Source organism: Larus michahellis, chromosome 6 (genome assembly GCF_964199755.1).
Source record: "Larus michahellis chromosome 6, bLarMic1.1, whole genome shotgun sequence".
NCBI lineage: Eukaryota > Metazoa > Chordata > Aves > Charadriiformes > Laridae > Larus > Larus michahellis.
The window spans coordinates 43,168,390-43,238,896 of NC_133901.1; the positions used below are offsets into that span (position 1 = coordinate 43,168,390).

General features: G+C 42.8%; 4 protein-coding genes across 13 annotated transcripts in view; 2 read left to right on the forward strand and 2 right to left on the reverse strand.

The window, feature by feature from the left end:
• The window catches only part of LOC141745231 (synaptotagmin-15-like), a 12,633-nt gene extending 9,453 nt beyond the window's left edge, over positions 1 to 3,180 (reverse strand). For both annotated transcript variants that reach the window (XM_074592587.1, XM_074592586.1), the window contains exon 1: positions 3,115 to 3,180. Coding sequence is in view for 1 of the 2 variants with exons in the window: in XM_074592586.1 (XP_074448687.1) it covers positions 3,115 to 3,121 (7 nt within the window). In the remaining variant the exon portion in view is untranslated. The remainder of the gene's footprint in view (positions 1 to 3,114) is intronic.
• Positions 3,181 to 15,990: 12,810 nt separating this feature from the next.
• GPRIN2 (G protein regulated inducer of neurite outgrowth 2) lies at positions 15,991 to 36,357 on the forward strand. Of its 3 annotated transcripts, none has more exons than XM_074591622.1 (3): positions 15,991 to 16,116; positions 16,615 to 16,735; positions 33,785 to 36,357. In XM_074591622.1, exon 3 carries the CDS (start codon positions 33,801 to 33,803, stop codon positions 35,601 to 35,603), a length of 1,803 nt encoding a protein of 600 aa, XP_074447723.1. In that variant the 5' UTR covers positions 15,991 to 16,116; positions 16,615 to 16,735; positions 33,785 to 33,800; the 3' UTR covers positions 35,604 to 36,357. The 3 variants fall into 3 exon arrangements, with proteins under 3 accessions (XP_074447723.1, XP_074447722.1, XP_074447724.1); XM_074591621.1 differs by lacking the exon at positions 15,991 to 16,116 and adding an exon at positions 16,230 to 16,264 and having other exon boundaries at positions 16,540 to 16,735; XM_074591623.1 differs by lacking the exons at positions 15,991 to 16,116; positions 16,615 to 16,735 and adding an exon at positions 32,857 to 32,920.
• An 11,118-nt stretch (positions 36,358 to 47,475) lies between these two features.
• NCOA4 (nuclear receptor coactivator 4) lies at positions 47,476 to 61,172 on the forward strand. Of its 7 annotated transcripts, none has more exons than XM_074591533.1 (10): positions 47,476 to 47,572; positions 53,461 to 53,614; positions 54,049 to 54,189; positions 54,310 to 54,398; positions 54,884 to 54,992; positions 55,587 to 55,658; positions 56,928 to 57,074; positions 57,305 to 58,318; positions 58,683 to 58,772; positions 59,380 to 61,172. In XM_074591533.1, exons 2-10 carry the CDS (start codon positions 53,474 to 53,476, stop codon positions 59,383 to 59,385), a joined length of 1,809 nt encoding a protein of 602 aa, XP_074447634.1. In that variant the 5' UTR covers positions 47,476 to 47,572; positions 53,461 to 53,473; the 3' UTR covers positions 59,386 to 61,172. The 7 variants fall into 7 exon arrangements, with proteins under 7 accessions (XP_074447634.1, XP_074447637.1, XP_074447631.1 ...); XM_074591536.1 differs by having other exon boundaries at positions 56,931 to 57,074; XM_074591530.1 differs by lacking the exon at positions 47,476 to 47,572 and adding an exon at positions 47,743 to 48,054.
• Positions 61,173 to 65,004: 3,832 nt separating this feature from the next.
• Positions 65,005 to 70,507, reverse strand: part of TIMM23 (translocase of inner mitochondrial membrane 23) — an 18,987-nt gene continuing 13,484 nt past the window's right edge. The window contains exon 7 of the mRNA XM_074591538.1: positions 65,005 to 65,667. Within this exon, the coding sequence (XP_074447639.1) occupies positions 65,552 to 65,667 (116 nt within the window). The 3' untranslated portion in view covers positions 65,005 to 65,551. The remainder of the gene's footprint in view (positions 65,668 to 70,507) is intronic.

Consider the following 70,507-nt stretch of genomic DNA (forward strand, 5'->3'; position numbering starts at 1 on the left):
ACAAGGAGTTGTTTGGGCTCATATTTTACATTAGCATAAGAATTTACCTTAGCATGGCAGAAGTGCTAGAGCTTTCATAACAGAAGAAAAAGAAAATGCAGGAGCACCTAATACAAAAGGTACCATTATTTTGGTTTGGTTTGTTCTTCCAGCTATTCATCTATGTTGAACTGAGACTAGATCCTGGAAAAAGGAACAAAGCAAAGCTCTGGGTTGTTTTCTTTCTAAGGATGCATGTGTTTCCTGATCTGTAAAGTTAAACTTAAGTATCCATTAAACACAGTTTCCTGAATCTTGATTACTTCAGATGAAACCAAATCTTGTATAATTTGGGGTTTGGTGTTTTTTTTTTTTCCCCCCACTAATATAATTGAAAACTTAATAAATGCCTTTAATATGATCATGAGGTATTCTGATGTGAGAATTTCTCACTAGACCAAGGCTTAGTCAATTAATAATGGGCTCAGTTTCTTGTTTTCTCATGTTTGCTGAGTATGGTAAAGTAAAAGGCTGGAAAGACTACTTCTGCACTGTACCTCATACCCAGCCTGCCTTGGCCTACCACTAAACCAGTACTGGTGCATCGAGATGTGACTAGGTCTCAACTGAGAACTGATCCTGCCAGAGTACCCTCTGCCTGAAAGTGTGCCCAAACTGCAGAATTATCTTCCACTCTGCAGCCATGGGAGGCAGCTCAGGATGAGCAGAGTACTGTGTACTGCTTCAGTTTCAGAGGAGACCCTGAGAACTGGCAACAAAGCGACCTGGTGTTCTCTCACAACTGATGTTGACTTTTTTTTCCTCTTCTCTGCTTTTAGGTAGAGATAACTGATTATGTTTTATTCCTTTCATTTTTATCTGTCTGTGCTTGGTAGATACCTTGCAGTTAGCCACCTCTATATGATGGTATAAGTAAATAAAGACAATACAAGCACAAAATATTCAGTCAACAGTAATAGTAGTTTTGAATAAGAATTCAAAACTAATTTGGTAGCTTAGTTTATTGGTTAGAGCTATAAAGAATATAAGAAGTGAGTTGCAATACGCGTATTACTGATATTTTCCACTGTTGCCATGTTGCAATAAGTGATATGAAATGTCCTTCAGCTGCAGAACATTTATGTAAATACCTTGTGCTATAAAATTAACCTGGCCATAGTGCCTCAAAGGCCTTTATCTGATCCTATCTCATTTTCCTGCCTTTGGTACAGTCATAGGAGCCAACTTATTTTTGCAGCTCCCCTCCAGGTGTGTTGCCCTTGCTCTCTGCAGGAATTGGCTGGCTAATTCCCCATGAGTCATATAATCACTTGTGTCTCCCAGCTCCAAGGAGCAACTACAGCAACAGGCACTCCGCTGTCCTTGCAACCAGTAGGTGGGCTGAATACATTCCAGCACTTGGTCAGGCTATTAGCACAAGACCCATTCTGAGGAACAGGAAGGAAACTAGTACCTATTTGGTGTGGGTAATGTTAATACAGAGCCAAGTCTGGTTGTGCTACACTGGAAATTGGTTTTCTTTCATAAGAATGCACAGCATGAGGAAATGTGTAATAAATGTAGTCCTGACCGTGGATATTCTGTGTGTGTGTGTGTTCCTCGGTTTTGTAGGGCATGCTTGAGTATGTCTTCAGTCAGATTGCCATTTTATTGCAGCTTAGAAGGCCTGACGTAGGAAAAAATGCCTTGGTTTAATGCCCATGAACATAATAGAAATTAATGGTTCGCTTCGTACAGGTGTACTATCAACAATATAAATGTTTATATGGCTGGTGGTTTTACTGTCTGACATAAGTATCTTGAAGGTTAACACTTCAAGCAAGCTCAACAGGATTCTGTTTAACTTGTCCTCTCCATTCCCAAATCTTGAATGCTCTCAGCAGCAGTCCTGTGTTTCCTCCATAACCAGTTTGTCACCATTTGCCATTAAGGACAGCAAGCTGAGGTGCACTGTAATGCAATATATAGTACAGCAGCTGTGCACTGATTTTGGGGTAGGAGAATGAGGTTCCAATGTCTTTGTTAATGAGTTTAAGGTACTGAATTAGTTCACTGCAGAATTATGCTAAGTATTTACGACCCAGCCACTGCTGTTTGCTCAAATTCTGCTTATTTTTACACAGTGGTAGGCATAAGGTAAAGTCTTACCCATTTCAGTAAAGCTAACTATGATTTAATGAGGGTAAGGAGAATTTGGCTCAATTCTAGTCTCTCTTATCTGATTAGATCAGCAAGAGAACCAGTAGTTTAGGGCACAATGTAGCACTAGTCACAAAATAAACCAGTTGAAAGAAGTTGAATCCATTGTGTGCAGGGAGAAAACATGTATCTTTTAAAATAACTACCTGGCATCATGAGAAATTGATGTATTTTATTCTGCTGTGGTACAGGATCATGGTAACTGGAGATGGAACAGACCTGTTGGACCACTTCATCTCAAAGTGGCCTGTGCTGGGAGACTGTTCATCGTTAATAGGTGCCGGGTTCACCCTAGCACAGAGAAATGGTGATGGTCATCATCTCTCTCCTTTGGGATTAGGTCCCTTTTTGTCTGATGGTATGCTTTTAGTAAGCTTTTCTTAAACTTTGCAGTAAGCCTTTTGGAGTTATGACCAGGCAGTTTTTTATATATATATATATATATGTTTATATATATAAAGCCTGGTCAAAAACTTTAATCCCTATATAAACACTCACGTTCGTTAACACTTACAGTATAAGCGTATGTACAGTATAAATCACATTATTTCAGGTGGGGGGTAAACTCTTTGGGCTTGCTGTGTCTGTGTCTCAGTGCCAGGTTGTCCTCTGACACCAAAGCGCTCCGGGCACGGAATGAGGATGGGAGATGCCTCATGGCCCTGCAGGCTGCAGGCTGCTCTTCCCTCAGCCGGCTCCAGAAGAAGAGCAGATCGGTTTGCAGCCCTTTAAGTTGAGAGGCAGGTTTCTCACCCAAACTTTCCCGAAGCGCTAGCGCGGTGGCGGGGAGGGGAGCGGCTGCCCGTTTCCCGAGGAGGGCAAAAGCGAGGGGGCAAGCGAGGGGGCCAGCGGGGGTGCGGGAGGAGCCGAGCCCTGCCCTCCCCTCCCTCCTGCCCGACCCCGGCCGGCACTTACCGGGCATGTGGGTGCTCGGGCTCCCGCAACCACGGCCTGAATCCCGTCGCCTCCCCTGCCCGGCGGTGTGCCAGCCGCCCCCCCCACCCCCGCTATTTAAGGGCCGGCAGCCCCTCCCCGGCCCGCCCCGCCCCCGCGGCCGCTGGGATCCCACGCCGGGGAGGCTGGAAACGCGAGTTACAGTAGAGACATCTGCGGAGCCGATCAGGAAAAAGGAAAGGGAGGTTTTCGGCAGAAGTTCCAACCTTACCTCGGCTCTTTCTGCCGGCCCGCGCTGCCAGCACCAGGAGCCGACTTTTCATAGCTCTTCAGCTGTCATGGTTGGGCAAGGAGGTGTGGGAATATGCAGAGAAGTAGCGATTGTACTACATAAATCTTCTGTCAGCCCCTAAAAAAGACCTGTGCAGCATTGGCTGTGTGAGATAACTTCAAAAACTACAGTTGTGCTCAGAAAAAGATTTTGATATTAGTAGCTTAATTTCACAAAATTCTAGTGGGCAAGAAATTCGCCTGTACTTGTTTCAAACTTTTGACAAAATGTATAAACACAAAGGAACATATTTAGACAATTGTAGCCACAATTGTCTTTTCCTGTTTGTATTGAGAAATGTCATGATCTTGAATCTCTTGTGTGAGTAATAAATATAACCAAACAGATCTTAACTAACAAAATTACTTATGCATAGTTCAGAAACAAAATTATTCCTCTTCACCACTTCTTGCCTGATAATGCTTCTTTCTCAGCCAATATGACAAGAATCTATACCTTAAATTTAATGACTACTTGTATTATACGTGCTTGTTCTATTCACAACTATTGCATACATTTGCACACTGCTGTTTAATCTAAAAGCCAGAGATGCTTAGGAATTAAACCAGTAGGATTCTAATGAAATATCATCTGTTTCTGTGGAATGTTAGAATTCTTTTAATTGCACTTAAAATGTCCTGCTGTAGGTATAGCATGGTGAGCTTTTTCTATTAATTGTTGAGTCCTCCATAAGTAACAAAGTATTTAGATCATTTTTACTCTAAAAAGAAAAAGCTCTGTGTATTTCAGTTTTGAACTTTTAATATAGTTAACTATTAAATAAATATTGCATAGTCAATGCTTTTGCTATTCTTATTTCTGTATTGAATTAGTAGTAATATTGAAGTACAGATTTTTTGCTTAGCAGTTCCGCGCTTGTCAGGGGAATGTCTATAAGCAAGTTTGAGACAACTGAAGGTTTTGAGTTGTGTGGCGAGACCAACCACTGTCTGCTTTCTATTACAGTGTTCTTGCTTGAGCTCACTTTTATGTCTGTGTAAGGAGTGGTAAAGTTGCTTGAAACACCTGACTGCTTTGCAGAACACTACTGAACAGTTAAAATGATCCTAGCCAGACGCAGTGTCTCCCGTGTCTCCCATACAAGATGTGCTTGTGTAGAGGGGTGCGAAGTGTGTATATCTAGGAAGCAATAACCATCTGCTGATTCAGCTCTTGTTTCAAGGAATCAGTGGATGGGATGGGGTGAGCTTGGAGGAGCAGATCTCACCCTCTCCAAGTTCCTGTGGAAAGAATTAATGGTGAAGTTGCTAAGCAAGAAGCTTTAATTTTGAAACTTCCTGTTCTCCAGTCTTTCTGTGCTGAGTTCTAGCACCAGTTGGAAATCAAAATAAATACAGGACGTGAGGAGCACAATTATACCCTCCTTTATGCCTGATTACTAACCTCTGTCCTAGCCCTAATTCTTTACAGGTTCCCTGTTTCATCCTATACATTACGGCACTTGAAGGAACTAAAAGTAACTAATATAAACCAAACACAAATACTGCTTGCTGCATGTGTCTGAATGTGTGTGCTTCCAGCATGTAGTCTAGGAGAGCCCAGGAGCAACAGATGAAGGATATTTCTCTGCATCCACTCTGTGCCTGATTATGGTCCTGACTGCTTCCAGCCAGAAGATGGTATGATTTCCTTTATTGTTTTAAAAGACTAGCTCTAAGCTCAAATATAAGATAATACTGATCTGCCCACGTTCGCATACTGTAACTGCACTGTTGTATCAGAGAGAATTCTGAAAATGTCCTAAGAGACTGCCTAAGTTTGGGCATTTTAACAACTCTGTTCATTTCAAGTATGTAGCATTGCCTTAATAAATACGTATTGTGCATATTCCAGCCTTGACCAGGATTTATTCACACTCTCTGTTTCTCAGTTGATGCTATGAATGTTTATTCAGTTGTGTTTCTCACCTGCTGGATTTGAAAAATAATTTTTATTTCTCAGAGAAAGTTTATCTCTGGAACTGGTGAGAGCAAGCTGAGAGTTTAATGTTTTGGGGACCTAGGCATTGTACTATAAATATTCTAAGTTTATGGTGCATTTTTTGTAACATAACATATACATTTTTCAATATGTATATCCAGGTCTCACTTCTTACAGTAAAAACTTGGCCTTTGAAAGCCCACATAAAAATTCCATTTGTAACCACAAAATTATATTTACTGTACTTCAGGATAATCACCAAGATGTCGTAGTTTAGAATACAGGGTAAAGGATGCTGCACTCTTCCCACTTTTTAAATTATTTTTGTAGTATTAGCAACAAAAGTAAGAAGTCCCAAATAGTAATACATATTTCTTAATTATCTTTTCCTTGGTGTTCTGTTTTTCTAACTCTGGTGGTGCATTCCTATCATGTTTTTGGAAGTAGACATTCTCATGAAATTGTATAGCTCATTATCTGGGGAGATACCAAATACTATAGTTTTTACTGTGTATGGCTGACACCACTTTCCTTATAGGCAATTTTCTTGCTTTGGTGGTGATTAGTCTTGTTTTGAACACTGAAATGATGATACCATTTTTTATGGCAGCTCAGGTGGAGGCTTTCTTCTTGCTTTGGCAAAGCTGAAACTGGTGCTGAAAAGGCAGACGTGGTCACTGGGAGAGATGTGTAGAAAAGGTAAGCCTGAAAATCTGCTGTAATGTTGCTTTTAAACACTCTGAAAAATAGAAAGAGAAGTTGGAAATGGATTAGAGTCTCTTAAGGAATTGATTTAAAAAGTCAGAACACTAGAACTGAAGAATACTCTGTCACAAAACAGTTTTCTGAAATGTGTTAATTTCAAAATGCTGTTGTCACATTGCTTGTGAGACACCAACTTAAATAACACATTTGTGTCATTTATCATATGATATTCTTATAATTTCCACTAGAGTGGGTGAAATTGAAATTATCTATTTTTTTAATTTGATATCTTTGTGAAATACTTGCTCAGCACCTTTTATATCATTCTGTTTACAATCAAGTTGACTACATGTAATTACTTAATGCTGTTTGTAGGAACACCCCATGACAGAGGATAGAGACTTAAAGAAGATATAGCTGTAGAATCACAAGCATCAGCAGATCCTTCTGATACATAGTTCTAGAATAATTCAGTTGACAGTTTCCCTCTAAAGTCTAATTTATTAATAATCTTAAAGTTACAACAGATCCCTTTCAATGAAAGGATTTTTTAAATTTTCCTCTCTTTTTTTTTTTTTTTAAATTGTAATCCAATCTGGCAGCCCCAGAATAATCTTTAAATTCAGGTATTTTAAGCTAAATGTATTCAAGTTGTTCTGCTTTCACACCCACTTCCTTGTATTTTGGATTTTTGACTTTCACTTTGCTGGTACCTTCAGCTAGAATGGCGTCTAGAAAGAGGCAGACCTTTTTTTTTCCAATTAAAATGTGACTAATTTTATTGAGGTTGGTGAATCAGGATCTGCACGGAGCATTGATGGGCACCCGCACTACAACAAATAGCTTACATGGAGAAATATAATCGTGAATGGCAGAAATAATGAGTATATAGAATTTCTATAGTGCCTTTCATTCCCAGGCTCCCAATTTCTGCACCAGCATTAATTACTGGTAGTTAGCCATCACAAAAGCTTTTTGAAATAATAGTTATTGTTATCCTTATTTTATAGATTGTTTAATGACTGGAGTTCCTCCAGATTCATACTTGTGTAACTGAGATAAGAATTTCTCCCACAGTCTACTGTTGGCCTTGGACTAACACCTAGTTCTTAGCTTTAGCAAGCTACAGATAATTGACTGTTTCAGAAAAGAAAATGTGAAAGAAAGATGTACTCTTTCGTAAAATATCCTACGGAGTCATTCTGGGGAGTCATTTGTTAGTTTCCTTTCAAAAGAAAATATGGGAATGGGCAAGTAAGTGCACCCAGAAGGGAATGAGTCTGCCAGAATTGTTTTCTCTGAGCTTTGCTGTTGATGGTAGTTGCCTTTAAGCACTCTAACTCTGAGCATTTTAGGTTACAGTCCAGAACAGCTCTCCCAGTAAAATTATAGGCATGAAATGGGGATAGAGACAGGGCCAACAGGAAAAAAAAAAAAAAAATCTTCAAAAGCTGTCATGTTTGGTACCTCTAGAAGGGCCTAGGGAGAAAGACAGCAAAAGAAGAAAAGGGGGGGGAGGTAGTATTAACCCTACTTAAGGGGTTTGGATTCCTACTTTGGTATTTCATCTTAGCCCAGTAAAACCCCTGACACTGCAGCTAACCTTGATATTCTTCAGGGAGAGGCAGGCAGAATGCATTCTGGACCTCCGCGAACGTTCCACCCGAGTGTATCTGTCCCATCAGGTCCCTTCTGGCACAGAACTGGTCAATGGAGCCTTGGGCACGTGAAAAGCTGCTACAGCTTGCACAGAGCGGGCTGTGCAAGCCAGATTTTTTTTCCATGCTTTGATATTCATCTTTTGCTAGGTATCTGAAGTCCCTGTCAGACATGAACACACAATGCATTTGCGTCCTCTTTAGGGCCTTCTTACAGATCTTTTCAGCAGTGTTATAGTTTACCTGCTGATATGAAAGTATACATAGGTAAAGTCTGCATATCAGCGCTTCTACAGAACTCAGAAGCTTTCTCTCTCTTTTTACCTTTTTCTTTTGTTTCTAGTACAGTTTAACTCTTGGTGTTGCCTAATAATGCAACTATGTGTTGCCTAATTTATGCAAGCTATAGCACCACCTCCTGTCCAAAGTTGAGCTTTGGTTTGAATCAACAGAGCCAACCAAAAAGTTCTCTTAAAGGTGATTGATTTTTTTTTTTTTCTTTCTGTATGAAACAGAATGTAGAAAATGTTGAGCTTTTACTCCTTTCAATTGACTTTTCCTTCCTGTGTTTTACGATAGGAATTTCAGAAATACCAAGTTTGCTTTTACTGGAACACGTTCTCATGGTTGTGGGGTTTTTTTGCTAGTGTAAATTGCATTAAGAAAGTTAGCAGGTGTTGCTGTTTTACGAAAAAAACAGTACAAAATGTTCCTTTAAAATTGCTTTTATTAATAAGCTCCAAGTTCACAGATGATGTGCACATGGCCTGTAGAGATTTTTGCAGAGAAAATTACTTGTGAAGCTCTGGCTGGCATGGCTTTAAACCTTTTTGGGGGCAATATCTGGCTTTTTGTTCTGCTTTTGTACACCACCTAGCCTTGGTAATAGTAATCTAAACTTTGTAACTTTGACAAGGCCTTGCAAGATTACTTATGTACACATGCAAAATAAACTGTTCACACAACTGTAGTGATGAGCAACAAATGCTCCTCTAAGGCAAGACTGGTTTTTATTTTACGCAATGTTTTCTAACTCTCACTCCCTCTGGAACAGATAATGGATTTAGGCCAGACATGATGTAAATAAGGTATGAGTACTCTAAGACAGATGGAGAGGGATTGCTGAGCAGGCGGATGAATCTGTAGACAGGAATGCATTTTAAGATTTGGATGAAGTGTAGAAAAGCAAAAAATCATATACATGGCATAGCAGTTATACCATATGTGATATAACCTTAATTAGTACAGCCTTATGGGATGCAAACTTTTAACTCAGAGCAAAATTTGATGTTTGTTTTTGGGAGCATATACAACTGGAATGAGATACTGAAAGCTGAAGAACTGTTTGTCTTAAGTCACTGTTGTTTCTGCAGGCATGTGCACCTAAAACTGTGCTGTGTATAGCAACAACAGATTTACAGATGTCATCCCATATATTTTTGTGGTTAAAATAAAAATAATAAAGGTGCCTGAAAGCCTGGGCAAGACTGTAGTGACATCTTGAGGGTCAAGGATGTAAGAAAGTAATTTTTAAAATCCTGAGTGTAGGAATAAAGAATAAACTTTTCAAATAATTAAGTCCTTATTTCATCTGCGTAAGTGATCCCTTTCTCTTTGCGAAGCGGCCGGGAGGCTGCAGGGTGGGCTCCATCCTTGGGCACCCTCTGCAGGCTTTGCTTTGCAAACTGCCGCACAGGGCAGAGCTAAAACATGACTGACATTATCCGCACCCGGTTTCTGGCTCTGCCAGAATAAACGGTTCGATGTGATGACAGAATCCGCTAGGAGACCATCCTAATGTATAAAGGGACTTAGTAGAAAAAGGCATTGTGCCTGCTCTTATACTGCTTTTGCCACAAATAATAAGGAATACCTGATCCATTTACAGAATATTTGTCTAGTACTGATAGTGTCTAGTATGCATCAAAAACACATAATGACCTCTCCTAAATATACCTAATACGATGGGATTTGGCTCCACATACATTTAATTCCAAGTGATATCAAACGGCTTTGGTCTGTGTCTGAATCCTCAATACACAGGGCTAGAAATTAAATCAGGTGTAGTGCAGATAACAAATGTCACATGGGCAACATCACGGCATCTATGTGAACTGTTCAATTGGCAGAAAAAAAAAAGCCAAACAAAGAAAAACCAACAAAAAACCCAAACAAACAAAACAAAAAACCAAACCAACCAAACAAAAAACCCACAACCCCAGAAAACAAAAAAAGGTTCATCTTAACTCAAATCCTTTCACAAATCTAGGTTAGATCCTAGCTAGGAAGGGCCAAAAGATGTTGATGGTAGGCATACTTCACGTAGTAATCACTAGAACTATGACTGCTGCAGCAAGAATGCTGCACGATCTTCCTGTTTTTAGCTTCTCACTTAAAATATATGTGAAAATGTTCTAGGAAATACAAGAAGGGTGACAGGATATCTTTCAAATTAAGAAGAATCAGTGTCATTCCCACGGATGTTGTTGCCTTGCTTTACTCAGAAAGGTAATGTCTGAATGCTACAAAGCAATATTTTTTCCCCTAGGAGCTAAGTACACAATTTCTGTCCCATTCCCGGGCTGGGGCTCAAATGGTACATTCTGTGTTTGAAAATGCTAGCGTGAAGGACACCTGACAACAATTAGCCAGCTTATTACATAACTTGGGTTGTACATATGTAGAAGTACACTGGGTTTTAGGACTTCAGTTGGTATCTTCCCCCCCACAGTGTAATTTTGCCTCAAAGAGAATGAATGAGATCTCTGACAATCTGTTTGTTTATTTGCCAACCAGGGGCTGAAGCATGGGAGAGACTTAAAAAAGGAGATTTTCTTTAGATTCCTGGGACCTATGAGTCAGTATGTCCGTGAGCAAAGGTTACATAAACTAATAGATTAGAACAAGATTTAGTTGCATAAACGCTGTTACTGCATTGCAATCTGTCACAGAGTCAACCCTGCAGATTATTGCAGGCAGAGCTAGCCTGCAGCTTACAGGCTATCTCGATGGGCTGCCTCTGGCACTGGATACACTTGAAATGGCATTATTCCCTTGCTGTGGGGCTGCTCTTAAATCCGTGTGTGCTACTTTATAAGTATTATTTGTGCAAGCCTTATTTTATATACAGTGCTCTTGCTCTCGTGTCTAACTTGGAATGTCACTCTGGTATATTGGTTGCATAATAGTTTTGTCTCTGTTTCATTTAACAAAGGGTCATGCCTCTTACGAGTGTGGTCCAATATAGGCAGCCACAGGGACTAGATCCAAATCCTCTTCAAATTCCTCCAACTTTCCTGAAGCCTCTGTCTCTCTTCCTTCCATCATACTCTTTCCCCAGCGTATCCTGGACGAGCCTCTCAGCTCACTTGAGAGAAGTCAGGGAGACAAGCACAGGAAGACTCCTGCTGCATGGGGCAGAAATGGGGATGGGTAGATATACTGCCCACTATATTGTCCAGGGAAGGGAGGCTGGATTAGGAGTGTTGAGCGGGCTGGAGTCAATCTGCAGGCTGTGGGGCCAGCATTATAATGGCAGTGGTCTAAATTGTGTGGGAATATTCCAGGTCATATGGGAAGACAAAGCCTTTCTTGCAGCTGCAGAGCTATGTTTTTTCAAAGTGCATCAGGGCCAGAAATTATGCTCCCAGGCTGCAGTACTTTCTTCTTGTGCAGTGTTTTCCTTGGTGCTTTCCCCAGCTTCTCGCTGATACCATTTCCTCATTTTACATCTGGGAATTGAGGCCTCAAAGTTCAAGCCTTTATTTAGATTCTTGACTCCCATTTTTAGAGCTAACTGTCTCTACAGCATGCTTTGTTCACAGCACTCAGCCCTGGGCACCACCTAAGATCTAGAAAACACTCCAATACTTGTGTTTCGATGTGTTGTCCAAAGACCAAATCATTTTTTTTTAAATCATACCATTTGCAAAAGTAAACTAAAGAAGTTTAGTATATACACGAATGCGTTTTTGAAAAGAGTTCAGATCCAAATTTGCGAGAGTGTTTTGGTGGACAAGTCATGTAGGACAGAATTATTGCTGACTTTTCAAAGTGTAATGTTTTTGTACTGTTTTTTATCTGGGAGCAGGCCTGGGGAGCCCTGCCGGCTTATGTGGTGCTGGCTTGCCTCCTTTCCACTTGAGAGTAACGGAACAGATGGAACACTAGCAATGAAATGCAGAGCGAAGCTAAACATGTGATTAAATTCTCAAAAAGGCCAAAGCCCTTATTGCATGAAAGGCTAAATTCTCAAAAAGGCCAAAGCCCTTATTGCATGAAAGGCAGCTTAAAGCTACCCCAAAACTGGCTTTAAGGGTTATTTTTTGTGTGATTATTTATTGCTTTTTGCTGCTGGATATTAAGCAACTGTAGAGAACAGACAGGACATTCTGGTGGTTCTGCACGGGAGAAAATGAGGTCTGGGAAAAAGGAGAAGTGAGAGCAGAGTGCCCATGTGATAGTCCCTTGATTTGAGATTTAAGGTTTCATGAAATCTTTGGTTTGTAACAAAACATACTTAAAAGAGGGATCTTGTTTGCATTCTCCGTAATCAGCTGTTGTCCTATTAATTTGATAAACAAACAAAAAAATAGTGCTGTGTAGAGATTTGCTAAGTCTTTGAAATACATGAGATTGCTTATATCAGCAGGCTGCCTTTTGCAAACTGCCAAGGCAAAATAAAAGAAAAAGAACCGGTCTGCTCTTGTTGAGAAAGCTGCTTTTAAATCCAAGATGAAAAAGAAAGGAGATGACACTGCTCAAAACCACCGGTTTTCACAGTACTAAATAGCCTGACAGCTTTCAGAAAGATTAATCCCACAAAGAAGAGTACTACATCTATGTTGCTCCTTGAAAAAAGTCATGCCAGTAATGTTTTATTCCCAAGCATTATTCCCAAGAAAGATGAATGTAGATGACCTGGCAGATTTCATAAAGGCTTTATGAAACCAACAGATGAGATAAACCCACACAAATCATGTTCCTTTTTACAGAAAAATAAAATTGCAGAATAGAGGCTTATTCATAGACCATACTTGCTACAATTGGGCTGTCTAACCAGCAGTTATCTTCTCCCAGGCAGAAGAAGCAGAAGTCATCATGCAGCTCGCTAGATATAAACACTCTAAATGTGTCTGACAGCTATTCTTTTCTAAAAATAGATATACAGCCCCCTAACCTGGCATATCCTTAATTATGTGTATAAAAGTGGCTTTTTTTCTATTGACCTATGTGTCTTCAATATATAATAGTGGAGTCCATAAAGAGTAAGGCTGTTAGTGCTTTAACGGTGGCTTTTCATTAGGCTATCATATGCATTGTGATGCAACTCAAGCAATAAGGATCTTTAGGAAAAGGGTTCAGTCTCAGTTTTTAAAACACAGAATGCTCATTGGATTAAATGAATAAACCTTAGAACAGAGACTGGACCCCAGTCTGCTGTTCCTGTATTGACTGATCACTAAAAAAGATTGCCATGTTAATTCTCACTTTTTCCCTAATTGTCAGTGAATCTTCAAGTTGCTGATGCCAAGTGTTGCCTTATGTCAGCTAAAAGTATTCATGCACAGTAGCCCAAGCAGATTGTTCTGCAGCAGTCAAGGCCAGTCCAGGGTTGGTGGGGTTTTATACAGACACAGATCCGCACACCCCCCCAGAGATATTCACACTCTGCCTTAGCGCTAGTGCTCATCTAACCCTGCAGTGTAAGGGTTTCACTGTGGAGTCTGATGAGTGCCAGGAGTGGTAGAAGGGGAAGAAATGCAGAAATAAGGCAGACTGGTTTACATTTTGGGGAAATGACAGTAGAGGTAAGTCGTGATTCTGATGATTATTTGGACGTGGATACCTAAACACTACTTTCTGGGTCTAGTTCTTAGTCAGTCAGTACTGGGAAGTCTGAAAATTTGAGAAGAGCTCATTTTCTTAAACAACTCCTGTACATGAGAAGATGGTCTATAGTTACAGGTATTTTTAATGTTAAGCATTTATATATACATATGGTATTGCTTTCTTAAGTAGAACATTAACATAATCAGATGGATTCTATCTGTAAGTTATCTTTGAGTTACAGCTGTTGCATGTTTATCTAATCTAAAACTTTAATTTGAAGTTTTTGTGATATTGCTTATTTGACAGAATTCCTCTCTGTAAAATTCTCTGTTAGAAATAATTGCGCTTCTTACTTCAAATAGAAGGTGATGGTCAGTTTTATGTTTTCAAACAGTCTCAGATGCATTTCACTTGCATCAAGTGTGCATGAAAACACTTGCTGTGATAGCTCCTATATTGGACTGACTGGAATTATTTTGGGTATCTGAACATAAACAAAAACTGAAAATCTGGCACTGCATACAAAATGCAGATTTCAGAATTATGGAAATTACAATAAGCAGTTCATTTCAATGCCCAGGTGTAATTTCAATAAGGAATTTCAGTAAGTATCTACAGTGGAGAGCTTCTGGCTGGTTATAGGCAGAGTAAAAGTTACGTTTGGCTATGGTACATTAGTTATTATTTGAAGGCGCTCTCAGACTGTGCTGAAGTGCTGTTACTCTTCAGAAACACTCAAAAATACTTTACAATGGAGATATCCAAGACCTGATCCAAATTGACTGTGACAGATGACATTCAGGCAAATGAGCAGTGTTACCCACAAGACAGTATGTTGTTCCTGGAGGGCTACATTTTTGTTGTGGGCCAGAATGTATTCCAGAAATGCATTAAGCTAAAATCAGCCTGGTTGCAGGTGCGGTTTCACTGGCTTCAGTGGCTTTGAATCCACAGACAACAAATACCAGCCTCCCAGGGCTTGCATCCAGAGCCCCCAGACAGAGATATATGAACAAATTGCAAGCAGCGTTTTTGTGAGTCAGCTCAGAAAGGCACTTCCAGCGGGGCACTCACCCGCCGGGGACACTTGAAACTGCCTCCTCAAAGAGCAGCTCTGCCACCAGCAGAGCTCGGGGGGCTCAAGGCTGATGGAGGACTTCACCAACTGCAGTCTGGACAGGTCTAAATCACCCCACCTGGCATGAAAAAGTTACTACAAATGACAGCAGTCCAGGCAGTGCAAGAAAAGGCTGTAGGGTTATAAATGGGAAGGGGCGAGCAGAGGGCTTCAGTACACCTTCTTCGGTTTCATAGGCAGAAAGGAAGAGATCAAGATGGTTGTCCCACCCCATACCCTTATCTGAAGAGGGGTAGCTGGCCAAAGTGGGATTAATGAATTTTAGGTTAGACAAAGGGCTTCTGGGCTAGGAGTAGGCTGCTTCTCTCTTGGATGTGGAAGCCCTGATTGCCTGGATGGAGGCTGAGGTGACAAAAACTGGCCTGCAGGTCTGACAGCTCTGCCTGGTGGTGTCCTCCTTCAGCAGGCAAGCAGAGCTAACTGCCTTTCCTCACATGAAGTGACTCAAAGTCATGGGGCTGGTGGCTTGCTTTCTTATGATCTTCAAGCACCCAAATCAGTAAACAGTAATTTTGAAAGCTTTTTTCCATGGCTGGGTGTAGGACTTTAGTTTCATGAAATGAAACGCATTCTCACATGTTTAAACTCTGGGTGTATTTCACAGGGAAACATGAACATTAGTCAGGCTGAGCAACAGTGGCAGAACTGTCCTGCAAAAATACTGTTGGAAAACAATGTTTCCCTTCTTCCCAAAGCAAATTCATAAATGTTGTCTGGATTTAGCCTAATGTATCTGTAGGCTATTGACTTCTCAGTTTCCTTAAATATTAATAAATTCTCCAAATTTAATTTTGAGATATCTTTGCACCTTTTCTCATTAAATGTATAATGAAAAAGCGGTATGCCAGTTGCATCATTATAGATGCCCAGATGTGTAACCTCTTGAGGTAAAAGTTGGTCACCAGTATCTTTCAGTAAGCTCACTTTGATACTTTTAATGAAAATAGTCAACCTTCCTGGACACACCAAATCCAGGACAAGAGAACTATAAAACTTCCTCCCGTAGACAGTTTTAAGAAAAAGAGAAATGCAGTATTATCCTCACACTGTATCCTTTGTATGTTCTTGGGACATCATTTGGGTAACTTGGGACAAATTTGGAAGATGCATTTGACTGGAAGGATCACATGCTGAGCTGTTCCACAGTTGGACATGGGCACCCATGGAACAATGTTGGAATAGCTACAAGTTCCAGGGGCATCTCTCGTCATGCCAGCCAAAGGTTTTTTGATGGAATAAGAAAGGAAGCAAAACACTGTAGAGTTGTCCCCTCTCTGCAGCATCAAAGCAGTCCTATACCACTGTCGGAAGAGTCGCCTGGGCATGATCCTGGCCCACCAGGAACACCGATAAGAGTGCTCTGGGAGGGACGGGTTCAAGGAACTTCTGTTTCTGGCCTTGCCAAAAGGATGCACAAGGTCAGCACAAACAGCTGACTACTCTGCTTCATTGCTATAATAAATGTGGCAAGTAAAACAAAGCATCCGGAAAGCTGTTGCTGAGCCTTGCATGCCTGTTAACCCCTGAAATGCTTCCTGACCTGTAGCCCAAGGGAGTAATCACTTGGTGAGTGCACGGCGGGGGGTGGGGTGGTGGTGGTGGTGGGGGTGTCTTAGGAACAAAGCCTGGAAACGCATAGAAAATGACTGGGTTTTCAGCCCATTTTGAAGACTCAGAGAGCAATCTTGTGTTCCTAAAAGCAGCGGGGGCAGGAGGGGTGTGTCTTGGTCCCCCTCTCCCAGCTGAGCTAGGCATGATGGGACAGTACGGAGTGAAGATTTAGGAACAAAGTGAGAATGTGCTGTGTTTTACAGGAAAGGTATTTACTCATTCCTGAACAGAAAGAAAGAGAATTTGAAGGATTATTTTGTGATGTTTTGGTATCCTTCTCTTTGCTCCATCGGAGATCCAACCAGCCTGCCTTGTGTTGAAGCATTGAAAATGGATGGAAATAGGCCAGAAGGAAATAAAAGAAGCTCACAATGTGAAGACAAGGAGTGGTGCCTTGGAAAGGACAGAGCATAGCAGCTGATAAAGGTGAGTGAAAGAGGAGATTCTTTACAGAAATGGGCCACCATGGATGGGGGGGCAAGACTCCTCTGGCCACATCTGTCCTCAACATTCCCCAATGCACCCTGGGTCACACTTGGCAGCTTAGAGGGTCCTGGATGCCTGGGTCCTCAAGGCAGGGTTTCCCTGCTGGGGAAGGATGGGACAGGATGCTCAGCAGCAGCAGCCTTGGGACCCTGCCAGTGCCCTCGGGTGAGCCCCTGTGTCAGGCCAAGTGCAAGGGCATGATGCTGCCTTCACACCTGTGGGCAGTGAGGGGGCACCATACTGGCTGCAGCCTCCTGTAAGGTGGGGATCCCCCGTGGGGCACAGTAGCATGGTGGCACAGGTGGGCATACATAGGTGGGCAGCTGTGAGCCCACAAGTGCCTGTGCCAGGCATGGGAAGGAGGAGGCCATGGCTAGGAGTGTAGCTGCCAGGGCCATGCGGCTTGTGGGAGGGCAACCAAGGCCACAGCTGCAAACACCCAGATGTGCGTGCTGATAGGGCCTTTTTTTAAAGTCACTTTGGTTCAACTAAGACTTGTTTTAGTAAGCGGAAACAGGTTCTGCAAAATGACTTGCAATAGAAAATTGTTCTAAATTGTGTAGCATACTGTTTTTTCCATTTCTTCCTACTCAGCTCAAACACTCTCACTCTTTTCAATCCATTGGGACGTCCCTGTTCCCAGTCCATGCCTAAACAACTGATGCATTCTGGGTTTTAGGTTTGTTTTTTTTTTTTTTTCCCCGATTGCTCTGGATTACCAGAAGCAATAGGTGTTTCCTACTGGTGATTTCACATTTACTTGAGGGTAGAAATTGAACGCATCCAGGGTGGCTTGGCCCAGGCGCCAGTTCCTTTGTATACCGTTTATAATTTTCCTTTTTCCCTTATCATTTCTATTCCTCCCCCTCTGCTCCTCTTCTTCCTGCCCCTCTTTGCCTCCCCTCCCTGTCCTTCCCTGGCGGCATTGCAGGCTCTGCACAGGCCCAGTTTCTCTAATCAGATGAAGCTGCAGGATTATCTCTCTCATGCCCTCACCGGCTCCATTTTATTTCCTCCCCAGCCAAGGGGGGAGGCAGGAAGGGGCGTCACGTCTAGGCAGAGGAAACCCCATCTCCCAGTCTCCCGCCTTTGATGCTCTCTAACAATCCCTCCTCCTTCCCGTTATCATATGCTCACCTTAGTGTCAACAGCATCAGGCGGATCAAGGAGCCCCGTTTCTAAAGGAAATCTGAACTCTTTTGGCTTTCATTCTCCTCGATTTCTGAGCATCTATTTTAAATACCCTCCAAGTAACTTGGACAGGGAAGCTGGATGTGCAGTCTCTGAACAGGGGGAAGGTAAGGACCACGGGAGTCATGCACTGCCCGTTCTCTCGTCTCCTGTAAGGACACCGAGTCCTCTCCATTTTGCCAGCAGGTCTTTGAGAGTAACAAAGCAGATGAGGGGAAGGGAGAGGAGCTGCACAGAGACAGACCCAGGCTTCTGTAAGTGCTGTGTTGGCAGCAGGGGGTGGATAGCTAGCTGGACTGAAAAGCCCCGGAAAATGGAGTTTTCTGTTTTACTAAAATGATGGGAACTCTGGCTCTGCACTTTAATTGAATTTAATGTAGTTCTGCAGAAGGTGGGTTTTTTTGTGCTGGTGTCTTTCACTTAGATGTGTATTTGTCTTTCAGCAAGCGTTTCTAGAATATACTTGTCACTTTTTCTCTGGGGGAGAAAAACCCCCATAATCCCATTCATCTTATTCCTTTGCACATATGCAAGTTTATGAAGATGCTTTTTGATTAACTTTTGTGTGTATGTTGAGGTTTTGATACTAAAAAAAAGAAAAGAGTAAGTTGTATTGCTTTAAATTGTTACTTTTTAGTACTAATCTGCCAGAGAATGGTTTCCCTTGTTTTTTCCACCATGTGTACCGCATGTTTTTTAATTTCCTGAGAAGTTAATATCCAACACAAGAGAAAAACTGAGGAATATTTCAGTGCCTTCTGCGTATCAGCTTTGTTTTACACTCTTTTTTTCTAGATAAATGATCAATAAGTACTTAGAATGACAGATAAAATTTTCTTTTAAACAAAAACATGTCTTTTCCAAAGTCAAAGGTTTGATTTGTTTTGACTTTTTATTGTCACTAGAGTAAATGTTTTAAATCAGAAATCACAGTAGAAGAGTGTTTTGTGCATATGTTGTAGTTTAAAACCTCCTGTAATTAAGAATTTGTGCTGATGCACGAATTTGTGTTTAGAGAGCTGTAAGCATGAAAGGTGACTGGAAAGATAACCATTGGATAAATATATTTTGTAGGATGTTGAGCTTGCGCATAAATAAAATGGACCATATCAAGATCAAAATCTACCTCTTTTCCAGTGACTCATGCTTCAACGTAATCATGTGATACAAAAATATCGATGATTTCCTTGCACCAAGATGTTGATTAAAGCTTGCAAACAGTTGTTTGCATGTTTAAGGTTAAGCATATGTCTGAATGTTTGCGGGACCTAGATCGCAGTAAGATCTGAGTACAAAGCCCTCTGCATGGAGTCTTTGTGTAAAAGAATTAAGCTTGGGGAAGGTTTCATTTATGAGGGTGGATTAGATGAGGGCTTCATGTTTTCATGTCATGGCTCAGTTACTCTGTAAAACACCCTTTTCTGATTGTAGGGTTTTGTTGTTGTTTACCATCCAGACATTTTATCTTAGCTGTACTCTAGAGAAAGCTGCAGCTACAGTTTAGTTTATCTGACTATTATCTAGGGCTGCATGAACAGCAAATGCAATAAACTGCATATAGCCGTCTGATGTCTGAGATGGTTTATAATACCAAATGTGGTGATTCCCCATTAGATAACCATACCAAATCCACATTTTTCCTTCCATAGTAAAATATACATATTCAAAATAAACTTGAAAAATAAGAGTGTATGAGGGAGGGTGGAACAGACAAAAAATGTTATTGATGATCATTATATTTCTGTATTTTAATTTTCTTTCTATTAAGGGCAATGACAAAGGGTAAATTGGAGGTAGCTTCAAAACACTCCAGCTGAGCAGAGGTGTTTGCTGGACCAGTGAGATAATGTTACACCTGTCTGCAGGCTGGTTAGTTCTGTGCGGAATATCAGCAAAATGCTCTTCCTTCTTCAGCAACTCTTCTGGAGATTAAAGAGGCTGAATTCTCCATTCCTTTCCCCTATAATTAATGTTTTAAAATGAGGATGGAGTGTACTTGACTGGTATTTGGATATTGCAAGTGGTTATACAATTTGCAAAGGAATGCAGCCTAGGAAAGATACTTTCAAATGCTCAGGAAACTGACAGAGTGCTGTTAATGGAATTTATTAATTTTTTGTGTTCTATAAGTATTTTTCTCAATGAATCAGAAAAAATAAAAATCCTATTTTTGTTGCCATATTTCATAGTTTTATTGTTGCAAGTGACCCTTAAGTCATTGGGCAATTCTCTTGCTTCCTAACAGAGACAAAAGTTTGTATCTTTGGCAGATGTATGTGATATTATGATATATTATTGCTTGTAGTCCCAAACCATTCTGGCCCAAGGACAACAGTATAGTATGAATCATAAGCTGCAAATCATCTTACACTTTACTTTCCTACTTTTCTTGTCAGCCTTGCACTCTTTTTTTTTTCTCTCTCTTTTTTTTTTTTTTCCCCTTTGTGACCATGAGCAGCACCATCGGGTTTGTGGGCACTGGCCTTTTGGTAAATTCTTGCCGTTTCATTGAAAGTAATTAGAGTTTTTTAACTGGTGTAAACTGTAAAGCTGCATGCATATACAGCATCATATGTGAAAACACTTCTCTTTGAGCTGTTAAAATTCTGGAAGATCTGAATTATCCAAACTCTTAATAGTCTATTTTTATATCAGGGTGGGGTGGGGGGTGTTTCAGTGGCGAGAGAGAGCACTTTTCTATAAAAGCAAAAAGAGGGGGACAATGAAAATAAATGTTGGAGTACCATCGTCAGGAATATCTGCATGAAGGATACAATGAGAAGGCAGTGGACTGAGACACACTAAATGAGCCATTCTCTGCTTAAGATAATTTTATGCAATATTTTTAATGGCTGCATTATAACTACTGAATTAATCTAAATCTATGCAGCTGATAGTTCATATGTATGTTAAGAACTGTCCTTTAGGAGTAGCCTCTGATTCTTTAGTGGATGGTGGGGAAGAAGGTGGTCTCTTTCCTTTACAAAAGCTGTCAAAGTTCTTCAGAATAAACTTCCACTCTGAGAAATTATCTTTAGCAGCAGGAACCACAAAAAATCACTTTGGAGCTGCTTAAGTGTATATACACTCAGACCGTGGGAATAGGAACAGGCTAACTAAATGAAGTTGACATCAGCCAGGTCTTTGCTAGCATGGTGTTGAGTGTGAGTGTTAAGCACGTGAGCTATATTCAAGCGTCATTCTGTGCCAAAAAAGTATCATAAGCAAGATCACCTTTAAACTGGCCTGTCCCTCTGTGTGTCTTTAAAGTAGTATGTCTTCCAAAATTATGGCTTAACTCTTACACAGTATGGATTTAATATAAAACAGAGAAAGGAGCAAGAGTATTTCTCCATCTGCAGAATATTTGCTAGTTAAGCTTTAGCAAGGGCACACCTGAGTGTGTAAATGAAGGTTAATGAGATTGAGCGGTTGTAAGACCTTCATTTGACTTGGAGAGCTTTACCGTAGGCAACAGTGCGTAAGACTGACAGAACCCAGTTCATCTGTGCTGAAATGAAAGATCTAACTTCTTTTTCAGCTCAAACTAAGCAAACCTGACATTGGAATTGGAGAGGTGATGAATGCACAAAGCCACCCTAACTCTTCTAAACTGGATTTTTTTTTTTCAGACTTAAAATTATTTTATTGCTTTCTGCAGAGAATCTGCTGGGAAAGTTTGGTGTTTGTGACTCAACAGGGTGGATAAATACTTCTTGAAATGTTGTAAAGGAAAAAGATATATCTTGTTTTAGCATTTTTATGTGGTTCTGAATAGCCTCTAAACTGTGGAAAGGGTGGAGTCCTTTTGTTGATTTAGTAACAAGAAAGGTGCTAACAGATCAGAAAGAAACTTTTGGAGTTCATCGCCTCTTTCATATGCAGCACGTTGTCTGTAGAATACAGGGATCACTTTTGCAGTTCCTTTCAAAAGTCATTCCTGTTTTACCTCATTTCAGTAAAAGCTACAGGTTCCATTAATCAAACAAAGGATTTAATATTGCAAAATGGTTGCACATTCCTGCTTGAGTCTCAGGATGAGAAACTGTATGAAAACTTCTCATTGGCAATGACAGATGAAAGCACAAAATTATGAAAACAATAAAAAAAAAATCATTGAATCATTTCGTTTGGGAGGGACCTTGGGAACTTATCTGTTCCAACCTCCTGCTCAAAGCAGCAACAGCTATTAGGTCAGATCAGATTTCTTAGGGTTATCATAGAATGTGTTGGGTTGGAAGGGACCTCTAAAGGTCATCTAGTCCAACCCCCCTGCAGTAAGCATTTGTCCATTTGGGTTTGGATATGTTCAAACCAGTGCTTGAAAAGCAAAGAATTCCTGTAACAGAGACTTAATTCTTTATAATCAGTATCCTGCTGCTAGAAGTTAACAGCAGATGCTTAAAGAGTTATCCTCTGGCTGTCCGTGTCGTACAGGTGGGATCTTCCTCTACCCTGGTGATGGCAGGAACCTGCATTGCCTTGTAGCTCCCAAGTTGTTCCAAATTTATACCTCAATATTTTGTGTTTCTGACATCATTAAATGTTAATAAAGAAGTAGAGACTTCTGTAACTCATTTTGTGGTTGAGATTAACCAAGAAAAGGGGAAACTTGCTTGTTTACATAAAGCAGGATGTAAACATAAGTTCTTGAGGAAGTTCTTTGTGTACTTAGATTTGACAAAACATTTGCAAGCTTTAGTCTTGCTGCTTTACTGTGTCTTGTTTTTTCTCTCCTTAAGCTTTTGATAGTATCTTGTCAGCATGGACTCTCCTGTAACCAAGCTCTAATGTTTTTCTTCTCTCAGTCCTGATGTTCCCTTTCATCCCTTTCAGATGTTTTCTGAAAACTACAGATAATAGTTGCCAACATAGGTCTGATTAGACCACAGAGTAACTGGGAGAGTTGCTTTTTTGAGAAAGAGACACACACTTGGACATAATAACCATTATTTATGGCAAAATATCAAGTTTGAAAAGGAAACCTATTCTTCCTAGTCCCTCCCATATTCTTTGTTTATATAGTTTCAAAGCTAGCTTATACTACAGTCAGACAAAGGCAACTTCTAGCAACCCTATGAAACACGATTAGATGGCCTTCTTTTTAGTCCTTTTCAATTATATGTGTGTAGCACCACTTATCCTTCTGGACAGAGGTTGCCAGTTCTTTTCCAGCTTAAAGAAATATAAAAGACAGCTTGCAGTGAGAACCAAAGACTTAAATTTGTCACAGAATCTCTCTGCCAGGGAGATTTTCCTGAAAAGTTCATCCCAGTAAATAAAAGCTTCTAAGTGAATCAGGACAACATGGTCTGCAGTTGTGACAGCTCTGCTTATAAAGGTATAATGAATCTATTTATGATAAATCATTGCTACTTAATATACCATGCATATATAATATACATCTTGTTAGCGTGTGTATTGTATCATATGATATACATATGACACCTAATTTGAGAAATTCTATTAATGCTAGTTTTAGGTATTTGGAATCCTTAAGATTACTCATCCTCACCTGATGCTGGGAAGCTGGAGGAGGGGGTGCTTTAACCAGATGCTTCTGAGGCATGGATAGTGTCTGAAATTTACTGGTATGATGTGTTTTCTGCAAGCGCAACAAGTATTTCATGTAAAGATGCTCTACTTATTTCTTTTAAATGAAATATTACAAAAGAAGGGCCAGAATACAGTCTTCTCAGTGTCTTACATTTAATATCTTTCATTTGGGGATTTCAGAATGCTCTGCAATTATGAATTAAGCCTTTAAATACCTACACCAGGGGCTTCTGCATCTAATCCCTGAGTCACAGATGAGTAAACTGAGTCACAAAGTGAATGACTTGCTCAAGGTCATACTGTATGTCAGTGAGCGCAGACAGAATTAGTAGGGAATTGTTTCCTCTTTCTAATTACTGACCAATTGTTTTTTATAATCTAGAAGTCAGTCTACAATCCAAAAGTCAGTCTTCTTCCTACCACTGCTGAGAGCAAATTCTGGAGGTAGATGGAATGCCTTTTTGAATCTTTCTCTTCTCCAATGTTTTGTGTACAGTTCATAACACTGTCATTTAAGTAAAGAATTAAAGGGTGTTTTTAGCCCTTCTGTAGTGTTCAATCACAGGGAAAAATAAGGGAACAAGAAATGAGGGTAAACTACTAGGTCTTGATAGATAAGTTGCCAGTTTTTTTTAGACAGAAAAGAGATTTCACTGTTACATACAGAAGAACAATGAACCATCTTTTATTGTTTTGGTGGAGTGTCTTTTGATCTGTAAATATTGTTTTCCTTTATCCAAACATACGTGTTTGGAGAGCTTCTGATTACTGTTACTTTTGTTTGTCACCATCTGTAGGAATTGCCATCCTTCTGTTAAGGATGACATGTGAACATGAAAGCTGCTGTACTTGTGGCTATATCTAGTCAGTACTTTTAAGGCAGATTTGAGCTTGCTGAGTTCATATCTTCCCTCTAACTGTTGCTCTTAAGCTTTCAAGCAAACAGCAAAAATGATGCTTTGAGTATTTCCTACTAAAACACATGAATTTACAAGTAGATATTTTAGCCACTTAGTTCGGGTGGTTTGTTGGATGTGCAAACTGCTGGCCTCTTGTAAGAAGATTGCATTAATATGTAGCTGTATTCCCTTGAAAGCAGGCCATAAGCAGGCTTTTGATTTTCTGTATGATTTTTAAGGTCATGATGCTTCTCAGGCAACTGTGATTCCCCCAGTTTGCAGGCTTGGGCCTCTGATGGGTAGAGGCTTGCTGAGCAAGCTATGGCCATGTGTTTTTGCAGAATTCCAGATCAATGGGTTTGCTGTGGGGGTAGTCTGTTCGGGACTGAAGAGAGGACCCAGAGAGGGAGCTCTGAGGAGGATGAGCCGTTCAATACCAGACTGACCCTGTCCCCTCCAAATTGGTACGTGTGACAGAATAGGATTTGATCCTCTGCCATGAAGAGGAAAAGGTTCACCTAGTGTCTGTCTCTGAAATAAATCCAAATGTAGATAGGTCACTGCAAATTTCATGCATGAACGATAAATTCCTAAAGAAATTAGGAAATGTTTTTCTCACAAGACTTGCGCTGCCAGTGGATATCAGTAGCTAGCAATTCTTAACAGCATAAATCTGGCAGCTGAATTAACAGTTTCATTTTGCATAATTCTGTTCTGCTTAAACCAGAAAGGCAATTTTATTAATGTACCACTTCTGTAGGCACACACTGTTCACTCTTAGCCTGATTCTAGGTCAGGGTTGCCTGCTGTCGTGATATTTGATGGTGGGATTTTTTTTTAAAGCCCCAGCTGCTGAAAACAGCTGATTACATGACCATATCAGCATATTTCATTTGTAATTAAAAAGTTTTAAGTCTTCTGACTGAGGAGACAAGCTTTAAAGAGGTGAGCTGTCAAATACTAACAGTGAGCATGAAATATGACTGTACAATATCTCCTATTTTAGCTCTGTCATGTGGGGCAGCTTGTACACTGAGGTATGGAGACATGGTGGGAATAATGTTTTGCATATAAATTTCTTCTATAAAAAGATCAAAATCCTAAGAGATCTTCGAAGTTGTTTCTGGGACAGATGATTAAATAAGGAAAGGTGGTGAAGAGGACGCGTAGTTGCACAGTGCATCATGTGGTGGTGTCAGGACTACATCCCAACACATGCCTCCCTTGTGATAGAGTGCACCCCTCTCTGGTTTCCAAATAATTTATTTACAGCCCTTTATGAATTCTCTTTCCTGGGAATTCTGTTAAAGTTGTCATTAAAATACTGTCCTTTGGTTCATCCTTCTCAGGCTCTTCTGCCACGGCACTCTCATTTTATCCTTTTTCATTTTAGAATTGAGAGTTACCAGCTCTTCTCTTCTGGCTCAGACTCTACCAGGGCTGTGGGCTGCTCCTGCTGTTTCTTAAAAGTGAATGCTCATCCTCTTGCATGACTTTTCCTATGCTATTGAATAATTGCGGATATGAAGGCCTTGTCATTCTGCTTTGAGATGAATGTATTGGCAGATGTTTGAAACTATTCACTTTCTGATATGGCAACCATTTTATGACCCTGTGAGATCACCAGTAACCAGGCTGTCCATGGTAACTTCAGCGTTAGGGGGAAGAGATCTCTGCTTGGGTCCTAAGTAAGAAGATACCTGAGGTTCATTAATACTCAGTGAAAAGGGCACTCTTTCCTTTTCATCTTGCAGAACTCCAGTCAATGCAGAGAGATGTCTGTCCAGCATGCTCAGCTTCAGATGGGGAAAAGACAAAGTCAGGGCTGGAGTTATCAAGCCAAGCCTGATAGGCAAAGTGGTAATTAACAGAAATGAAAGAAAAGCTGTGACTGGTCAGGTTATATATATGTAAAACACACACAATCCATGCTTTTGCTGTGCTGAGCACTGAGTGTCATAACCCTTCTGCTCTTGTGTTTTCTAGCCTGTCAAATGTACTCCTCTTCCTACAAGTGAATTATGGTGATCACGTGCACCACTAGCCGGTGCTTCTAGTGTGGCGGAACTGAAAAAATGATCCCATTCATTGGCATACCCCGTATGCACTTGTCTGTTGCGTGCATCTGATGGAATTTGTAGATGCCCAGATCAGTCTGTCCTGTAGATCTGTCTGATACTTGTAAATATTTACAAGAGGGCATTAGCAGATTGAACTGAACAAGGCATAGTTAATTTATAATGCTATTGCAAAATGGGAAGCCTAAAGGAAGATGATGGATTAAAGGTTAAGTAATTGGGGTCTCAACCTGATTCTGTATTAATCTAGTTGCATTGATATAGTTGTATTTACAGAATTTAGAGAAAGTCCTTGAAGTTCCCTGATGAGTGATACCTCTTCCCTTATTTTAACTCCTCTATTGCGTCCTTTCCCTTACACAAAATAAAATCACAATTAAAACCATAAGAAACTAATCCCAGACACTTGAATCGCTAAGCTTTTTACCATGGCTAATCTTGTTTTGCCAATGCCTTTCAAGTGGTTTGACTCCCCTCGCCCAACAGTAGATGTTAGTGATTAATGTTAATGGACTATTTCTTTCAGGGGATTGTAATTAGGGAGAGGCTGTCAGTTGTCATAATACTGGCATGTCAATCTTTGTGTAAGTGCAAAACAGATCTTTCTCATCTTGTGCAAGTTACCAGCAATTCTCAGTGTGGGCAAGCAGCAACAAATTTTTAGACGTGACCATACTCGATTCCTTTTTTAATTTTGGTGGTATAAGCCTCTTTAAAATGAGTGCAGCTCTTAAAGAATTAATGTCATATTAGAAGATACTCCTTTTTGTCATTTTACCCTGGTAAACATCTATCTTGGAAGTTGAGCTGTAGATGCCAATAAAGAAGACACATTGCTTAAAATACCAGGCCTGAAGAGAACGCAGTGTGTATATGTTGTATTGCATATGGTACCCGAGGTATCTTGGCTGTTTAGGCAGAAATTTAGTTATTTCTGTGTGCGCTGTCTTGTGTCCCAGGCAGGTGTCAGCAGTGTTTATGGCTAAGTGACAGTTTCCCCTTAGGCTGTAATTAAAGTTCTGCCATTTTAACCATAAACTGCTCTTGCCTTTTCAAATTTATAACCATGGTATCTGTAATAAGACTAAATAGAGTTAAGAACCTACATATAGCAGCCTTCTATTCAAGTAAATCTCATAAGTTAATTAAAATCACACTATTCTCCTTGTATAAAACATACATGTATTTGTCTTGGAGTTTGGTGTTATTGCAGAAATTCTTTGTTTATCTTATGAAGCTGATTATTGTACAGATTACCAAGTGCTGATGCACAGCAGGGCCAGAATGATGCAAATGAAGGAGCGAATCCTGGGCTTGCAACCCCCTAACGCTGCTTCTCGAAAGGTGCTACTGCTCACCCCGGAGGGTCCTGGTCAATACCTGAAATTAACAGCCATCATCGAAAAATTTTGGTATGGATCAAATCACCTAACTCTTCCAAATTCCACACTTGCATATTAATGCTCTCACCTCTGAAATCGGCTCTGATTTATCACTTATTTTGTAGTCAGATGCTGGGTTTGAAAGCATAAAATTAAATATATGAAAAAAAAATTTTTTTCTTTTTCTGATTGGATGATCTGCCAAGTGAAGAAGGGGGGCGAAACAGCCTGCAATCACTCTTACAAGTCCTGTTGATTTTTGGGTTGACCATCACAGTTATACAAAGCAAAATTAAACTATGGAAAACTTAGAGAAGTAATTCTCTGGCATTGCATGTATTTTTCTAGTAAATAGTATTAAATGAAATTCCTCTTTGTCTCGTCACAAATTCTGCAATTTGTATTGTTTAAGTTGTTCAGCAATGCATGCTGCATCCCAATATGTTTAGTTACTGTAGTAAGAGTACTTATGAGAGAGCATAGTCAGTGTGCTAAGTTGTGGTGCAGATTTGTGCTCAAAACAGTACTTAAAATGAAAAAAAATCCTTTCCTGGGATAAAGGATACAGCAGCTGAGTTACTTCTATGGCATTTTTGTAGTTTCTTTCTTTGCTTGTTGGAGGAAATGCAAGCATAGCTGGAATTCTTTCATTATTAGCACATCCTCTTATGTCCATATCCCATGTTAGTATCCTTGTTATGAAAACTATGATTTGTTTTGTGGATGTCTTGTTTATCATATCACTCTTGTGAAGCCGTCCACTGCAGGGAAGAAAGCAATCAATAGCAAATATATAGTGCAGGAACTAAATGCAATCATACTGAAATATTATGTGGTATTATATATTACATGAAACCTTGCTCTACATATTGACATGACAGTAAGGAATTATTCCACTTTATAACCACTGTGTTTGTTGTCAAAATTGTAAATAAAATACATGCATGCAATATAAAAATACTGAAGAATTTTTGAATCGTAGTTAATTTACCAGTGAACATCTTTCAATCGATAACATACATGATATTTAATATTCTGAGACTAAGTTTACTAGTGCATTAAATAGGTCGCAACTTTAATCATAAGTCATAGCAAAATACACATTTGTTACTTTAAAGTAGTTCAGTGGAATTAGTGAAAGCAGCCTAGATCCCCTCATAAGCTATCTGAAGCTAAGCCAAAAATAGTGGATGTTAATTCCATTTCTATCCTAATCCTTTCTCTGCTTGTCTAACAATTTTCTATATATTCATAGCAGAGTATCTGCCTCAAAGTTCATGCTTTCTTGTTTGTGTATTCAGGTGCAAATTTCCTTTGAATTTCCAAATGAAAATCTCTCAGATCAACTCAGAATCTACAATAGGTATTTTTGAATAAAACAAACTTTCCTATAAATTATGTATTTACTTTTTAGAAAGCAAAGTTAAGCAAAGTAGTCTCCACCTCCCAACATGCGCAGAAAAGTTGTTTCAGGTCCCTAAGTACCCAGCAAGTCAGCTGTGTTTATATCCATGTTTCATGTCGGTAATCCATTCCTGATGAGCTGATTCACAAAATACAATGGCATTTGCACGACTGAAATCATCATTGAGAGGATCCATGTTTTGGTTGGTTTTGGGCTTGGTTTTTTTTGTTGTGGGTTTTGGGTTTTTTTGTTTTGTTTTTTAAAAAAAGTTTGTCACCCCATCCTGGTATAAGTGTTGGTGTAACCACCCAGATGCGTCGTCTTCCTGCCCCTTCTCAGAAGTCATCAGCTGGGCGCAGTCTGCATGAGCTTCCCTGGGAAATACAGCGCCTCTGGTGTGTGTCTCTTCTGGAGGGATGTATACCTACACGTAAGATGTTTTGTGTATCCTGGGGAATCAGTGCTGGCGTTGCACGTGTGAAATGTAGAGTTTGGGAAGGTGGGTATGGGATTACATGCTATTTCCAAAGCCTTAGGAAGAAGGGCACCGCATGTGCAGGTTTGCTCTGGGTTTATGCCACTAGTAAGTTTGTGTTTCTGCAGAGGGGAGTGGTCTTCTGTTTCCTCCCTGTGCTGGTGTTAGTGATCAGTGTGACTGGATTGATGATCAGTTTAAAAAAAAAAAAAGAAAAATTAGGATCATCAGGAAGCTGATGTGGTTTGTGGCACACCTGCAGGCTCACTTATGCTACTGTGAAATGGTGTGACATTTGGCTGCAGCAGTGGTGAGGAAAGGCCAGGTCTACCAGACATTGATTTGTTCTGCAGCCATCACCCTCCATGCGGAGCTTCACGTGCACAAGTCTGGCTCAGGGCCCTCCCTCTGCCAGGTGGGCAAAATGTGCTCGTTGTGTAAGGGCTCATAGGTCTTTCCAGATCAGGGAAAGGAGCACGGAATGGAGGGAGAAAGCAATAGGAGGCATATAAATGGGGAGGCGTTCAGGCTGTCTGAGAAAACATACCTTTGGATTTCAACATGATGGGAAAGTGCATTATTCTGAGGGAAGTTGATCTTTTTGTTTGAATGGAGCTTTGTTTTCTTTTTTACTGTTGTGGTTTGTTTGGGTTTTTTTTCCATCCCCTCTCCTAAAGTATCAGGTGACATGCTCTTTTACTTAACTGGTAATTGTTCCCATTGTTTGTAAGGGCCAAAAGTCATAGGATAATTGATACAGTTGTGCTAGCATGGATGTTCAAATGCTGTTGATAGTTGCTGGTTATAACGTTATGTATTTATTTGTACATGTGTAATGTATGTAGCATTGACCTGTGTTTGGTCTCGATTTCAGCTGCAGTTGGCATCTATGGGGGTGCGGCAAAAAATAAATCTCTTCAGGGTTCGCTTTGTAGGTTTCATTGCAAACATCACCCTGGATGTTGTTTTCAGTGATGTCAATATATTTGGACTGTTTCGTTCATCTGAACGTGTTCCTTCACATTCAGGTGATGAATCAATCTCAAATTGCATCACTTCTTCCAGTTACAGAGGTTTCTGCAGCAATGCTACATAAAGACAGCAAACAGAGGTCTTGGTATCTGTGTATATATACATATTTGAACTTTGTAAACTTTGTGAGAGAGCTCTTCAAAGTTTGCACAGCCTTATATCATCTGTAACAGGATATGTTTGAAGCTTCCTTTCACCCAAGACTCAATATTTGTGACTGAGGATTTCCATTAGTAAATGTTGTTTCATCCCAGTGTGTGAGAGCGCCTTGGCAGGTGTTAATCTTTTAAAGAGATTAAATGTAAGGTCTTCACCTTGCAGACAGCTATGCTCTGGTGTTTAATCCTATTGACTCCTTTGAACTCTATGTGGCAGACTATACCCATATGTGTAAGTGGCTGCAGGATAGATAACACGCTGGAGGAGATGAGTGAAGTGTTTTAAAACTGTCACTTTCCCAGTTCCTGCTCTAAGTGTTGAGTGAGATTTTGTGAGAGCATTTGAAAAACACGCAGAAATACATTGATGGCCAGCCTGGCAAGAAGCGGTTGCTTTCGAGTGCAGCTGCACTCAGCAGTGCCTCTAAACCAGGAATCAGAAATTCCATTCCTGGAAGAAAAGATGCTTTTGTGTTGTCCTTAGATGCCACCAGCCTGTGGAGTCCCACAGGCCAGAGAGGCTGCATGACACAAAGAGCAGGCTTGGTGCGGGTGGAGTCTGCAAGGAGTTTAACTTTCAACTGAACAAGTAGGTATGAAGGAGGGGAAAACTGCCTTTTCTCTGCATACAGTCCAAATTTGCGTGAACTGTAATGCTAGAGGATATTGCTGCCAATCACAAGTCCCTACTACGCAGCCCACAATGAGAAGCTTCTCAAAGAAGTGACTGCAAATACTGTTATTTTTTAATGTCGTCTTGCTCAAATTAATTTCGTTATGGAAAATAGACAACGCAAGTGAATTTCAGGTGATGGGAAAATTGCAACCTGAACTATCGGCTTGCCAAATTTAACAATGAAAATGGAATTACAAGCGTAAGCACTGATAGCTGTCTGGATCAACAGTAGAGCTCTTGGTTTGGGAATGGGGCAAAAGGTGTGCCCTTTATCAATTATGTTGGCAGATGACTCTGAGCCTGTAAATATCATATCAAAAAGATCACATATTAAAAGCCTCTCACTGAGAGGTTTGAATGTGAGCCCTTGCGGCCACCTCTTGGTGTTTTGAGTGAACTTTCCCGATACATTTACAGAGTGCTTTTGTCCACCATGTGTACATACCTTTCTTGTTCCACACATTCGTTTTTATTTTGGTGATACAGTTCCAAGAAATTGTGAAGGTTTCTTTAGGAGTCCTGCCAGTGAGGCAGAGTGTACAGAGTGCAGCTGCAGTAAAGTTCTCTAAAATGAGAACTTGTAGCTTCCACTAGCCTTCTGCACAACAAATGACCCTGTAAGTACATGACCTGGAAGCAATGAATAAATGCTCTACATTTGTCTCTTCAACAGAATGGTTTATTTTAGGAAAGAGATATATTTATATGTATGTTTGTAGATAGATACAGATATATGAGCATATTAAAATAACTTAGTTATACAAATGTTGCAAGACCTCTGTGACACCAAGGGAATATGCATAGTCAATCAGTGGAAGATCTGATTCAATCAGCAAAAATGGATCACTAAATCGCGTTAGATTGAAAATCTTCAATTACAACTTCTCTTAGATATGGAAGTGCTAACATAAATGCTATCAACGTATAAGATACTATACCAACCAGTAGAAACAAGTGTTTTCTAACAATAAGGGGTAACTGAGTGCACTGGAAAAAGGACAGAGGAACCACAAAACTTTGGTTAAAGAGTTTCTTGTTTTATTTTTACCCTGCTTCTGGTGCAGTGAGTATGTACCTTCCACAGCCAGTGTGAACTTCTGGATTTCCAAAGGTGACTGGCACAAGAAGCCCAAACTGTGCACTGAAGCATGTTCTCTTAACAGACCCTGTGCTGACATGCAGACTTTCCATCCAGCTCAGTGGTTCCTAGGGGAGTTTCACCTCCAGCCTTTCACTGGATCCCTCTTTGCTGCCACCTCCTATCATGCCAGTGGTAAGCACAAGCTAGAAAGCCCACTGACCCTGTCGTGGGCCAGCTGGGTATCTTTGCCCCATGCTGCCCAGCATTACTTGTTCTGGGAACACTGGCACTGACTCCACACAGGCCTGGCAGAGCTCGTTTCCGTGGGTTTCATGCCCTGTCTCCTCTGCTACAGGTGGTCACAGCAGTTTTGTCCACATCTACTGTACACTTGTGTGGACTCTGGAGAAACAGTTGACTAAAACAGTGATCTTCTTGTGAAATGAAATCCAAAGAAGCTTGTTAGGAAGGGTAGGGGGAAAAGGGAGAACTTGATCAGTTTTTGAGGCTTTGTTAATGTTTGAAAGCTCCAGCAGTGATTGGATAACTTCTGAAATTACAATGCCAGAAGACTAAAAACTGAACAGTTTTTTGTTTTGCCAATAGAGTTAATATCATTGGCTTAATGAACACTGGGGGAAAAAGCTATCTTGTTTGAAAAATACTTCTGTCTTAAGTTACATGACATCTCTGGATGTCCTACAAATGCCTCCAGTAAATTCAGGGGAGATGACACTTGGCAATGTTGAGATTGTTATTGTTAAAAGGTAGAAACCAGGAAGAATTTTCTTCCCTTTGTGTTTTATGAAATGGAAAAAAACCCGAGAATTTCAATAAATTCTGAACCTAATTCAGGGAAAATCCCATTGTGGAAACTGAAAATGGAAACTGGCCAGTCTGAGTACACAGAGACTACAGCATAGTGCTTTTTTAAAAAAGTATCTGTGGACTGTGAAAAGCAAGAAGCTTAGGCAGAAGCTCAATAGAGATTATAGTTTCCGGTGCATATATTTCCTTCTTAAATTGCTTCTTTTTCTTCTTCACCGTTTCTTGCAGATATCTCTTCTTTGCCATGTCAGCTGACAGCCACCAGCTCCACACTCATTCCTACCAGGATGCACTAAGTTCTACTTGTCACGGTCTCTTGAATGTCAACAGCCACCCCCTGTCAAAGAGCTCCTCGAGTCTGGCCTGTACTGGACAATCAACTTCAGAGGAAAGGCAAAGCAACAAACAGGATCTGAAGAAAAGCCACAGTAGCACCATCTGCCATACCCTGGGAAATGAGAGTGGTGCCAGGAGTATGCCAAGTCCTGGATGGTCCTCGCAGTCTGGGATGATGGGACTTGGATCAGTGGTGCAAACCATAAGCAATCAGTCAGCTGATGACAATTCACAGAGCAGAACCAAGACTACAAACAATTTTCTTATTGCTGAACAGTCCCCAGCCTCCTGGGAAGTGGGGGACGCTAAGATGTGCGTAAAGAGCAGCACTGTTGAGAATGTTTCTTCAGCCTGCATTGTACACCAGCAAAACATGCATGAAATGGAAGAACCAGGAGCTGCCCTTCAGAGAAGCCACTCAGACCTAAATTGCAGTTGCAGACAGCAGACTTATGTCACTCACATAGAAACCAGTGCTACTCACTCCAGCCTAAGCTCTTCTAGCTGCAGGCATGGTCCACCAGTGGCTAGGATGTCTTTCCAAACACAGAGATATGGATCAGAAACAAATGAAAATACATCTCACTATCAAAACCTTGTGACTCATCTTCCAGTTCTACCTAGAGACCAAAAAGTACCCACAAATAGCTTTGACAGCGGTGGTATTCCACACAACACTACTGTTTACACAGATCCTGGAACATTTCATGCTGCTGTTCTAGGACCCCACATACCTGGAAATGGTTTCTCAAACAGGACAATGTTCAGTCAAGCCACAGGGATTATTCATGGTGGTCTGACTTACGGCAATATTCCAAACACTGCATACTCACCCATGGTGATGACAGTTCATAACAATTCTGCAGGGCCCTGTAATATAAGGCAGGAGCCTTGTATGAAAGTAGATGCCACCATCCCTGCCTATTGCCATGCTTTGCCCATACCATCTATACAACTTGTTCCACGGTTGGTATGCTCAGTTGGCGAGACGGGAAAAGAGCAGGCAGCACCTGGCTATTTTCATTCCTTTTCTACTTCAGACATTCTGACATACCCTAAGCTGGTGTCTTCAGTAAGTGAAACAGGCCTGGATGCCAAGAGAGTCCTGAAGTGCTGCAGCATTCCTGGAGAACAACTGCAACATGCTCAACACTGTGCTCAGCAGCAGAGAGCTCCTCCAGAAACAAAGGCTGCCTGTGTTGCCTTTAGTAGCCAGCAAGGTGCAGACACGGTAATGACAACTAAGGATATGTGGACTATGACCTCTATGAATGATTTAACCAAAGGACTGAAACCAGCTCTTGAGCGTAGAGATGCCGAGGTACAAACTCTTCCAATCGTGGAATACAAATCTGTGGCAACAAGCCCAGCAGCTGCAGCAGAAGGCCACTCGCATGTGTTCCCAGAGGTGAACCTGGAGCAAGACTTGGAGGCCCCTAAATCTCCGGTACGTGAAGTGAGATGGGATGACGAAGGAATGACGTGGGAAGTGTATGGGGCATCTGTGGATCCGGAAGTCCTTGGGTTAGCCATTCAAAAACATCTTGAGATTCAAATAGAACAATCCCAGACAGAGCCTGCTGAGCTGGCTGGGAAAAGCAGTGAGGAGCCATCTTCTGATAAAATGGGGAAAAAAAGGCCCTTCAGAACAATGATGCATTCCCTGAGATATCCGAGCTGTTGTGCTCGTTCCAGTACTGCAGTGGAGTGAGCACAGCTGTCGGACAGCTGTGCTGCTTTTAAAGTGTAAATAAACACCAGCCGTTACGTGTTAACACAGTACATGTGGACAATACACTTCAGGATAAGTGGGAAAAGTTCAGTGACCATCAAATACACATCAACGCAAGGAAAAACCCGTGGTTGGGCCAAATAACAGAGGACATAAGGTTGTACCTACATCATGCCATCTGCATGCTCTTGACTGTATTTAATGTAGCACTGTTTTATTCCTCTGTGTTAGTTTTAAATCGTATTGTAAGGAATGAGACTTCTTTTCTAAATGATGCATCTTTTTAAAAGAATGATTTTTTTTTTCTGTATTTTAATAATTTAGGGTTACAAAACCAAGTTAGAAAATTACGCTTTAATCAAAGTTCTTAGCTTTCAGTCCTACTCCCTTAAATTGTTTTGGGAGCTATTTTGCTGTTAATTTATAATAATGCTGACTATAAACCCACCTTAACAGTAGACACAACGACAAACTAGTGTAATGCTATCTGACAAAGAATTGTAACTTTTGCCACATAACTCTGTGAAGTAATTTCGATATTGCTAGTCTGAACTCTTCCCTTTGCAAGCTGATGTACGATTGGAGGATGCTCCTGCAACTTTCCAATTAGTTTGTAGTTACGATGAATTACACTCTAAATATCCAGAACTGATGTTTACCAAGTGATTGATACAAATGTACAGTATTACCAAAGATGACTCATGTAATGTGAATTACTTCTTGAATGCTTGTTTATTAGAGACATGAAACAAAAGCTGTTCAGACGAGTCTGTCACACTATCATACCCTACAAATCATGAGCAGTTTTGTTTTGCTTATATTAAAAGTCATTTCCAGTGAATTCTTTTGATGTGCATCTATCCTGAACAGTGGTTATTTTGTGGTTGCATAAACCAGAGGTGACAGTTCGCATGTAACCTTTGCTCCTCTTGTGTTCCCTGCCTGGTCTGACGTCAAGTGTCTGCTGGAAGTGAGACTTTGTGTCTTCACCAAAGTACAGCGCTGAGGCTATTTGTTCTGAGTGCCTTGGCCATATGGGCAGCTGAAAGATTTCTTTTCGCTCAAAAACAACTTGGCAAACAATTTCCCAGTGAGAAACCTTTTATGATACTGTAATGCAGCCGTAGTGCAGGGCCTGTTTGAAGTGAAAGGTTTGTCAAGGAAGCCGAGACTTATTTTTAGTGTCATATGTGGCCTTTGGTCAATGTCTACCATTCTTCAGGAAACTAGGAATATGCAATATTTTTTGATGAAGAGAGAGGAGGAACGTTCATTTCTGTCTCAAAAGGAAAGCTCGCAGCGTCAGAGAACTTACTGCTGTGGAATTATCTGTTCTTTAAATGTGTGTGGTTGCGCTTTTTTTGGTTTGTTTTTTGTCCCAGCTTCCTAAAACAATGTTAGCAGGCTGTCTACATAATGTTCACCTGACATGTATATGAAGAGGAGTCCCTGGTGCTTAGGACAGTTTTAAAATTTGGCTAGAAAATCCTTACGTATAGGACCTGCTAGATGGAATGTGCTGTGATGCATTAATTTAATAACATGGAGTAGTTCAAGATCAAATTTTCATCCCTGGACGAAGAGGAATTAAAGAGAGCTGGGTCCTGTGAAACTCACTTTGAGTTCAGGAGGCTTCATTCAGGCCCTGGGACTTTGGCCTCAATAAAGTCCGAACTCAAAATGACTTTGACGCAAAGCAAGTCTGAAATCACTGGAGTATGACGCCTTGCTCAGGATGCCTCCATAGCCGTGAGCATCCAAGTTGTGATAATGATCCTAGATGTTAAAAGTTCCTTTTATTAAAGCTTTACTAGAAGTAAAGAAGTAATGAGTAACTAAAAAAAGTCGCTTCCGCTGTTATTTAGCATTTAACTAGACAATTTCTATACAGGCTTATTTTATGGGCCAGCGTTTTATAAGCAGTACCAAACATTGATTCCTTCCTTTCTTCAAATATTACACTTGGAGAATTTTAAGCACTGTAATGGCCTAAAACTTTGTGTTGTCTGTTAGCTTGTCCTCAGGTGTGCAGGAGAATGAAAGATTTGAACAGTTAAACTAAAGCTTTAAAATAGCAACTGTACTTTGCTCCCGTGACTATCATAATCCATAATTTCAGGCTATTTGACATCTGGAATAATCTTGATTCTCCTTCCCATCCCAAGCACTCCTCCAAAATGAACACTAGACATTAAAATAAACTCCCCCAACTCTTGGAAGACGATAAAATAGGACCAATATCAAACTGGTCAGCAAGTGGTAGTTTGCAGAAGGGACTGGAACAATATGGCAAAGTCCCTCTAGTGCTTTGGCTGTTATACACTATAAACGCCGGAAAAACTCTTAGATTTTGTACAGCTCTAGTGTGAATTACCTATGGTTTATGCATTGGTCTGGATTTGCTATTACAGTGATAAACCCTGATTATCATTCCTGGGTAAGAATAATGAATTACAAACAAGGGGAAAGGACACCAATGCTTTGCTAATCAAGAAAAACAGATGCTCACTTATTACAGGCATTGTGAGTCTTTAGGATACTAATTGGAGTTGCTGTTGGTAACAAAAATAGTGTTTGTGTTTGAGGATTTCCTGTGCTTTTGGAAAGGATTAAAGTACAAGGCATATTAATAGAGATTTGGGGGGAGGGGGAAAACCCCAAACAAAATACTCATCTGAATGTTAACTACAGGAATAATATAAGTTGTTTCGTTTTATGATGGATACCTCTTAAAAAAGGGAGCTTGGATTCACTTTGCATTTGGCTTCTTTTTTTCTTTTTTTTTTTGGTTAAAATACAGTCAGGTTGTATATTGAGTATTCATATTAGAGCTCTGTTCAACTGTTATTCTTGCAAATGTGAGAACTCTATCTCCATTTTTTAATGTTTTCTAACTTAGGAAAATGCAAATCCATTACATCCTACTCTTAAATATAAATAAAGTAGAAGCAGAACGTACATCAGATTTATAATGAATGGTTCAATGCTGAACAGAGATGCTTGTCAAGCTAGGGTGAAATCAGGGTGTATTATTTTCTTGAGCCTATTTGAAAACCAGCTTGCATCGCATCACGCTGCCTCTGCTCCCCAGCCTGAATGCTCAGGTACCGCTTACAGCTCATCAAGTCGGGGTTGCCTCTCGCACGAATCCTCCTTGGTGAGGGCACACTGGGAGCTTAACACGTTTGCCTCAGTGCTCCTTCTTTCCCTTGAAATATGGGAACAGCCACCTGGTCATGCAGTATTTTGGATATGTTATGTCATCCCTAGATCCTAACTCGTGTCTCTAGAATGACTGAGGTGTTTATGCTACTTGATGGCTACGGGATTGATAATGGGCTGAGGTGCTTAGGTCAGTGGTTCAGCACAGATCGAAGGGAATTGATACTGATATCAGCATGCTGATGAAATAGCTCTGCAAGAGAGTTACAGTAATTCATTTCAATCTGAATTATTATCTTGCTCTAGCAACAAAGGAGATGTTTCACCATATTGACTGTTACCGTTCCTGGGGGAGAGGCCAAAACCTGTCAGGAATTTGACACTGACTGACTTTATTGCAGAGTTGTAATTTGAGATAATCTTTGACTGTGGGATTGAATACTGGAATAGAGGATATTCTCTCAGTGTTTTAAATAAAACCTTCCATAGTTAAGTAAATTCTTTAAAAAAAGAAAACAAACAAAAAAAACACCAACAAACTAAGAAGTTGCTTATTCAATGTCATATCAGTTTTAAAATCATTGTATTTATTTGTTAGGTCTTCTCCTGAAAATGTCAATTTGTATTTCTTCTTGGTCACTTCTCTGCTTATAGCAAGTAAGAAATAATGGCAAGCTGGACTAATTGCATTATTGGATAGACATTTAGTCTTTTAAATCCAAAGCAGTAATGACCTATCTGAAGACGTGCTGAGGTAAGAGAGGCCTCCTGGACGTTACTCCCTGTTAAAGATGGAATAAGAAAACCAGTATAGTTTTGCTTAGGAAAAGCAATGTGCGGGGAGGTTGGGATAAAGCAGAATCTTGGAGCGGAGGTGAGACCCAGCAACCCTGGCTCCACACAGGGAGCGGGGCCAGGTGCCCTCCAGACACTGCTAGCCCCCTCTCTCAGGAGCTTTTCCAATTGTGAAGTTGCAACGCTAATACTTCATTACCATCTGTTCCTTTCAGACATGTTGAGGTGATTAATTTGTCTTCTTAAGCCCCTTGAAAATGAAAGCAGTCTATTAGTGCTAAGTAATACTGTTAATTGGCAAGAGAGATGAAGGCAGCATGTGGGTTTACGAGCTGGAAATAAATAATTCTAATCAACTCCTGCGGCACCAGTCAAATAACTTGGTGGGACTGGCTGCGTCAGTCACTTGTGTGGCTGTCGCCTTTCAGGGGACTTCAGGACTTCAAGAGTGAAGTGAGTTTTGGTTTCTGTTTTCTTTCTTTTCCCTCTGCTCAGAACTATGGATCTGGAATTAAAAACACAACGTGCCTATTATGCTTCTTTCCAAAGCCTTGCTATTTACACAGGTCACAAGATCCAGCTGACCCTCCACAAATCAGGAGAACCTAATGCCGGTGAGCCAGTGCGTGGAGCCCTGGGACGTGTGCATCTGCGAGTACAGCGTGTCTGCTGCCTTCTCCTCAGCACCCCACTGCCCTGCCCCACGTGCTTTGTAAAGGGGAAGAGACGGGTAAGCTGTGTGGGTTAGTGAGAATTCTGTTCCTTTTCTCGCTCAAAAAGAAACTTGCAGACAGAAAATCTGCCCAATACAAAAATGAGCGTGCCCCTTTTTCACCTCTGCATTCTGGAACAAGTGTATCCCTTTTCCATGGGGCAGCACCCCTGCCCTGGGCTTAAACCAGTGCTGTGGAGTCATTTCTCCTTCCCAGATCTCCTTCATGAGACAAAGTATGGTCACTTGTGGCTTTTACTGCCAGTCTGTGACAGTGAAGGCAATGGTGCATGTCCTTTGCCATGGTCACTTGGATGTCCAGCTTCCATCTTTCTCAAGCTGTAGAGTGCTGGATCTTGAGCTGACAGCCATCACATGTACCAGGGCCAATGTTTTCAGATAGCAGAGTACTAAGCTGTAGCTTGTAAGTCTTTAAAAGCATTAATCCTATCTAATATGTGACCTAAACAGATGTCATCTACCTTATTATCAGCCTTTCCGTATACTACGGGCTACGCCACTCAGACGACATGTGAAGGAAGCTTAGAAAACAAAGGGGGGAAACGCAAAGGAGGAAACAACACTGCCGACCTCCAGCCCCTTCCAGCCACCTCCTGCTTGCTTACGGGTGGAAAAGACGATTCCAGCATCCCCGGTGTGGCGGGCGGCTCAGCGGTGTAACGAAGGAGAGGTTTTGTCCCCCCATGGTGTTAAAGGTAGTGTAACATAACGAATCTGGGTCAAGTGCTTCCGTGAACTCCTGTGGGCCAGGATTACGTCTCCGAGCTCCACCTGGCGCTCAGCAGCTGTGCTCACCCTGGCAGTATGGAACCGCTCTTGCTTCCCTGCCTTTTCTGGTCCCTGCTCACCTCCTACAGTTTTGACTGTAAAGCAGAGACGGGGTCACAGCTCCCTGCACAGTGACCCTTGTGGAACACCCTTTTGTTGGTGCTTTCCAGCACACAACTGCTGAGGAGCAGCTCTTCGCAGTGCAGGAATCACACAGAGCCATCCAGGCTTGGGTGCCACGGTCTGACCTGCACTGTACCGCCCTGACAGCGACGGCAGGAGCTGGCGTTTCTCCCCCTTCCCCTGCCACAGACACAACACCCTCGGTAATGACACATGTATAAAAAGTCAATCCTTTCATCTCCTCTGATTGCTTTTTGCAATGGCCGTAGGTAATTTTCTTACCCTGGCACTGGCTGTAGTGCAAACTGATTCACCCCAGACTGGGGCTGAGCAGAAGTTCCTGCATGAAGGTAAATTAAATGCTGTCTTGTGTTCACATTGTCTGAAAAACCCTACAAATGCCATTGCCTCAGATAATCCAATTTTAGGAACGCCTGTATTAATTTGAATTCGTGGCGTGATGGGTTATGCTGTAATTTTTTCCTTGTTTTCATAAATTTTATGCTTTTTTCAGCATCAACCTCAGTCTAACAGTAGAATTAGGGGTTAAGTTAGTGCCACGCTGCAGTAGCTGCTTTCTTGAATAGGATCTTGGAAAAAGATGACAAGTGTTTCTGAGAAAGCAGAAAGAGACCTGTTCTGATTGTGTGTTCATCAACCCACTTCTCCACTTAAATAAGAGCAATCCGTAGAGCCATAACACAGCATAGTTGTCAAGTAAAGCAGCCCTTGTGCTTTAAGCCCGCACTGAGAGTCCTTTCTTGCTCCAATTTTGACTGGAATGTGTGTGTGTGTGTCTGTGTGTCTGTGTATGTATATGGGGGGAGGAAAGTTCACAATATTTAGTGACCAAAATCACACAGCTCTTTCACTACAGGCTGAATCTATGTTTGTGACAGAACAAGTTTTCTGAAGTAGGTTGAAGCTTTCTAAAACCAGTTTTAGGTCAGTTAAAATTGTTTGAAATCCCACGCCTGCCTCCCTCCCAGCGCGAGCCCTTCGGTGCTGTGCTGGAGCACTGACACCAGGCCGTGCCCGGGGACGCGGAAAGCAGGGATGCGTATCTCCTCTGCTTTCGCTTCCTTGCAGGCCCTTCCCTCGTGTGTGAATACGGGTGTTTGTGGTGGGGCCAGGGCCCCACTTGGGTCACCAGGTCTGCTGCCTCCCTGCGCCCTTTCTCCTCATTAGGTTCTTATTTAAGTTTTTTGCTATTTCTCTCATAGAAAAATGGGATATCTGGGTGTTATATGCCTTTAGAGAAAATAAAGTACTTCTCTCTATTGGGGATATTAAATTTGGAGGCTCCTACCCTGTGCCAGACACCAACTTTTTCCTGTATCACTTTCCCACCTTCCTGGCATCGCAGAAGCCAACCGTCTTTTGCCAAAAATGATTAATAATAACCTTGCCTAGTTTAAGCTCATCTCAACCCTGCCGTAACAAGCAGGAGGTAATGAATGATCTGGAGAAATACGTTGTGCAGGACCAAGTGCTTTTTGTGTATTGGTTTGTTTTCTAACTAAAATGCAGAGTGAGTCCCTAGGAATAAATAGTTTTTCAGAGATAATGTTTTGACACTAAATCAAATTCATTCATGCCCAGTTATTGCACATTAACAGCTCTCCATTAGCCTGCACCTGAGCTGTTCTCCAAGCAGCCAAACGCAAAGCAGCTGCCCCATCCTGAAAGCCAGTCACTTGCAGGCTCAGAGGCACAGGGGGGTTTAACCCCAAAACCCAGCTCTTCAGGAAACCATAGGTGTCTGAAATTTTAGTATTGAGCCCTACACTTGCATGGGAAACCTTTCCATTACATTCTGATTTCTTAAACTTACAGCATTTTTAACATCCCAGTTGTGCCAGGCAGTTAGTTAGTCAAAAGATGACTGTGTGGTGTGTGCGGAACATGACTAAGGTTTATGTTTAATATTTATCTCCTTTCTCAATATTTCAAGTTGTAGGAGCCACCAAGTCTAGGATCAACGAACCACTGTTGGGATGTGACTTTGCTTATGGAATGTATTTCTCTGTGTATTGTGGACTGTGGCAGAGGGTATTTTCAGCCAAACACCGCAAGGAGAATTATATCAGGCACGGAAGCAAAGCCGCACTCCTGGCCTTGGCAAGTCCTATTACAGGGATGCACAGCCCTTACGACAATTTTTTGGTTGATGTCTTGGAAGAGGTTGCTGATGAAGTCAGTAACACGCTTACTGACAAATAATACTTTGCGTTGGCACGTTTTTGTGTAGCTATTGGGCCATTCCTGCTGTCCTGCTGTGGTCAAGGCTATTGTAACCCACAAAACATACACGGGCATTCCTCTCGTTTGCAAAGCACCTGTGAGTTGCGGTACCTGCCCACCATACCTCAACAGAGCGTGCTTTCCACTTGATAGGTGGGAAGACATTTAATTTCTGGACATCAAAGAATCTCCTGTTTCTGCAAAAGGATACGTGTATATGAAGTGGTTGCTGTTTGAGATGCATCTACCGGCTGAAGTTTTGGAGGGTTTCAGAAGGGAAACATGAATAGCAAAAAAAAGGCAGAATAAACTGGGTGAGGATTAAAATGGCCATACCCATGGTTTTGTTTTAGAGAATACGTTGGGACCCTTAGGAAAACCTACTTGCCCAGGCATCTGTCACACCAAGATGCTGTGTTGACAAACACCTGGATGTGTGGGTATGTGCTGGCCAACGTGTCTGTGCATAGGGTATGGGGGCCTAATACCTTCATTGCATACATGATTAAGTAGTATGCAAATAAAGGTATTTCCCTCTACAATCGCTAGTAACCCCTATTGCAGAAGAGAGAGCATTTCTGTTATCATGTGTTAAACCTGTTCCTTTTTTCTGTCCCTCTACTCAGGGACGACACTCCTTTGGCTATAACATCTGTTGTTATTTTTTGCGTTGATAGGTTTGGACCACAACAAGTAAGAGATTTGTTCACGCCTGTGGCAGGACCCTTATTCTCAAACACTGGGTCCTCACTGCAGTCCTTTGCTTCCAGAAGTAAGTTCTGCCTTTGTGTTTGACTTTCTGGAGAAGCTACAGAAAACCTTTCTGGGAACCTCTATAAATGAAAGATGTGTGTGGAGTTAGGTGTATTCTGTGCTTCTGTTTCATGGGAAGTGGGACAGACTACATGCGGGGTAGACAACTAGCAATTTTAAAAAGTCTGCAGAAATGAGAAATTAACTAGAGGAAGGAAAAAGGCTGAGTGTGGGGTGCAGGAAAAGGTTATTAAAACGTCTCCGTAGAGTCTATATATGAAATCATTTGTTTGGGAGTTCAAAAATATTTAGTTTATCTCTGGCATTGAGGTAGCTTGACAAATTAAGCAAAGATCTGAGGCAAGTAAATACAGCGCAGAGAGCTTTGAAGATCCCCTGCAGGGAAGCAGAGCCTTGGACTTAAGCACAGCCGACTGCCGCCCCGCTGGGCTCCTTGGGCGGGTGGGTGGCTGCGAGGTCGGTCTGGGCCATGGGCAGGGCGAGTGCCGGGGGAAGGCTGGGGACAGATCTGGCGCGCAGCCGTGGGACTGAGTGCCAGGTCACGGCCTGCCTGGAAGGGGACCAAGGACAGACATCAGAGAGGACGTGAGGGAGGGAGGGCCGCACACCCGGGCTGGCAGGGACAATGAGAAAACTGCCTGCTTCCAGCAGCAGGGCTCGAAGCATCTGGCGATTCCCCCGGGAGCTGCACGAATTGCCCTGACACAGACAATGACGACTCTTCCGGAATTTCATACTCCACTTTGGGACCTTTGCTGTCTCTGAGAGGAGCTGCTGTCGGCTTGTTAGACTGCCTTGGTATCTGGCTTCACCTCCAGCTGTGCTGTGCGTGCTGTGCCGTGCCGCTGTCGGGGTGCTGCCCTTCTTCATTTCCCTTTTAAAAGGCAGTGATGTGCTCCTTCGCTGTGCGGTAGAGCTACAGAACAGGGAAATTACATTACAGGGTGTTAAACATAGAAGTTAATGCAACTGATTCTCTTCAACTAAAGGGGAACCAAAACCATTCTTTAAGAACATGTGAATAAACCCCATAAAATTCTCTATAAAATCATTGCAGCAGAGAATGTTCCTCAAGTTCTTTGTGTTTTGGGTGGCACAGAGTAGCACAGTTTGTCAGTACCTAAGAACTGCAGGAAAAGCTTTGGCTGCTCTATCAAGGCTCGTGTTTCAAGGGGGTGTGGAGGGATGGATCCCACCCTGCCCTTTATTTTCACACTGCAGCCGAGCAAGGAAGAAGTCTTGGAGTGTACAAAGGGGGTCATTAAGCACTTTTGCCGAATCAAGGCAAAGCCAAGTGGTGGTGGGGCTTTATGGTGCAGGACTACATGACTCTATGTGATTCTGTATATGAGTGATTCCCGTTTGGCAAGAAGTAGTACTGAATTTTGGGTACAGCAGCACATTATGTGATGTCATACACTTCCAGAGGGAAAAAGTTGCATGCGTTAACTCTCATTAACTATCTTTGATGTGTATGTAGCCCCCTTTTACACATCCGAAATGCTTCTCTACATACGTTGGGTGGGGGCTCACTGTCAATACTGATACGCATTTTTATCCAGCACTGAGGAACAACACAGCACATAAACCTTCATCTTTGCTACCATTTGAACATGGGGAGATCATCTTGTTTTTTTTTTCTATAAAATCACATCTCTACCCAACCTTTTGCCCCTGTTTTAGCAGACTACCACTTTGTTCTTTGCTCAGGCTAATCCCATTTTAAATTTCATTTTTTTTATCTGCTATGTAGGTTTGGGTAAAAAGGCACATCTGGTGCGGCTAAGGGTATGGCAGAGGGAGGAGAGGTGTGTGCTCCTAGTGGTGGGAGGAAAGAGCCCATTACAAATATGCATATGGTTCCTTACTCTCACATTCCTTTAGGGGTGAGATGGAAGATGTGTCCAACTGGCGAGTCCTCCTGGGAAAGCACAACCTTAGCCACAACGAATCCACACAGAGACTGTATTGCATGAAGCAAATCTACCAGCACGAGTGGCTCCATGAAAACCACACAAACCATGTGGATTATGTGACTGCCTTGGTCAAGCCTATGGAAGACCTGACAGCACCCCGCTTTGCCCGCTCTGCCTGCCTGCCCAGGAGGGGCTGCTCTCTTCACTCGGGACAGTCCTGCTGGGTCACTGGATGGGGAGACACAACAGGTATAGTGCACTGCTGGTTTTCAATGTCAGACAGGATCGGCACTATTTTCTCTTAAATCCAAATACACAGAGAAGGATTATATAGCACAGCCTGTGCCTCCTACGTGCGTAGATGAAGAAACCTGAAATGCAGGTTCCTAGGGTAACAGCACAGCTGGGATTAGGTGCCAGACTTCCACTTTCTCTTAGGTCAGCGTCGAATTATTTGTACTCTGGCTGCAGCTGTGAGCCCTACCCTCGAGTAAGATCCTGTTCAAAAGAATGGCTCCTTGGTCCATGCCCAGAGGAGCTCCAGCACATAGGACTTGGCTACCACATGTATGCAGAGCTGCACAGCTGCTTAGGGTTCCATTCGAAGCCCTTTCTCTGTTTTAAGTACTGTGCAAACACCTACTAAAGGCAGCGCTCCACAGCCAGGGGTTCTCAGGGCTGCTGGCTGGGTGGTCCTGGAAAGGTGGAGACCTCCTTGCCTTCAATCGCTAAAAGCGCAGGCAGCAGCATTTGTTTCCCAAACTTTCAGTAAGCGTGGTGCACAACAACTGCTGATTGTCCCTAACCCTTTGTTATTGCTTCCCCCTTTTGCTGCCCTCCAGGACAGTAACTGCATCCTTTTCCCCACTGAAAACTGCGATGGCAGGTATTAGAAGTGCTCTGCTGGGCTTCACGCTTGGGGAAAGACGAAACCAGAAAACAAAGTACTGTGTAAGGCCAGACCAAGCAGTGCACGCAGGGCATTTTCCAGTGGGCACGAAAACGACCAAACCCTGGTGGTTTGCCGCATCCCCTGACATCTCTGCTTCATCCTTCCCCTCCGCTTGGCTTTGCCGCAGGGGCGGACGGTGGCCCGCCGTGGTCCCAGCCTCTGAAGGGCCGCCAGGCTGCCACTGGTGGCCTCCAACGGCGCCCTGGGGCTGAGGCAGGCGGGCGGCCTTCCCGTCGCCACCGGGGAGAGGGGGGGACGCCAGAGGTCCAGGGCTGCTCCGGGGGGAGAGGCCCTGCCGGAGCAGGGTGCCTGGGGCGGGCGGCCGGGCCCCGCTCCCTCACAGCCCACACCGCGCCCGCCGCCGGGCCGCCAGGGGGCGCTGCGGGGCGGCGCGGGGCGGGGGCGTGCTCTCGCGAGAGCTGCCGTTCGGTGCCGGGTGGCTGCGGCGGCGCGCGGCTGAGGGGGCAGCGGCGTGGCGGAGGTCGGTGAGCTGAGGGGGAACGGCTCGCCTCGGGGGGGACGGGACGGGGAACGGCGACAGAGGCGAGGTCCCCCGCCGGGCGGGCGGTTGCGAGCAATACGTGTGTGGGACACAGGCGGACACGAGTTCCCCAGCCGCGGCCGGGCGGAGGCGGGGGGGTAGATGGCGGCGTCGTTAATTTCTGTGAGGGATTTCTGTCAGTTTCGCCGCCCGCTTCGGGCTGGTTTAAGAGAAATGCGCGTCCCCGTTCTCCGGGAGGTGGTGGCCGGGTGTCCCCGCGCCGGGGCGGGGAGCGCGGCCCGGGCAGGCCGGGCTCGGCGGGGCCCGGGAGGGAGGTGTCCGGCGGCCCGGCCTCCCGCTTCGGCTGCCGCCAGCAGTCGCCGGCTGGAGGTCGTGCAGGCGGCCCGGCCTCGGTCGCGCATGACCGGGCAGGAAACTCTCGTTCTGTGGTGGAGGCCTGACATTGATCCAACGCGAAGGGCGTGGGTTGATTTTTTTTTTTTTTTCCCTGATCTCGCCTTCTTTTTATGCCTGTGAGACGTTAAGCTGCTAGCACGCCTAAAGTCATCGCACTCCTCGATCGAATACTCGGTTTTCAAAGGTTGTGGAAGCAATAACAATCGGAGTTAGAAAGGATCAGGAGTTGTCGTGCACCGTGTGTATGGAAAGTGTGGAAAACGACTGCTGTTAGGTAGTGGGTAGGTGGTTTGAGCCTGAGCTTTCGGGGATTTTGTTAGTCATTCTTTCAGCTTTAAGCTCGGTTTTTGTGACTGGGATTAAAGGGAAAAGCTGACAGAGGAACAAGGTTGTCTTTCGCTGGGGTTTTCGGTAAATTATGCGGTCGCAGGAGGGGAAAAAAGCTGACATTTAAAAAATACTGTTCATAACTCTGCAAGTGCATAAGGTTGCATTGATGGATATACATAGAGCGTGGCAATGCCATCTTTGGGGCCATAGGCTTCAAGCAGAGCAAGGGATTTGCCAGTTGTTTCCCAAAGGGATTTAAATGCAAAAGTCTGAAAGATGGTCGTGTTGTAATGTAAAATCTGTGTTAAGATAACAGCGTGTCTTTGCTGTTCTGGGATGTCTGCTTTGGTATTGTAGGTAATTATGGCATGGTGATTTCAGGCCATCATATTTAGATATTTTGTGATTTTATTTGTGTGCCTGCTGTTCTATACTTAAAAAAGACATTTACGATCAATGAAATAAAATGCTGATGAGACTTATTGTCTCAACTGCACTGGTGACTTGCGACTCCTTGGAACCCGGCTCTTGTGAAGGCATCTCAGTACAAGTGCTTTGTGCACTTGGCCGGGCTCTTCCAGGGCTAAAAATAGGCTGAAAAGGCAGATCTGTGTGTTCAGGTTTGTGGCATATCCAGTCCGGTGCAGACAGGTAAAACCTACTTGAATTTTAGGAAACGTATCACCTGAAACTTTTTTTTAATTATTATTGTTCCGTAAGATGTTAATTTCACTTACTCAGAACTGTTAGCGGTACTTTTTTCTGCATGTGGCCTGTGACTTACGAAGTACGGTGGCACACAATTGTTTTGAACTAAAGTAATCTCCCCCCCAGCAGACGTTCTGCACAGATAGTGGGTCCTGGTGTTGGTGCTGTACTGTATAAAATGCTTGTTATGCTTGGATGTAAATGGAAATGTCTGAGATTCAGCTTGTGTACTTAGGGTACTTCACTCCCTGACCACAACTCCCACATACCTAATTTGGGATAGTTACTTAAGAGGAACTACTGTTTTTCTGGTGGGATAAAATGGAAATGAAGAGTGATTTCAGTTCAAACAAGCCAGCTGGTTTAAAACCACATGAAGTCAGGTCACAGAGACCTTTAGAACAGCCTTGTCCTGCCAACTGAAAGAAATCATTCCACATTTATAAGTAGAGCCTGTTTGGTTTTGTTCCGTTCAGAAGCTTTTCCCCAGCAGAGGCTTGGCACAGCCATCTTTTTGAGGTTATTCAACACCCATTTGAGGTGGAAAACAATGATCTTCCTGGGTGCAGCAGGCATGGTTGTGCTGAAAGTGAAAAGCTGGTAAAACCAGTTTTCTGCTAGCCTGTTAGCAGATTGCTGGGCAAGGAAGGGTTGTCGTCTCCTCCTCCTCCGCTCCCAGCCACTGATATTTAATTATAATCTAAATTTTAAAAAGGATTTTTTTTTGTCCAGCAGCTTCTGATAATAGAAGCAGGAGAAGGCTATGGGAAGTGGTACCGCAGGGGTGGCGGCAGGCAGACAGTTTGGAGGCTGGAGATGGTACAGAGCGCTGGGAGGAGTGATGCTGTGAGCACAAGTTTTAGCTGTGGGGTCTTTGCAGGGACAGCCCTCCAGCCAGCCTTTTGGGTGTCAACAGAAGCAGGCAAAAACCTCTCTGCAAGGACTGGTAGTTATTTTGCAACTGGGAGCAATAGTATTATCTTCCTGCCTCGTTTGGGCAGTTCTTTTGGTTTCATAGCTATACCTTTTTTGCGGATTACATGCAAGTGCCTACGCGTGCTTTCCCCTGCGTGTGAAATTGTGGAAGCAAGGGGAGACACGATAAGAATTGTGTGTGTAGGTGTCATCTCAGTCCCGCCAGGAGCAAACCGCGTCCGAGCGGTTTGTTATCAGGCGGATTTCTGGAACTTGCAGGTGCAGTGCTGGACCAGGGACCCTCTTGGTGCAGGGGGTCTGTGCGTGGCCGGGGACGGAAGGTTTGATTTGGCTGCTGTGTGTCCCTCGGTGCTGCCGCAGGAACGCGCGCCGGACGCCTTAGCGCTCGCCTGTGCTGTGTTGCATTTATTGCACGAAGAAGGCGCTTTGCCGGCCTTCCGAAGTTGCAAGAAACTGTGGTTTTGTTGCAAAATTCTCTGGTTTTGCGGTTTAAACTGCCGGCGAAGGCAGGAGGCGCTGGGTATTTTCGATAGGGGAGGCTGGCACGGACGTGCCCGGTGCCGCTCCCGCTCCCCGCCCCGCAGAAGGGCTGGCGGAGCGGCGCGGCGGCCGCCCCGGCCCAGGCCCCCCGCTCCCTCCCGCGCCCCCGAGGCGGCTCCGGCGCCTCCCCCGGCCGCTGCCGACGTGCGGGCGCGGCCGGGCGCTGTGGCGGCGGGGCGGGGCCGGGCGGGGGCCGGCTGCCCGGCGCGATAAGGAGCGGGGCTACGGGGCACCGGGGCGGCCACCAGCGGCTTCTTCCCCCGCGCCGTGACCGGGTCGCCTGTAACGGAAAGGGCTCTGTAAGCAGGGCGCTGCGGAATTGCTGCCTTCGCCACGGAAAGTAAGTGCAATTTCAGCTGGTTTGAGGCGGGGGGGTGTGCGTCCCGTGACCCATACCCGTGGTGGGCTGCCGTCCTGGGGATGGAAACGGTTCAACGGTGTGGAAATGGCCAAAAATGGTGATTGCAACCATGTATCCTGTTGCAGAAGTAATTGTATTTTGTTACTGTTGAGCCTAAGCCTATGATCTCGGGTATTTCAGAGCATGGGACCCGAAAACGTCTTAAAACACCTCGCACTGTTTGGTGATAATCGGGATGTGAGGAAATGGGTGGTTACCCCTGCTTGTTTTTGTTAGAGGCTTGTGGAAATTGAAAAGAAGGATGGATTGGCTCTCATCCTCAACTGTAATGTTAGTTTTATTGGGTAATTTTTGACAAAGCTTAAGGACAGCCATTTTACAAGAGCTGGCGGGCTGCAGGAGAGCAGCATTCATTCTCTCTGTATACATTTGGGACTCTTGCAATCAAATGAAAAATCAGAAAAGCAATAAATGCAAGTATTTTCAGAGGTCATTCGAGGAGCCTGTGTAAATTCCTTAAATTTGACTGTGCCAGTATGAAGTTGCTCATGCAAAGTGTGAAAAAGTAGCATTTCTCCAGGCATTAAGTCCAATTCCCTAGTGGCATAAAGTCAGAAAACACAAAAATGGCAATGCAGCATAGTTTGGACTTGGCATTTGTAGATACACAGCTTAATGTATTTTTCACAAAACTCTTATAAGTACATTATCTACTGTGTGAGCAAACATGGCAATTACATTTAGCCTTTCAGACTTTGATCATTTGTTATGTAAGAGTACGATGAATGAAATAAGAAAGACCAATATGAATTTTTTGTTTACTTTTGAGTATGTGACAGCTTTTAATATATCTAACATCCGTGTTTTCTTGGCAGGGTATATCTCTGCCATTGCATTAATACTTTTAGATTATATCTGACAACTAGGGCTCGCGCTTACGTTTTGACTGTAGGTTGTACGTGAGAGTTGACAAGCAAAATAAAATCTAAGGGCTGTTATGAAGAGAAAGCTTCCCTTTTATTGAACATCACTAGCAAGGCAAAGATCATGAAATCTTACAGAACTGAACCTGTGAATGAATTAGAGTATGTGAATACAAGGGCAAAACTGGCATTCATAGAACAGAATGGAGAATGATGCATTTTGGACTTCTGCACCCTGTCTATAATTTGGTGTAGAATTAACATAAGCTTAAAACATAAATTGAAGTTGACTTCTCTTGTAGTTGTGTTCTGTGCTTCCTAGAAGATGAGGCGACATGGTGAGGATGGGATTGAGTTGGGTGCAGGGTCTCGGTGTGGCTGCTGTGCCTGCTCCATGTCTCACGGCTGGGGGCTCTGGGGAGCCCCTGGTGTGGAGGGATCCAAGGGAGATGCAGCCTCTGCCACTGCCTCACAGCAAACCTGGCTTTTCCTGTCAGCTTCCACTTGCGAACCACTCCTAGCCCTCTGCTCTCTGAAATACACAACTTATATGTATCTGCTGCGCCTTGGCAGCAGATCTACAGAAGGATTTTTGGGTTGCAGTTTATATGATCATGGAGCTTGGAAATTGCAGCCTAAATAGCTGTTCAGTTGCACAAGCTCCATGGTTGTCTTGTCATATTCAAAATACTCTTTTCAGTTCCCTCCAGAGGAGTGGTAAAATCGATGAAATATTTAGATAGTACATGTGTAAACTTTAAATAATTCTGCTGGGGATTCCCATAGCTGTCACTGATGAAGAATTGTTTTAAACAGACTGTTTACTACAAACCTTTAGTTAGTGCTTCAGGGATCCCATGAAACTTAACAGGAGAATAGAAACTCTTCAGTAACAAAATACCCACCATTTAGAAAAACTGCTTATATTGGCACTTCCCATTTTTACTAAAAATCTATATTTAGCTTTTTTCCCTTACTTGCAGAATCCTTACCAGTGTAACTTCTTTAGAAATTTTGTATCTGAGCCTCTTTTACTTGAGGATATACCGAAGTTGAGTAAGTTACTGTGGCTGTGACCAGGACAGAAATAATGGGCAGTGGCTGAAAGTTTTAGCCTTTGCAGCTTGGTAAAGAGCAATCTGTGTATCAGCACTTCATTTTTTAGTCCATCAAACTGTATTAGAATTTTTGTTTAGTTAGAATTAGTTTGTTTAGTTAATTTAGTAGAATTAGTTCGTTTGCCTGCAGCTGAAAAAAAGTGTGTCTGAAACAGTTCCTGCCCCTTGAGGCCATCCTCCCCCAGCCCCGGCAGAGCTGCTGAACCTCGCCTGAATCAGCCCTCGGCTGCTGGAGTTTGCTGGCTAGACATAAAAGCCAAAGGGAGGTGGATGGCAGGGGAGGATTGCCTAAGCTTCTGCGGTTGAAGCTGTTGTCAAATATCTGTTGGTTTTCCTGCGATTGTGCAAAATCTGTGGGCTGAGGCATTTGAGAGACCATTGTCGCCCCTGGAGAAAGCTCTATCTATGTTTAGAGAACATGCATTGGTGTAGGGTCTTAGGGGTATTTTTGTTCACCTTTATAGTGGAGCAGATGGTTCTTCATATGATGCCCTTCCTCTTCCATTAAAGAGGAATAGAAACTATTATGAAATATTTTTTTTCGTTGTGTTTTAGGAACACTCCAAGAATGAGTCCACCACAAGATAGAAGTAGAAATTCCTGCAGCAGTGAGCCTCTGGTGAAGTGCCTTCAAGCAAAGAAGGACTTGGAAACAGCTATATCTGGAATTGTCAAAGCTGAACAACAGATTAAAGAGAACTGGCGGGAGGTAATTTTAAATTCTTTTAAAAAATGTTTTAATAACTAACATGATTTTACTGCCAGTTTTTATTATTCCAGAGTACTTTCTATTATGATGATGGTCTGAAATTTTCCTAAAGACTTGCAAGTGTCTTGCTGTGTAGTTTGGTCATGCTTTTGATAAAGGTATTACTAGCTTAGGCACGCAGAATTTACTAAAGCTGTTGGTTGAAACATCAGAATAGAGAGATACTGTTCTTTGATACTTCTTTAAAGGTAGCCTTGGAACTTTTACTACCTTGAGTCATGTGGTGCTGTGGGTGACTGTGGTTAGTTTTTGAGAAAGGAATTGCTCCAAACATACCACTTCTCTGTGACAAATACTGTTTTGTAATCAGCACAGCATATGCTTGTTCATACTGTTTGACAGATGTTCTAGAAATGGCACATATTACCTTACAGGTAAAAGCCAAGATTCACAGCCACATAAGCCGGCACCTGGAATGCCTGCGCAGTCGTGAAGTTTGGCTGTTCGAGCAGGTAGATCTCATTCAGCAGCTGAAAGAGGAGGCGTTGCAGCAGCAGGCGCAGCAGCTCTATTGGGTAAGAGCTGGTTGCAGATTGTTGCACTGGCATTTTTAAGTAAACTTTCTCCTTGCAAGTATTTTCTCAATTTTAATCTTAGAAGCCAAAACAATATCATGTGTTTTGTCTTCCATGCAGTATTTGGGACAATTCAACTGCCTTATTCATCAGCTGGAACGCTCCTATAGTAATGAACTTGCAAACCAGATTTCAGTTTGCTTGGAGAGGTAAATATATTTTATGATGCAAGTTATTTTGACTTATGAATTTAACCTGATTTTTGATTCTAATAGAACTAACTCACTGTTTCCACGTTTTTAATGGTTCTTAGAAATAAGATCTTTAAAGCAGTCTGAGATAGGATTCCTCTCATCTTTTTTACCCTAGATTGAAAAAACAGGACTATAACGAGCAATGGAGGTACTCACTTGTTCAGATTATTTCAAATATTAGATGTTGATGGCAATTGAAGTAAGAAGGAGAAACTTGTGTTTTGCTGGCTATTTATTCTGTTCTTGATATGTGGATAGGAATCTCTATGCAAGTATTAAAAGTCTTTTGGTTACCTAATTAGTGCTAAGTCAGCTTGGAAGCCTTTTTATGGAATAATGCACTCATTCCCAAAAATGACAGATGAAGAAGATTGTTGGGTTTTTTTCACTTTTTCTTTTTTTTTTTTCCCCTTCACTTAACTATCATCTTTCTTTTTCAGACTGGGAAGTCTGACTCTTAAACCAGAGGAGTCTTCCATCCTGAATTTTGAGGCTGACACATCTTACCTTCGACAGGCTATTACCTCATTTGGTTCAATTAAAACGATGGTAAGCAACCAAGACTTGCCTGGGTTGGAATACTTGAAAAAAAAAAATTTTCTTGAGGCAGTAGTGCAATGTATTCCAAGTGATATTTGTACTTTTAGTTATAGCTTGAGTGGATCTTGAATGAGTCATACAGTTTTAGCTGTATAATATATACACAGTGGTTTATTAACTATTGCATGTAGTTCTGATTTTGACTGAGTTTAGATCTAGTTACATACAGGTTATTTTAATATATTTTGGCAGAGACTGAGGGAATGATGATTGTATTCGTACTCCACTCCAGCAACTGAAAATTTGTTATGGTTTTCTTTAGATATTGTATATCTAAAGAAAAGTTATACAGAGCGGATGACTTTCTGCAATACAAATATTTTGAGATTCTTATGTAAGCAGCGTATCTCTTGTATGATCAGAGAAGATTCTCTTAAAGGAAGTGGACTGAAGGTAGTATTTTTATAGTAAATCTTTCTCCATTCTGTTTTTAAATGTTGAGAGAACTGTTAGCTTTACTTTGCTTTACTTCTGCTTTATTGTAGAATTCACCCTAGAAACTGGACAAAATTGAGATTTAAATTAACTTTTCTTTCCTTACAGCAAACCTCAGAGAGAGAGAATACTTCTCCCTGGTTCCCAGGGCAGAATTGTGCCCTAATGAACTGTGAGCAGGTAAGATTAAGACTTGTATCTGTGAATGTTTAATTGTATTAAAGGGAAAGGAGAAGTCACGCACAGTATGTAAGCTTGCTTGAGTAATGACTTCTGTTTCTTTGTTAAGATGTTTGAGTAGCCGGTAACAGTCGCTGTGGTCAGCATTAGTGATCTGATGTTCTGGCTGCTCCAAGAACAGACGTGCAACAACATAGTATGAAAGTGAATTTGAAGTGTGACTGTCAGTCAGAATTTTTTTAATTTAATATTTCTTGATGTTGTCAAGTCAGGACTTGGAACTGTCTGATTCCTTTTAATGCAGAAATTAATGGTTAATCTTATGTTGGGCTCTGCACAGAAACAGTGTCAGTGAAGGAGGGTAGCAAATCAGTAACGGGAATTGTGCTCAGAAGGAGGGTTTTGGCTGGTTTATGCAGGATTATGGCTGTGTCGTGGTTTGACCCCAGCCAGCAGCTAGGCACCACACAGCTGCTTGCTCACTCCTCCCCAGTGGGACACGGGAGAGAATTGGAAGAGTAAAAGTGAGAAAACTCATGGATTGAGATTAAAGACAGTTTAGTAGGTAAAGCAAAAGCCGCGCATGCAAGCAAAGCAAAAAAAGGAAATCATTCACTGCTTCCTGTGGGCAGACAGGCGTTCAGCCATCCCCAGGGAGACAGGGCTCGATCATGCGTGATGGTTACTTGGGAAGACAAAATGCCATAAATCTGGACATCCCCCCTTTCCTTCTTCCCCAGCTTTATATGCTGAGGGTGGTGTCACATGGCATGGAATATCCCTGTGGTCAGCTGGGGTCAGCTGTCCCAGCTGTGTCCCCTCCCAACTTCTTTTGCCCCCCAGCCCACTCGCTGGTGGGGTGAGGAGCAGAAAAGCCCCTGATGCTGTGTGAGCGCTGCTCAGCAATAACGAAAACATCAACACTGTTTCCAGCACAAATACAAAACAGCCCCATACCAGCTACTGTGAAGAAAATTAACTCTACTGCACCAAAACCAGCACAGGTACATTTATCAGAATTTTGTGTTGTAGAAGGCGTTGCTTCCGTTTCTTGTCATTTGCTCTCTGAAGAATCTGGGATCACAGAACTATTGGTGCAGTGGTTTAAAGTCATACAGGCGACTGAAGATTTACTTTTTTCTTAATTAGAAGGGACTTTTTTTTCTTTTGGTTCAGAAATACTAGTGCATGTTGAGTGCCTGTTGTGATGCTCACCATAGGTTGCCTCAGCAATTAGGCTTTCTCATAACCAAGAATGTTCTTTCTCAGCAGAAAACATTGTGTGGGACAGTGAGCGCCTCGCTTGCAGACTGGCTACTTGGAAGCAGACCTGTGGGCGTTTGCCAGGCTCCGTATGTGCCCAGCACCAATCTTGAAGAATGGGTTACACAAAAATGTGTGTCAGAGCCCAGCCAGGTACGCCTTTTATGCACTAACCTAGTTTTTAATAAAGGGGAAAACACCGTATCCGATTGCAGGCAGAATATGGTGGGAATTGAACCTTCTGTAATTCTCTTCACTCTGCCTCATGTTCAGCTTCTACTTTTGCACTTACTATCAGAATTCTCCAAGCTCTCACTGTGTGAATGGTTACTGAACATTTGTCTTTTAGTGTTAATACATGCATTTCAATATGTCTTTACTAGGATTTAAATTCTTCCAAAGTCTGTTATTTTGAGCAAGCGTGGGGAAATCTGAAAGACTTGGAAAACTGGCTCCTGCAGAATCAACAGCGTGATGCTGCTGGGAAGATGGACTCCCCGGGCCGCAAGGACTCCACCTCTACTTTCAACTCGTCCGTTTCCGCTTTTGAACAGGTGGAGGAACTAGAATCCCTTGGACAAGAAGAGATGGACCTTTCTGACTGGCTGCTTACTCCTGACACAGAAAATGGAAGTAGTGCTGCTTCAGATGAGAAATGGAAGTATGAATTCAAACCTTTTAGGGAAGAATTCAATTTGAATGATTGGCTCCTCAAAGCTGAAACATGTACCAGTTGTCGTGGCAGCCAGATCAAAAGTGTGGAAATTGAGAACCTGGGAAATCTGAAGTGCCTGAATGAGCATCTTGATGGAAAGAAATCAGCCGCTGCATCTGCTGTCAATGCTTGGCTGCTTCAGCATCCCCAGGCCCCATTGAAGGTGGAAGATGTGTGCAAAGCTAACGACGTGTGTGCCAGCTTTTCAGAGTGCGTGTGTGATGAAAACTGTGGAAAAGAGGCTCTGTGTAAATGGCTTCTGAAGAAAGAAGGGAAGGATAAAAACGGAGTTCCAGTCAGCCAGAAAGATGTACCAAGCCCTGAACAGGAGAAGACCAAGTCTGCTGCCAGTTCCTGGCTTAACCCCTCTCAGCAGCTCACAGGGGAACCTGTTAGTGCAGAGAAAGCGGATTATTCAGCAGAGATCGCAGAACCCTTGAAAGTATTGCTGGAAAGGCCTCTGACAAGCTGGCTAGCCAAGTCTGAGCACAAAGCAGAGAGTGCAGAAGAAAAGGCGAGTAGGGAAAAAGCAGATAATAGTTTCAAGAGTCCTTTCCTAGACCTCCTGGCTCCATTCCACCTCCCCTTGAACGTAAACAGTTGGGTGTTGACTTCAAACAACCTAGAAAATGCTAATCCGCCTCCAGCGGAAGATAAATGGCTTCTACGCAAGAAAGCACAAGTGAGCACGTTCCTAAGTTTTTGTTATTGCTGGGTCTTAAGCCAGTGTGTCGGGTTTATTGTTTTACTGCATGTAATGCCTGCCTTCTCTTCCAAATTCATAGCTCTTCTGGGTAATACTGACAGTTTTTGGGTTTCTTAGCTCTTTTAATGTTTTCAGTGATTATTGCTTAGTTACTTAAGCAGGTGAGGCCAGCGTCCAACCCAAATGAAGTTAACATGTTTTACTAAATGAAGAAAGTATTCGTCTCAAAGACTCAGAAGTCAGTTTTATTTCTTATTTAACACTTGACAGAATTTTAAGATACATCAGAATGTGTTTATGTTTGGAGATAGATCAGTAATTGAGGTGACTTCTCTTTCAGGATTTTGGCCTTCCTACAGTTTGTGACCTTTTTGCATGTATGAAACTCAATGGAGATAAAGAAAAATGGCTGTATCGGACTCCTTTACAGGTAGGATGCACAGAACGCCTTAGAACAGCTGAGCCTGAACATAACGCGGGGGTACAGAATACAGATGCTGGCAGCTAACTGTTGTCTTCAGAGTTCTCTAAATGTGATGTTTAACAGTGTTGTGATTTCCTCCCCGTAGACCTTTCTAACAGCTTGGACCATTCTACTTTTCCATTATTCCTCCTCTTTTGATCACGAGCCAGGGAGGGAATTACTTATGTTCTTGAGTAAATCACTCTTCAACTGATTGATACTTGGTAAAATCTTGCTAATTTCTGTTCTAACTAGAACATGCAGTTAATGTCTAAATTTCCAGGTTGCTTCTTTCTTATCTTGGTAATGTATTTACAGCTGATGACGTGTTTTTCCTTTCTGCTGAGATAACTCTTTTATCATGGTTTTTGAAATTCATGAAAAAAGTCCTTCTCAGCAGGCAGACTTCAAACCCTGAAAGGCAAGATACTCAGTTCCAGGAAGTATTTTAGTATGATTTTTTTTTATTTTTTTTATTTTTTTTTACCCAGGGCGCCTTACACCTGTTTTTTTTTTCCCAAAAGTGTTGCTTTCTGTTTATTAAAGAGGATAACCGAATTTTAATTTTTTTTAGATGTGAAGAACTGGAAGCATTGAAATCATCCCCTTCCTGCTGATCAATCGCACATCACGCTGAGTGACTGCAGCCAGCTGAATTCTTGTGTTTGTGTTTGGCCATCTGCTTTTTCTTCTAAAATTATAACAAAAAGAAAGATTCCTCATATAACAGAGTTACGGTGCAGAAGATGCCTTTTTGTTATGATTAATTCTGAAATGTAAACCCACTGAGCATAAGCAATCCGATACTCTAGAGGTGTTAGTAAATTCGTATCTGTTATGGGACTACATGAATCTTCTTCAATGGGTTGTCACTTGAAGTCTGTTGAAGCCAATGCAAGTACAAAGCAGAATCTCTCTGGTGCTGTGAAACGTCTGCCTTTGGCAGGGAGTTCCGAAGTGTTGCCTTTCCTTTCAGCTGCTACGACTTTGTCATGCGTTGGGTTCCAGCTTACTGGGGTTGCAAGGTCACTTAGGCTGTATTTGGAAGCAATTTCTTTTACTGAGCAGTTGCTAACTTTAAAGGTTTCATTTGCATCTTGTATTGGTGCATCTCCCGGCTGCGTGTGTGTAGTGCTGGTTTTGAAAAAAATATGAATTTATGGGACCTGACAGGGGAATTGGTAACTTTAGTTTTGAATGAAAACTTCTCTGGCAAATTTTTGAGCCATTTAGAGAACAGGGCACGGTGTTAACTTTCATGCGTCAGTAGATGAGATCCTACCATGTCCCCAGCATTTAGTAACTATTTGAATTTCACTGAAAAAGCTGTAAGATGAAATGTGTACATTTTTGCTAGTTTTGATAATTCATAATGGGCTTTTATTGACTAAACGACTGCAAAGCAGGCATCTTAGCCACATAGTATTTAAAGGTAATTATTTGGGGAATTAGATGCCTTCTCATCAGATTGATGATATGCCGTTTAATTGGGAAACACTAACTTGGCAAACTGCGTGGCTCCCACTGATCCATTTTAAAGATATTTAAGCTGTGGATTTCCGTGTTGTTCTGCATATGAAAGCAGGGTCGGGTAACTCTGATCCCTGTAGCTGTGGACATAATATGAGCAGTACCTCTTCAGGTGTTTAGCATTTTGAGCCCACAGGAAGGAGTGCGGAGATGTTGGATGGAAATGCGGATCCTGCCCGTCAGATTGCATGAAAAACTGTGAAGTTACATAGTTTCTGGTGCAGCTTATACTCACTTAACAAATTGCTCTTGGGGACTAGAAAAACAGCCTCCCCTTCTCCCCATCGCTGCAGCCTGCCTGGCAGCAAGAGTGATTTCAGTTCTTCACAACGCGGTAGGAAGGAAAATATTAGCAAGATCCAACCTTGGTCTCACTTCTCAGCGTGATCACATTCCTGTCTGACAGAACCTGTGCATTTGGTTAAAAATAAGTTTTTATCTGAGAGGGGGACACTGTGCATCTGAAACCAGACCCTGAAAGGGCTTAATGTCAGCGGACCACTCGAGGCTTTCGTACTTCCATAGTTGAGGCTTTACGTTTTTGAAGTTCACTTTCCCTTGGAAGGTGTCCTTGTTGCTGCATGGGGAGACTGCAGGGTGACTAACTCCAATAACGGCCTCATTTGCTTAGCAGTTGAACTTACAGGAAGGCGACTGACGTGCAGCCCACCTCTTATAATTCCTTGTAGTTGTCATTGTGTGCTACTTTGTCAGTTCATTATGAGCCTTTAAAACTTGGGGGTATGTATTCCTTTACTTACTCAACTGACTTATCATAATTGATATTTATGTAAAACATTGATTAGTCTTTTCCATTAAAAAATAATTGCAACCAAAGGTGTGGTATGTCTGCTTTGCAAGATGGTTAACAGGAAGTGCTGCGGCGCGTTGCCCTGTTAACTCCTGCTTGGATGGTGCTGCAGCTGTGCTTCCATCCCCGTGCTGGAGTCGCAGGTTTTGGCTCTGCGTTTTGCCCCCCCCCACGGCTGCACAGACCCCGCTCTCCAAGCAGAAAACCCCAGCACCAGGTACGGCCTCGGGGGAAGCTCCTCACTGTCACTGCACCGCAACAGTCCCACCACACAGGGCTGCTGTGCCCCAGTCACCCCGCTGCTACTGGTTGCTGTAAGAAATACAGATTTAGACAAAATGACATGTTTGTGTCTTATCACTTTAATACTTAAGGAGGATTTATGGACTTAGTGGCCTTCAGTCGTCTTCTCCCACGCCTGTAGAACATCTCTGGTCTGGCTGCACAATTGGAAGTTAGTTTCTTTCCAGCTCTTCTGCTCTCCTGGTTTTTGAACATCTGGCTCCCTGCATGTTTTGTTCCTCCTTTGAGGATTTTCCACTCTTTTAAACTCCTGGCTGCATTGTAGCATTAAGAGAACATTCTCACGAGAGAGCAGCTGCGCCTGGCAGCCTTTCAAGCACAATACCTTGAATTTCTCGTGGGTGTGTGTGTACACGTAGTTTTTGTAAATGGACTAGAGGTTCTTTGTTAGAAGCGGCCACGTGCAGAACTTCCAAACACGTATGCTGAATGTTTAGCTTTCAAAGACAGGGGAAAAAATACTTAAGGTGTTCCAAAGACGAGGAAGACAGAGTAGCAGAAGCAGAGAACACTGTGGCTTACCAAACACTTGGAGACCTTTCTTTGAACAATCTGAGATAGCACATCAACACCTTGTACAGAGGAAAGCTGAATTCCATTTCTCTCCCTCCCTGTGGAGCTGGAGCAGTTACCTCTGCTTCTCCCTCAGCCGGGTTTCTGTAACAAATTAATCCTCCCAACTTGCTTCTGTGCAAAATAACTGCAGTGCTTTGTGGTCGCACAATGGCTGTATTGGTGAAAGTACGGAGCTTTACAGCTACAGACTTTACAAGCCAAGAGCTGCCATGGGCAGCTGGGGAAGGTGCCCTGGGCCGCACACACACGGCAGAGGGCAAGGTCAGCACTTGGCAGGCGGTTCCTCACAGTACAGGCTGGGTGAGTGAGGAAAAAACCTGCCATTTCCTCCATCAGGCACACTTGGAGACCAGGAAAACCCTTCCCAAAGGCGGGAGCCAACGCTACTGCAGAGCTCTTGTCAACTCCGGGGCAGGAGGGTCCTTCCCAGCTCTGGGCTCCTGGGGCACCAGACGGCTGCAACCTGAACCCGCTGTTGCACGAGCCTGGCAGCTGTTGCAGGGGGAAGAGGCACCCACAGGGAACACAAGACCAGCATTAACCGTGCTGTGAAAGTACCAAAAATGGCTGTAGCGGCCTTTGGTATCACTGCGGTGCCTGGCGTTCAACAGCACAGGCCAATACTCACATACTACACAAAGCTCTGCTTAAAACATACCCATTTCCTACTACCCAAAATTTATTATGCCGGGGTGACCTCCTGTTAAAGCATAAAAAAGATTTTTCCTTCCTCCTTTTTCAGTCCCAGATGAGGTGAGAGGACGCAAGCTAGGAATGCTGGATCGTTTTTCTGCCCTGGCACATGTTTCCCTCCTGTTTTCAGAAGCAGCTTCTGCTTCATGGAGGAAGCTGGAGATTCCTACTGCGTGCCCAGTGATTTTTCAACAAATCCCCCCAACTGCAAGAGCAGTCCCCTGCCGACGGGATGGCAACGGGATTCTCTGTTCCCAAGACTATACAAAAGCAGCTTTACAAGATTAAAAAAGCTTTCACTATACCTGCTACCTCAGACTGCCTCACTTGCTGCCGCAGCACGGAAACCTGCCTCGCATCTACCAGCAAAACTAGAAGCCGTGTCTGGCACTGCAAGAGGACAAACGCCGCGCTCCAGCACGGCCGAGGTCTGCCATGCCCACACTTACGTAATACCGCATGGGAGGACTGTAAGCAGCTTGCTAAATCCTGTCTGCAACTCGATCTTGCTTCCTTTTATTCCTACTGAACTCAGATATACTTTTGGTCAGAGCTTTAAGTAGCAACTTGAAACTGACGATTCGCCATTAAATCGTGAACACAGCAAGTCTGGCCATAGAACATCATCAAGTTGTTCTCCGTATTCCACACTCACAGTTCACCTCCCTCACTGCTGCCTCCGCGCTGGTTCTATCTCATGGCTCAAGCTATGGATCACTCCATGTACAAGCAGGTTACGAACCAAAGCTTTCAACAGGCCTAGAAACAGCTATTTCAGGAAAATGCACTCGGCTCTTCCTGAGGCAAGCAATTCCGGGAAATCTGAGGTTATTGCAGACCAGGTAACACACTATGTTGTCTCAGCAGTCGGCCTAGCCCTAAGGTTGTGGTAACTCTGCAGTGCACCTAAAAGATGGAAGACATTTGTTAAGCTTCATAGCTTTCCCACTTCAGTTAGGGGCAGAGAGCTTCTGGGTCATATTTCAGTCCTGAAAAAGGCTCTAGAAAAGCTAAAAGATACATTGCAAGGTTCCTGACACCGAGGAACTCGCTGATGCCAAGGGGGAGAGAAAAAGCAGCTCGGGATGAGAGCGCACACGTTTTCCTGATGTCCCATGTGCCTGCGCTGTGCAGCTGGCGCCTGCATTACCTTTCTGCAGGCTGCCAGTAGGGGAGTTTCTTTGGTGGCACAGCCCTTGAAAACTGCCTGCCTGAAGGTCCAGCTCACAACAGTAACACCCAGCCCACTAACACAGCGGAACATAAGGCTTAGCAAGAAGCAGCATTTACAAGCAGGTGAGAAAAGGCCTTGTTTCTTTGCTCTATGCTACCTCTGGTTAAGTGCTGGCATAAAGCATCCACTTTGGCCTCATACCCAAGCAAAGCTAATTGAGTTCAACTGTGAAGGCTCGTTAGCTACAGCACTTGCTCTATAAAATGCTCGTCTCAGAGGTCACCTCCTCCTAAAGAGGTTTCTTAGCAAAGCCATGTTTCTTCTCAAGAGGCAGGTAAGAGCTCCTGCCTTCTTTGTTGTTTTTATTGTGCTGGGTGCAGTGTAGTTATCAAGAGCTGTTTCAGCAGGGAGAATGCAAAGTAAACTCTTGGTTTGCATTGTTATCTACTGAGCAGTAAATTTCTTGTTTCTCCCTTGCCCTGCCTTCACACTGTTTCAGACCGGCTTAATTATTTACTTGTTTAATTATTTAAAAACTGAAGGCATGAGCTGTTGTATGGTAACTCTAATTACTGAACTAATTCACAACTTGCTGTTCAATTTATGTGCAAACAATGCTTGGTATGTGGTTTAATTTTAACACCGAAGAAAGTGCAGGTTCATCACATCTCTTCATTCTGCTAATTGCATACAAACATTACTTGGCGGGGGAAGGGGGAGGCTTGTCACTAATTAAAAATCCTGTAATAGGCAATGAGAGGAGTATTTAAACTGCTTGTTTCTAACTGTTGGCTAAATGTGTCCTGACATCCTGGAGCACTCAAGTGTTTTGATGCTCCAATGGCAGCTGTTCTGCAACAGCAACTGTACCTCACCCAGAAACAACCAGTTCCTTATTTATTAGAGCAAATAAGGGAGCGGAGTCAGCCCCTGCTGTGCCTCGCCATCACTCCGTCAGGAGACATTAGCCCTGTTAGCACATTTCCCCTCACCCACTAACTCCCCCAGGATTTTATCACATCAATCCTTCAAAACAAAGCTGTACATAAGAGTCACTGCATGTGGCACATTTTTGCCTTATCAGTAGTAGGAACACCAAAGCACCAAAACTGTACTGCGTAAATACCACCCTTTTTATTAATGATGACGTCCCTTTGTATAGCTTACCCTGTGCTGCCAGATTAACAGGCCCTGCCCTGTGCCGGTTGCTACCTAAGGCTCCCACTGGCTCCAGCCGGGGGATGCACGTGGAAAGACCGCAGCGCACAGCTCTATGGACACAGACTTTATTAGGCAGCGCTGTCATTGCAGCACACCCAACCAAACCAACCTGGCAGCACGGCGGGTATGGCCAGGGGACGTGAGCATGCCTCGTAGCTCTGGCCCAGGGCTAGCTGGTGAGCGTGTCAGGGAGATTCTATCTCGGTGGCCGTTCCGCTCACTTGCGGGTCCAACAAATATTGCTGCCTCTCCAGCGACTGGCTGGCAGGAAGGAAAGGGCCAGTCCAGCCACACGGTGGCAAGAGGTTCCTCCCCGGATAGCTTCCTTCGGTTTCACGCTAATTGTAAATAAAATAGGAAAGGGCACCAGACAGATCTCGCAACTGATTTGATTGGTGACTATGCAAGCGTGTCCTCTGTCCGGCGCTGGCTGCCCCCTCAGAGGGACTGCCGGGCTACGGAGCCCTTCATGTGCTCCCAGTTGTTATAGAGAGCGTAGAGGCCGGTGAGCGTCAGACCTGCAATACCGCCTCGAGCTATCCCACGCACTCCACCTGAAAAAACAGAAACAGATTAAAACCCATTAAAGCTACATCAGGGGAAATGGTCAGCTGCAGCAACATGCAAGAAGCTGTTCAAATCCAGAAGCATCTCAACCAAACACAGTTTTTCTTTTTTAATAACTTTCCAGAAAGGGTACCTGTGTTAATTCTACCCTCCCCTCAAACTTGCTTTTGGGTCTTTGGAATTTTAAAACCTTTTGAAAAAAACTTCAAAAAGTATGGCAATAATTTACTTGGACATACATTGAACAATTTTATTTATTCTTACTAGTATTAATCTTCAAAATTATCATCTTGCAATGGCAAAAATTGAGTCACACAGGCAATTTAAAAAAGATAATTATTTTTTTTTAACTGGTCACTCAAACCTTGAAGCTTCTGCAAGTTGTGAAGGTAAAAATACAGGGCAAGTTTGGATCCTACCAGCAATCAAAGCACCTGGCTGGGGCCAGGAGTCAGATGGCATCTCAACTCCATTCTGCCCCTGGGAGGGCTGTGGTGCACGGGGGCAGAAGCAGAGACTCCTGTTGCTTTTACTAAACAGCGGATTGTTTCTGTTTCTCAATAGGAGAAAGTGCCTTAGTGAAGCTCCCAGAATGCACTATAAATGCACAGGAAAACCTGAGAGTATGACCCTCAACGCTAGGAAAACTTCCCCAAGTTTGATTCTGCAATGTTTATCAATCCCAGCTGAAGCAAGTTAGATAATGTGTACAGTATATAGAACAAGGCCAGCTTCAGCTTACAGCTAGATAAAATCTGCCCGCTTTATGGGTAAAACTGACAGTGGAATTCAGGTTCTTCAAACGTGAAATGAAATGCATCTCAGTAATCAGTAATTTATTTTTTTCCTCCATTATGGGTCATAAAGTTTTCACACAGAATTGCGTTTAGGCTTGTAGTGGGGCAAGAAGCTGTTGGTTTCAGCCTGACTGAGACGGCGTTACCTGTGCTGCAACATTAAATGGATTTCATTGGAGTTGTTAAACCTGCTCACGTTGCCCAGGCACGTAATGAACCCAAGAAGCTGCAGAAGTGATAGCAGAAGTTGGACTTTGTACTAGAGATCATTTCTAGCCATAACTTCTAAAAATTTAATTGCCAGACTAGCTCTGACGATACAAGGGGTTTTGGGGATATAAGTCTGAGTTCAGTGCCCTAACTGTTGAGCCCTTGACAGGTCTAAGGAAAGCCATACTGTTTATGCACCTACGTGCCTAAATCAGGATTTGGGAACATGAACGTAGGACTTCTATTTTTGATAATTCATCCTGAGTTTTTCTGCACAAAAAGCTTTTCACATGAAGGGTTGCAGCTGGGTACACAGAACTAACCATGTGCGAACAGCTTCTGGCAAAAAGCCACAGGTGAAATGTAAGGGACACTTTGTGCAAAACAAATATTTGAGATAGTCTGTAAAAATGCTAACCCCTCATTACTTTTGGGGAAAATTAATAAAACATTAGAGCCTGATTTTCTGCTGTTCGTATTAGGAAGCAATTGCTCATAGAAGAAACCCCCAAAGAGGGCTCCTAACTATTGTAGTGTACAGGGAAATGCATGAAGCGTGGAACATCCTCATGGAGCGCAATGCAGCACAGAGCTATGACTGTTCCTGCACACTCTTCTCTCAGCCCCTAGGTCCAATCCCTCTCCCTTTCCCCTTAAAACCCTGTTATTCCTATGGAAGAAAGGTAGGTTGAAGGCTGATTGAGCCTGGTTCCAGATTCTGTGAAGCCAGGACTGTACAAGAAAAGGTATCTTCATTAATTTGGATAGCTGAGCCTCTTTCTAGCATCCACGCAGTGCTGCTAAGTTGTACTCCTAACCCAAAAAATGTTGTTAATGTTTTCATGAGCTGAGGTCAGCCAGGTGAGGATGGCAGCTCTCAGTCCACTTACAAAGTATCAACCACCAGGCCTAAAGCAGTCTGGAGGTCTTGCAGGCAAATTAAGGACTTTGCTGAAGATGTTTCAGTGGAAGTCTGCTTCACAAACAGGAACTAAACTTGTGCAGTTGGTACAGATGCATTAATGAGCGAGTCAGAAATAAATCCAAGCAGAAAACATGCAAGAAATATTTCTCACCAGGTTCCCTATGCCTCTGCTACAAAATTTTACCAGTAATTTCTTTTGTGGCAATTGCAGCTGGTTTCTGAACTATCCACAGGAATTACAAAAAAAAAAAAAGGAAAGAAAAAAACTTTCCCTAACTGGTTAGATTTGCATTTGAGTAAATACCTCCAAGTCTGTGGCAGACTTCAAACAGTAACGCACTGTAGAACGCAGCCCAGTTGCTGGGCAGGAAATGTTAAGCCCTCTGAGAAGATTACCTTGCTTAAAAAAAAATGAAAATATTCTCCACTCCCATCCCAGCTGTGTTTGTGTGATAGAACATATTCCCACCCCTCCTCTGCAACCACTCCCTGCAAGCCCCTGATACCGAGTCTGCCTTGACAAACCTTGCTAGAAACATGGTCGTGAGCCTCTAATCTTGCATGTCTGAGGAAGACAGCTTAAAGTTCCAGCTGATAGACATTTCTGAAAGCAGGTATTTTGAGATCAGGCAACTTGCACAATAGTTGAGAAGCTGCTGCAGGTTTCCAAAGATATATCTGATGCCATCTAAATGAGAATTTAGTTCCCTGTTTGCCTTTAGCTGCTGCATCCTTTCACCATAGTCCTCCTCCTATGCATTTAAAATAGGTTTCGGAGCACACTATGCAATGACACTCAGCATTCTAATAGCACAGCTTTGCACGTCTCCGTGGCACGATCCACTCCTAACACTCAATTTGACTCATATAGTAGGTAAAGCCATTATCTGTATCACATAACATGAGGCCAAAATCCTCCTTAGAGACCTTACTGTCTCTGTTTTCAGAACATGTTACTCCACTATCCTGGGATAGCTCCCGGCATGTTTAAAGCAAGAACTATCCAACAACAAACATTAGAAATATCTTAACTGAAAACCCAGATGCACATACTTATGCCAAACAAGAGAAGCGTAGTAGTTAAGTTGTGATTAGTTTTCTGTCTTCCTATCTCTCTCTCAGATATTCAGAATGCAAACAGCTGCTCTTCCTTCAGGGCTTCCAGGAACAAAAATATTTTTAAATGGTTTAAAGGGCTTGACCTTCCAAATGTACAAGGCAACCTCAGTTTTACCCCAAATCCAAGCACAGTGGTAGTAACCAGACCTTCTGCACCATCGGGAAGATGTTTATTTGAACACCTGCGGGTGGTCCTATGTCAGTAGAAAATTCAGTTTCTCTCCTGCTGCTCCATGGGGGTCATTTTATGAAATCTTGTAAGTGTGGGCAAAGTCGGCGGGTACAGAAATTACTAAGGAAACTGATAAACTTATTTTTGGAAACAAGAAACATTCCAGAAAAGCACGTTCCACTTTTATACTGCTGCAGATATGACAGTATTGCAGTTAAAATACAGAAGCAACAAAGCTGGAAACAAGGAATGTTTTCTGTAGTTACTGCGCTGTGAAGGCTAAATTAGAAAAACAGTAAGAATTTACCATTTAATTTACAAGTTTAGAAGTATTAAAGCTGTTGAAATTACTCGAGTACTGCGCCCAGTTTTGGGCCCCTCATTACAAGGAAGACATCAAGGTGCTGGAGCGGGTCCAGAGAAGGGCAACAAAGCTGGTGAGGGGTCTGGAGCACAGGTCTTATGAGGAGCGGCTGAGGGAGCTGGGGGTGTTAAGCCTGGAGAAAAGGAGGCTGAGGGGAGACCTTCTCGCTCTCTACAACTACCTGAAAGGAGGCTGCAGCGAGGTGGGGGTCAGTCTCTTCTCCCAGGTAACAGGCAATAGGACAAGAGGAAACGGCCTCAAGTTGCACCAGGGGAGGTTTAGATTGCATACTAGGAAAAAATTTTACACTGAAAGGGAGTTATTAAGCATTGGAACCGGCTGCCCAGGGAAGTGGTTGAGTCACCATCCCTGGAGGTATTTAAAAGACAGGTAGATGTAGTGCTTAGAGATATAGTTTACTGATGGTTTTTGTCAGTATTAGGTTGATGCTTGGACTAGATGATCTGAAAGGTCCCTTCCAACCTAGGGAATTCTATGATTCTACTTTGCAAACATTATTAAAATTCCCTGTCTTCTCACTGAGTGAAAGCAGCAGCACCCGACTGACAGGAGACTACTTCAGCCACTGTAAGTGGCAGCAAAAACCCTGCAAATCCCTGCAGCATGGAGAACTCAGCTCACTGTTTCTGCTCAGCAGAGCTGGGCAGAAGGCAGCACTGCTCTCACTGGCCACATGTACTCTTAGACATTAGTCCTCAAGTAACAAAGAAAGCCTCAACAAGCCATTACCTGTAGCGCCTGCTTATACTTTGCCCTTATCTCTTCCTTATTTCATACCCAAGCCAAAATCCTTTCACTAAACACCACTTGGTTAATAGTCCTACAGACTTGTTATGTTAAAAGCAGGTTTTAACAGAGGTTCTTAATTCCTACAATGCATGACAGCCCTGAACTTCAAAGTTAGGAAGCAAATCCTTTACTTGCTTTTCTCCAAATAATGCAGAAAAATAAGATACCGCAGGGCCACACCTGCAGCAGCCTGCAAAAAGCTCCTCCTCCCCCTCCCCACCAAACAGAAACAAGAAAAAAACCCAGTGTGGCCTGAAGAAAAACAGAGTGAGCCCAAAGGGAAGAGGATTTTACAGCCCAAGAAGCAGTTAGCTAACACAACTGCCCTGAACTCCTACACACTGAATGTCACAAAACTGATCTGGCCAGACTTTACTGCTAGCAATAAAACATTTAGCCCTTCAAATAATTCATAATATATTGACTTTTC

Bases quoted from the DNA above. Each gene is read 5' to 3' on its own strand.
- GPRIN2 (XM_074591622.1), top strand. From the start codon at position 33,801: ATGTCAGCTGACAGCCACCAGCTCCACACTCATTCCTACCAGGATGCA.
- NCOA4 (XM_074591530.1), top strand. From the start codon at position 47,807: ATGCGCGTCCCCGTTCTCCGGGAGGTGGTGGCCGGGTGTCCCCGCGCC. The intron at 53,615-54,048 runs GTAATTTTAAAT...ATTACCTTACAG, and splicing joins TTAAAGAGAACTGGCGGGAG to GTAAAAGCCAAGATTCACAG. The intron at 54,190-54,309 runs GTAAGAGCTGGT...TCTTCCATGCAG, and splicing joins AGGCGCAGCAGCTCTATTGG to TATTTGGGACAATTCAACTG.